The sequence below is a fragment of the Macaca nemestrina genome, chromosome 15 (assembly GCF_043159975.1).
Source record: "Macaca nemestrina isolate mMacNem1 chromosome 15, mMacNem.hap1, whole genome shotgun sequence".
Classification (NCBI taxonomy): domain Eukaryota; kingdom Metazoa; phylum Chordata; class Mammalia; order Primates; family Cercopithecidae; genus Macaca; species Macaca nemestrina.
Window position 1 is genome coordinate 95,024,877 of NC_092139.1, and position 71,867 is coordinate 95,096,743.

The 71,867-nt window shown below is 50.0% G+C and overlaps 1 long non-coding RNA gene across 1 annotated transcript; it reads right to left on the minus strand.

Moving 5' to 3' along the window:
• Window positions 1-20,470: 20,470 nt before the first annotated feature.
• Window positions 20,471-35,723, minus strand: LOC105495730 (uncharacterized). The gene is made up of 3 exons (XR_011614435.1): window positions 35,093-35,723; window positions 32,174-32,273; window positions 20,471-20,653 (listed from the first exon to the last, which is right to left on the minus strand). It is a non-coding gene; the product is annotated as an uncharacterized lncRNA (long non-coding RNA).
• Window positions 35,724-71,867: the final 36,144 nt, after the last annotated feature.

Sequence of the window (71,867 nt, forward strand, 5' to 3'; positions counted from 1 at the left end):
CATTCCTCCAACCCCAGGGCCTATGCCCACACAATGTTTTCTGCCTAAGATGCTCTTCTGCCCACCTCCTCTGACCTGATTAACTGCTCCTCATACTTTTGATCTCCTGCCCAAAGTGTCACCTCTTCCTGGAAGTCCATCCTGATCGCCTATCAGGTTGGTTCCCTTGCTATATATTCTCTCTCTTAAGCCCAGTGGCTCTCCCTGAGAGTGAGGAGTACAGTTTATAATCACACAATCATTTGGGTTATTATTGAATTACAATGCTGTCTCCCCATGAGACTGGGGGTGTCTTGTTTCCTGCCATCGCCCCTCCTGCCCAGCGCACAGCATGGCACCAGGACCCCATAAATGCTTGTTGATGGGAAGACAGGAAGGAAAGACAGTCCATGCAGGAGGCCTTACCATCATTATTCTGCTGTCACCTACACTGTCCATCAACAGCAGTCACAGGGACACATCGGTCTCTGTCTGCCCTTCTACCATCACTTGGGGGTCCCACTTGAGCATTCTAGATCCTCTGTGCCCCAGACACTCATGCCCAATACCTGCCTTCTCCTTTGGGCACGTCTGCCTGCCACGAAATAGCAAATACCTCAGATCCCTGGGTGGAAACTGCTTCCTTTTTGCAGGGACAGCTGCTGAGCAGGGCCCTGCACTGTGAGAGCCTGTGACATCAGAAGAGACTCCTTGGTCTGTCATAGGACCCCTCACAGTTTCAGGGCCTCTCCACCTTCCCTGGCCCTGACCCCAAGAGCCAGGATCCTTTTTGAAGAAGGCCTTGTTCAGGCAGCAAGCAGTCATGCGCTCTGTCCCACTCAAGGAGATACACAGAACACAGAACACACGCCCTTACACAGAAAGCTCTTTTTGTTGCACTCAGGAATTTGTTCATGGTTGCAGCTATCATTGAAAGGGCACCTGCTGTCTTCCAGGCACCTCCTGATCACCCCATGAAGTGAGTGCTGTAGTTAAACCCATGTTACAGATGAGGAAACTGAGGCCCAGAGAGGGGAGGTAACTTGCTCAAGGTCATGTGGTTTGTAGATGGTGAAAAACAGAAGATGAATTCAGTTCTGTTGAGCTGGGCTCTCCACCCACGTGATTATGGCCTTTAGGGGTCCTGGAGAATTGAAGGGAACTGACCTAGAGTCACTGTGAGAGGAAGGGAGGGAATAATAATGACAGGAAAAGTGACATCCCCAAAATGCATCCCTGTGCAAGCACATCCACACATACTCCACATACATGCAAGCTCCACACAGACTTACACACACTTACATGCTTATGCTCACACACTCACCTTCACATGCAAACACACTCACACCCACTCACATGCTCAGCCACATGTTCACACATTCACACACATTCACATACAATCCCACACCCACATTTGCATACACACCCACATGTACACACTTGCATGCTTGCACGCACTCAAATGTTGAGACTCATGCATACCTATGTGGCTTCCAGAAGCATCCCCTGCCCAAGTTGGAAGCCTCACATTGGCCACAAGTGTGGTGCCTGGTGCAGGAGGCAATGGCTGCAGGGCACAGCCCCTGGAGAGGGCCTCGGCTGCAACAGCTGACCCCAGCGCTGGACAAATACATGCTCCCAGAAGCCAGGAGGATGCCCTCCCAGCCCTTCCACTACAGTATCTGGATAACAGGAACATGTAGATTGAATCTCTGGGTCGGGTCCTCCAAGGAGGAAGAATAGACTAGTGATCAGATCCCAGGCTTGAGAGTCGGTTGGCCCCACGTTCAGGTCTGCTTCCCCTACTTTTGGGGGCAAGGTCCTTATCCCCACCTGACCTCAGCATCTTCACCTATAAAATGGGAATAACCTAACCATCCAGCAGTAGGGTCTGAGTCTAAATAAGATGAGTCCTATAAAGTATTTGGCTAGAGCAAAGCCCTCAATAAACGTGAGCTCTTATGTGTTATTGTTCATTGTGATTCTTTGTATGATTATTTTGGCAGATGGTTGTTGTCACTTCGCGGTGCATGACGCCAGAGATGAGGCAGGGAGTTGCTCCTCAAAGCAAGTTTTGGCATGGGTAGGAAGTGAAAGGGGAAGAAGCTGGTGTCACCAGAAAACACAGAGATTGGGGCTAATTGAGCGACGGAGCCAACAAGCAGCCTTGGGACACCCCTTGGCGTCCCCCAGGAGCCACGCCACATCACCAAGGAGAGGTCACATCTTCCACTCCCTCAGCTGAGACCCAGGGTCGGGTCTCAGAAAAGACAGAAAAGATAGAGCCATCCTATCCCAAGAAGAAGTGATTCTAGTTTTATTCTAACAGGTTGCAGTGTAGAAATAAACAGAAACGTCGCTGAGAGTTTCTGACGCCTCGGACGATTTCCTTGGGTTGTCCTTCAACTATGTTGAATAGGAAAAGGACGAAAGATGCAATTAAAGCAACGTATGATTCGCCATAAATAATAAATCAATAACCATCGGTGATTCGCCCATCTCTCTTCAACTGGGTTTAAAACAAAAAATTAAATATAGAACAAAGGAAACTATAAAGGAAATACAAGAAGCAGCGGGAGAGAGATTTTCCTGCTGTTTCTTGCCTTAAAAAAAAAATACCTCCAAGGGAATCAGTCTTGGCTGAGGAGGAGGGTTGGGTGGCTCCGTGGGGGGTCGTCATACCAGCAAGCCGCCTGACTAAACACTCCCCCGCCAAACCACGGATTTCATGCTGCACAACAAAGAATGAAACCCACCCAGAGTGGGGCTGGGGGCTGCACGAGGAAGAGCTGAAGTCTGAGAATCTGGGACTGGACTCTGCTCTGTCCTTGCACTGGCATGTGACCTCGGGCATTGCACTTCCAAGCTCTTCATTTGCAAAATGAGGGACCAGCTCTCTATCCCCTGGTGTCAGGGTGTGTGGTAGGGAGAGCTGTCAGGAGGATGGAATGAGAGAGACCAGAAGGCTCTGGAACCTTGGAGATAACAAGGGAGCTCGTTCAGGTCAAATGTCATTCTGGAATGAAAACGTGTCACCAGTTTTGTTCAAAGCAGGGCCTGCAACATCAACATGTCCATGATTGAATTCCATGGAGCTTTCCTTGGAGGGAGAGGCCCTGTGGGTCGTGCCAGCTCCTACAACCATGCACAGTGCACACTGGTGCCAGGATTTGCCTGCTGACCCATAAAGGGTTAACCTGCCAACCTGACTAGCTGCGTTCTTGCAACTTGTATTTTTTTGAGTATGTACTGTGTTCACACCAGAGGGGGCCTCCACTGGCACCCTGAGCTCTGGGGTCTTCTCTCCCACAAGAAGGCACAGGAGGGCTGGGAGGTAACGGGGAATGGAGAGGGTCCCCCAGGTATCCAACATCCTTCTCAGCCTCTGGCCTGGTGGTCAGTGGCCTTCCCTCTCATTGCTCCAGAGACCGTCCATGGTCAACTACCTGAAATCCATGAGTGTTACACATTTCTCCACTTGCTGATTTGTCAACCCCTCATGGGCCTCTATTCTTTCCCTTCTCTGTATCCCCAACCTTGACTGTAACCACCCAGTGCCCTTCCTCTCTGACTTTAGGATCAGCCAAGTGACTTGCTTTGTCAACGGGATGTTAGCAAACATGATTCAAGTGGAAGTGTCAAAAGCACTGCATGATTGGGCTCACTCTCACTTTTGTACCTCTGCCAAGGCCACGAGGACATATTCGAGCTAGTCTGCTGGAAGATGAGACATGTGAGGCTGAGCCCAGTCATCCCAGTCGTGCCAGATGAAGCCAGTCTAGATCAACCAGCAGCCAACCAGGACTTGTAAACCCAGCCAAGATCAGCCAAGCCCAGCCCAGAGCTGCCCATGAGTATTCATATATTGCTCATGAATACATGAGCCAAATATATGTCCAAAGTTGAAATCCATTGAGTGTTAGTGGCTGTTTGTTATGCAACATTATTGTGGTCACAGATAACTGATACACTTACCAGCTCCTCAGACTTGATATATGCCCAGTTAAACTCACTTTCTCTGCCCCCAAGCTGCCCATTAAGACACCATCACTTTTCCCACTGAGCACCAGATGCTGTGCCATAAATTTCACCCCTATGCATCTCTGAATTTGGACTCATCTTACCTTACCATCAGTCAGGCTCTTGTGCCTGGATTACTGCCACAGCCACCACCTCTGAACTAGTCTCCCCCATCTAGCATTGTCCCTGACAACTTCTTACCAACCCAGCCCCCAGGAAGAGTTTTCTACATGTATATCTGCTTAAGACCATCCACCACCAGCCAGAAATGCACTCCATCCTGGCTCACCTCCCCAAATGTCTACTCATATTTTACTCCTTTGGGTGTGCTTCACTCCAGCACATGGAACTACCAAACCGTTTTCTGCAAACATCATCCCGTTTCACGACTCTGTGCCTTTGCATATGCTGTTCCCACTACCAAAGTCTTCCCTGCTTCTTCTATCTTGGCAATTTCTTTCTTTTTTCTTTTTTCTTTTTTTATGGTTGTTTTTAAGAGACAGGGTCTCACTCTGTCACCCAAACTGGAGTGCAATGATGCCACATGGCTCACCGTGCCCTCAAACACCAGGGCTCAAGCGATTCTCCCACCTCAGCCTCCTGAATAGCTGGTACTACAGGCATGCATCACCACATCTGGCTAATTTTAAAAATTTCTGTAGAGATAGGGGTCTTGCTATATTATCCAGGCTGGTCTTGAACTGCTGGCCTCAAGTGATCTTCCCACCTCGGCCCCCACAAAGCACTGGAATTATAGACATGAGCCACCTCATTTAGTCCATCTTGGTAACTTCTATAAAAAACTCCTTCATAAACGACTGCAGTGTCACCCTCTTCAGGAAATTGCAAGTTGTCCCAAGGACTAAGTGCAGCAGCCCAGGTAAGAACTTCTTATCTGTAGGACATAATTCACCTTCTTCCTGCAACTGTCAGAAAGCTTGGCATGAGACTTTGAGCTCTGACCTCCACCAGTCTGCGGTGGGACACACACAGCCATTAGACACACACTGGACTGGTTTTTAATCCCCTCTTATCCTCTCCCTGGCTGCGACTTCAGCTTTCTGGGCCTCAGTGTTCTTAGTCCCAAGTTCCTGGTGGAATGTTAGAGCTGAGGACCCATATAGCCATGCAGGGAACACAAGGTCTCACGGGGTCTTCCCTTACCCCACTGTGCAGAGGGGAACTCTGAGGCTTCAAGAGGCCGAATGGCGTGCCCAACGCCGTGTAACTTTGGTGCTGGCAGGCCTGGAGTGGGAGGTGCACCCCCAGGGCTGAGCGGTCTCAGAGATTCCCACCACTGTCTTCCCTTCCCCCACCTCGCTCTCTCCCCCTCCCAAGACCCATCCGATCACTCTCCTCCTGTTTCATTCCAGCAGTGGCCCTGACCCCTATCCCAGGGGCCAGCATTAGATTACAGATAAAGCTCAGCCAGGCAGGCGGGAGAGCCCCTCCCCAACCCGTGACCTCTGCCAACAGATGAATGGGGTTGGGGAGAGGCAGAGGCGAGGTTGCAGAGTAGAGGGAGGAGATAAGAACATTCAAGCAAGCTGGGGTGGTGGGACAAGAGTCAGGAGCCCAGGGCCCCCCTGGGAGCTGGGACAGACTATGAGTCACAAATGGGAAACCTGAGGTTTGTCCCGTATCCCACCGACTCTCAGTGACCAGTGTGGGCACAGGACTCCCGATCCAGCGTTCCTCCAAGCGGCGAGAACAAGCCCCCGAGACCTCAGATGGAGTTCTTCCTTTCCCAGAGCCCTGGGCAGGCAAGGGGTTTGTTTATCCTCTCTACAACCCAGAGAGGTGGGTAACATTGACACGCCTGGACCTATTTTACAGATGGAGCAACTGAGGTCCTGAGTGTTGCACTGCCGCATGGTCTTGCAGAGAGACCACAGAGGAGCTGGGATAAAACCCCAGCCCACTGTTTCCACTTCAGCGTAGACATGGATATTCTTAGATCCTAAAAGGGGGAGGGTGGGGAGTGGCAGGACTGGAAGGCACTAATGTTTTTCGGCACCTGCTATGTGCTGGTGACTGGATTTGAAGGTACGTGGGACAGGTGTGACCCCCACCCTTTCAGAGCTCACAGCCACAGTCCTTCTGTAGGACACAGAAACACAGGCAGGACAGTGCAGTGACAGAGGACCCAGTCGTTGCTATGCCTGTTTCACCCATGGGGAAAATGAGCTCGGAGCTCAGATGGAGACTTGGTTCCCCACCCTGGACTTCCTTTTCCACCAACTCACTGCCCTCCTCACACTCAGGACCTTCCTAGACTGGATTCTCAAGTCCTAAAGACTGGGTCAGCCTTTGCTTGTTCCTGTGGGAGTTACAGAGACCTGGCTGGTCACAGCAAGCCATGAGCAGCCACCAGTCACCCGTGGCCTTGAAGGTTTCAAGAGGGGCTCCCCAGACAGGGGCCAAAGTGCAGCCTCCCTGGATACCAGGGGGACTCCAGGTGCTATGGAGTCTTGGGATGAGGGTGTCACTCACAGTGGAGTGTAGATATACAGGCAAGCAACGCACGTACAGGTGCAGACACACACACACACAGACACACACACACACAGACACACAGACACACACACGCACACATGCACACAATCATGTTGGCCTTGGAGGCAGCCAGTCTGTAGCCACTAGACGTCAGGACCAAGACAAAAGTCAATAGAGAAATCAAATTTCTCTCAAAAGCACTTGCAATATGTTCCTGTGGGGCTGAGATATCCTTCCATTGCATGGGCTGTGAAAGATGCCGACTCCAAGACAAAATAATGGAATTTATTTCGCAAGCATGGTGCGTTCCTGCAGGGCCGCCCCTTCCCACTCATCTCGAGTTTTTCAACCTCCTTGGCATCCCTGGAGAAGCTTCAGAGACCATCAAGTCCCCAGCATGCTCATTTTACAGACAGGGAGACTGAGGCTGGGGTAGGAAGTGGGGGAGACGGAACTCGCCCAAGGTCACCTGGGGCCAGGAAGTGAATCAAACTCAGGCCTGTCTGAGGCCAGGCTGGGGATTCCAATCTCCTCCTGTTAGAATTCTGGGAAATCATCTCAGGATCTTCTTCGGTTTTCTTTTTTCTCTGGCCCTTACTTGCTCTTCTCTGTTTGTCTCTCTCCATTTAAAAAAATTCTCACCTTAATCCTTCGTCTCCTTGCCCCTACTTCTAAGACTCTCTCTCATTCTCTCTCTCTCTCTCTCTCTCTCTCTCAATGGCTCACTCTCTCTTTCTTCATTTCTCTACCTCCTTTTCCCTCCCACAACCTCTCCAACATTCTTTCTTCCTTACCTCAATTGTCTCCCTTTTGCTCCTAACGCCCTTCTCCTCGCTTCTGCACCTTTCTTGCAGGCCTACTCACGCCCTTCACACACTCACCTACTTTGGGGGGTGCCCTCTGCCTCCCTGCCTCCACCAGCATCGCCTTTGCCAGATCCCCTACCCTTAGCTCCAAAGCACATGCCAACCCAGAGGGGCCTAAACCAGCCAGGAAGCCCCCACCCGGGACCACCAGGCCCCAGCCCCGGCTGTAAGCAGCCACAGAGGAGCCCCCACCCAGAGTGAGAGAACAGGCACCTGATGGAAGCCGGGCTGGGGCCGAGCCCTGATTAAAGCACGCACTTCTTCCCAGCAGCCTGGTTTGCATTACATCCGGCCGGGCGGGCTCCAGGCTGACAGCTGGACGCACTTTTCCAGGGCGCAAGGAAGGCAGTCAGACCGTGTATGTGCACACATGCATGGGCTCCGTCCCGGACAGCCCCGTAATGGCTTTCACATGGAGAACGCAGCAAACTTCTCCAACCTCCAGCACCGATTTTCCTGTCAAGAGATGTTGGATTCCAAAAAAAAATTATAATCACAAAGAAAAGGGCTTTGGAGTTTGCACAAAAGGGTCAGACCCTGTGAAGTCAGATTCTGAAATGGAACCAGAATCTGGAGACAATGGAAGAGGGAAGAAAGAGGGAGGGAGAAAGACCCTAGCGTCTGTCCTCAGCGGCTGCAGCCAGGGCTGGGAGGTATTCACGGCCCAAGAAGCACAGAAAAGAAACCTCTGCCTGAGGGTCTGGCTCAGTCCTGCAATCCCTCCTCCCCAGGTAGGACAGACAGCCCAGGGATATGAGGCCAGGTTCCAGCATTTGACTGTGGGTTTGAATCCGAGCTCCTTTGCTGACTGCAGTGATAGAACGCATCAAGTATCAGCTTCCACCTTTGTTAAATGAGGCTCCTGTGCCTCGTTCCTGGGGCTGCGGAGAAATTCGCTGAGCTGAGACTTGCACACCAGTCAGCTCATGGATTGAACCTCTCCTAGCTGTCGTGAGCTTGTCCTCCCTGGAGAAGAGCGCTGGAGCAGAAGGCAACAAACCCCAATCCATTCTGGCTTTGCCTGTTGAGTTGTCTCAGGCTCAGTTTGGCCATCTGCAAAATGGGCAGGCAGGACCCTGAACCCTCCTGCGTCCTGCTAGTTTCCTGACCTCCCCTAGAGTCTGACTCACAGAGGGACTCACGGGACAGGGCACCACCGCTCCTCCCTGTTTCATGGCCTTGGCCCGTGCACATCCCCTGCCTGGGACACTCTTCCTCTGACCCAAAGGCCCCTGAGGAGATGACCCCTCCTGGAAAAGGCCTCTCTGACCCCAGCAGATAGGATTTCCCTCATGTAGCCCTGGACATCCTTTTTATGACACCTATAACTTCTAGGAAGCCTCATTCAGTATCTTCCTGGGGATTTTTGGACCATAGGCTCCATGATAGGCCCGAACCTGCCATGGTCCCCTTTGCCCCTGCCAAAGCCCGCAGCACCCAGCACTACAATTACATGTCTAATCGTAGGAAAGCCACTTTGGGAGGCTGAGACAGGAGGATTCCTCGAGGCCAGGAGTTCAAGACCAGCCTGGGCAACATAGTGATACCCCATCTCTACATAAATAAAAACTAAAAACTAAATAAAAGTAGCCGGGTGTGGTGGCGCATGCCTGTAGTCTTGGCTACTACGGAGGCTGAGGTGGGAGGATCAATTGAGCCCAGGAGGTTGAGGTTTCCGTGAGCCATGATGGTACTACTGCACTTCAGCTGCGGTGACAGAGCCAGGTTCTGTCTCTAATTAATAATAATAATAATAAACTATTATTATTCTATAAATGCATAGTAACCATTATTATAAGATATTAAATAATTATAGAACACCAGTCATGTGTCAGGCCCTCCCGTCACAGCAGTGAATGAGTGAATGAATGAATGAATGCATGAACGAATGGTGATAAATGAAAGCACGAGTTTATAGGAAACTTATTGGTGTATGTCTGAGCTGAGTCCTCGCATGAATCGTCTCATTTAATTCCCACATCAACACCAGAAGGCAGGTGCTGTTATTATCCCCATTTCATAGATGAGGAAGCTGAGGCCCAGAGATGTTAGGTAACTTGTGCAAGGCCACACAGCCAGGGTGGTGGAGACAAAATCCAATCCCAGGCAGTCTGGTCCCAGAGCTTATGGGCCCAGACTAGATTGGAGCCCACAGGAGGGGATCATGAGGGTTGTTTGGAGACATGTTTCTTTCTGCCCGCCTGGGACAGCAGGTACCTGGGAGTAAGTGCCAGGGCTGACTCATTTCTACAAGGAGCAGCCTTGGATACAGAACAGAGAGGCAGGGGCTGGCCAGCCTGAGAAGCGGCTCCAGATCCTCCATGGGGCAGTTTGTGCCCATTTGACCACTGTGAGATGTGGAATTAGACATGACTCTGAATCTCCCCTCCCCTGCCCTTCACCTAGAAAGGGACCGCTGACATTCTGTGTGACCTCTGGCAGAACACCTACCCCCAGTCTTGGCGTGCTCATCTGGGCAATGGGAATGATAAAATCTGCCCTGCAAACACACACCACACACATCCACCCAGCTAGGAGCTGGGCATGGCCAGGGGCTGAACCCTGGGGACCGTTTCAGGGGCAGCCAGGGCAGCAGCTGGGGAAGGACTCGAAGCCTCCCTGGCCCAGCTGGCTTCTGGCAGGGGTCCAGCCTGGCCACAGCCACCAGTCCTCCAGGCTTAATATCCTTGGCGGCAAGGCTAGAATAAGCTGTCTTTCAAGAGGCGAACTTTATTTATACGCCGATGCCAGTCGCGCTCCTGCTATTAGAAATTTCATCGGCTCCTTTGATTTAGGGCTTGCCACAAGCTGCCAATCGCGGCTGCCTCCTGGCCCAGCCCTGCAGCTCGGCCAGCCTTGTTCCGGCTCACAGCAGCAGAAACGAACATTATTTAATTTCCCGCCAGCGGGCAGTGAAAGCTGGAGCTCCCCCTCCCGCTGGACGTATTTATTTAATCCTTTTTGGAAATAGTGTCTGGGGATGGATCTGAAGGTCAGCCCTGGGGACTCTGCTAATCCCCCAGGCCTGAGCAGGCGGGGCCTTGGGGTGGAGACTGAGTGGGGCCTCTTGGGAGGATTCTAGAGGAACCTCAACCTGGGAGCCCAGGGCGATCTGCCACTCACTGACCCCTGAGGTGTCTGCCTGGGAGGTGTCACCAGCAGACTCTGAGATAAGCACTGCAGGGCTAGTTTATCTGGGAGGGGGATTCCAGGATGTATCAACAGGGAATGAGGACATGAGGCAAGGAGGGGAGGTGATCAAGTCTGGCTGCCATTAAGCAGTCCATTTTCACTATGGGTTACTGGGGCTCAGGTGTGCTGGGGACTTTTTGCAAGAACACTCACCTCAGAGTCATCCGCCCAAGGAGCAAGGAAACCGGGGTATTTATACTCCAGCTCCCATCTGTCATTGGTGGAGGGCTGCTTCCCCCAGGAAGGGGCATTTATTCCCCACACTCCTCTTCCTTTTACACTGGGGCCAAGCAGACTCCTGCAGGCATCTCCCTATCTTGCAGGGGAGTGGTGAGTGACAGGAAGATATGGGCAGAGCACCAACCACTTGAAGTTATTTATCCTCCTTGTCACCTGTTAACTCTTTCTCTCTCTTCGGCCTCTGCCCAAAAGACACCTCCTCCAGGAAGCCCTCCTTGACCACCCCAGGAAAAGTCTTATCCATTACCATCCTGTCATTCAGATATTTCCTTCCTAACATATAGCATGTGCCAGGATTATCCATTTTCTTACTTGTTTGTGGGTTTACTGCCTATCACTCCCACTAGACTGGAAGCCTCCTGAAGCAGGGGGTCATGTGTATCTTAATCTGCATTGCAGCCCTTGCACACAGTAGGCACTCAACAACTATTTTTGGAAGGAGGGTGGGGACACCTGATTTATGTAATTCAGGCCCTGTGTCGCTTACCACAGTGCTTGGCAGTAGGCTGGGCTCCTTACATGTGATGATGCTTCCTTTAACCCTCAGCCAAGCTTTCAAGGATGAGATCAGCACGCCCATTTGACAGACTGGAAAAAGGTGAATGTACGGAGAAGATGCTGCATCAAACTCAGCTGTGGGTTTGCATAGCACCAAAGCTTACTCCATTCTCCCTGCAGCCCCAGAGAGCGGATGGAAAAGTTTTCTGGGTTTTATTTAACAGCTGTGAGAATTGGGGCCCTCTGGGATACGCCCCCACCAGGTCGGGGGACAACGGGGATCCTGGCCTCATAGAGTCTATGATGTCTTAAGTGCTGGAGGGTATCCGTTGAGAGAAGTATGAAAAAGGGCTGGAGCAATCACGGGGTGCTTCCTGGAGAAGGTGACTCTTCTTTTCCTATAATAAACATTAAAATGAGAAAGAAAATCAGTCCCTTTGGGAAAGTAGGAAATTTAAAATATTTGATTACCCAGTAGCCCTGGCGGCACAGAGCCTAGAGATTTTTTTGCACAAAACCCTCCCAAAGCAGAAATGTTTTATATGTAATATAATGTATAATATGAGGTGTTATATGTCATAATTTTAATATGTCATGATGCCAAATTGTCCAAGCTAAAAGGCTAAATACAGAAAAGTTAAAGATGAAAGGGGAAGAGGAAGACACTGAGGTCAAGGCGGCAAAAGTAGACAAAGTGCAGGAGGGAGGAGGCATTTTCCGTGGGCAATTGATTCAGCACCGAAGCGCTTCTGGAGCCTTTGTCTAGGAGACGTGGTTGTGGCAGCAGCCCGTGAGTGTTAATTGTCCATGAGTTCTAATAGGTGTAATATTCTCGAGTGTTACATGTGCATTAATTAAGTAACACTGCATTTAGCCCCAAATCATGCAAAAGGCTTGTGTGGTGTTTGCAGAGGCATAAATATCCTCATGGCTGCTGAGTTGCTGGCACTGTTTTCTCTCTGCCCACAGCAGTCCAAAAAGGTAGATTGGGAGAAATGGGAAGTGGTGGAAACAGCAAGGAGTGCGAAGGGTGAGGAAAGCCTCTGCCACCGTCCAGACCAGGAGGAAAGAGGAATGAAAGATGAGAGACGTATGTAGTATAGCCAGTGGGCTTTGAAGTCAGACAGAGGCAAGTTTGAATCCCAGCACAGTCACGGACTTACTGTGTGATCTTGGACAAGTGGTTTGGCTTCTCTGAGCCTCAGAAAGCAAGAATCATAATAGGACCCTCCCCTGAAAAAGTGGTTGTGAGCAGCCAATGGGATGAGGCACGGAAGGAGCTTAGTGCAAAGTGCTTTATAACGTGTGGGATGATGGGGGCCACGGTGGAGGTGGTAATTTAGGTGTCCTTTGATAAACCTGGATTTCGCTAAATTGGGATAAGAGCCCAGGTGAGGGCTGTGTACAGGATACTTTGGGATTATGGCAAGCAAGAACCACATTCTTTTCTGTGAAGTACCGAGCTCCCCATATGGGAAGGCAACAACCGTCAACACCTAACAAGGAGAGGTATCTTGTGGTGCGAAGAGGATAGAATTGTCCCGGGATGACAGTACAGATGGGCAGTCTAATCCTTGTTCTGCCTCCTACAGGACATAGCTTCGGCTTGGCCCTCTGCTGCTGTGAGCTGCACTCTGTGAAATGGGATCATGATCTCAACCAGCCTCCCGGACATGAGTTGATTGCACCCAAACCCTATGGAGATAAAAGAGTTGTTGCCATAGAAGAAGAGACAAGGGCGATTCGCAGAGCGAGCTGAAGCCCCAGAGATCTTCCCTGTCCCCGCAGACCCCTGCTGTGTCCATCTGGCCAGCCCTGCCTCAAGCTCAATGGGCCCCCACCCGCTACGCCCCATCCACATTTCAAATGATCGCATTGTCAGACTTTGGCTATCTTCCCCTTCTGCAGATGGGGAACTGAGGCTGCGAGAAGGGAAGTGACTTGCTCAAAGACACCATGCAATTTGGTGGCAGCCTGGAACTCAGAGCCCCTGACTCCTGTGCAGGGCCCACCACTCCGTCCCCCTCAAAACCCACCAAGATTCTGTTCTGTTCTGTCCTCAGCCAGCGCGGTGGCCCACCCACCTCGGGCTACCAGAGCCAAGAGGTTGTTTATCTGTTTTAGACACTCTCGTCACTGCGTTTCTTCTTTTTCTTTTAAGGGCTCGAGATTCAGGAAAACCAACTCCACGTGCATAATTTGGCAATTATTTCTTGTGTGCATCCTCACGGCCGCGCTTGCATACAGATATTGGAATTTGCATAAAACAATCCTTCCTACCAGTCCCACGGCTTCCAGGGGAAGAAGACGCCCAGGTGGGGGTGGGGAAGGTTTCAGGTCGGGTCCACCTGTTCCCCCTCTGTCCCCGGCCACAAAGGGAAATGAAGGTAGCACATGGTATGGAGAAGGGTGCTCAGCCCAGGACATCCCCGCCCAAGGGAGACAGAGAAGGGGTGGGACCCAGTGGGGCCTCCGTGGCAGGATAAACGCCCCGTGGCAGCCTGGAACCCTCCCGATTAGTATTCAGCAAGCATCTCGCTCAGAAAGGATTAATGGAGTCTGATGTTTAATATCCTGGAGAACAATTAATTTGCCCACAGTTTTGTCATGGTTGAAAGTCAAATGCTGGAACAGATCGATGCTCGCATGGCGAGCTGGAGCCCAGAAACCCTGGGCGGGAGTGGAATTTTAATGTTCCCGTCCTGGCCCCCCTTCTCCCCCATTCCCAGCACACCCACTTTCTAATAGTTCTAAAAGCCACTTTATCCCCGCACTGTGCGTGTTGTCTTCACAAGAGTCCACTGGGAGCCTTCGAAGGCAAAATCCGGCCCCCCCAAGACTTCCATTATGGGATTAAAGTTGGCCGGTCCTTCTTGGGGGTCTGACCTCTGTTTTATTCCAATTGTCCTCACCAGCGCCCCGGCCCTACCCTCTTCCCCGGCAGGGCCCCTGATGTCTGGACATTGTCACCAAGACACTTGTTCTTGAAAAGACGCCGGGGCGAAGAGCGACGTGGCGGGGATGCAGTGGTGATTTGTTTATTTATTTGCTCGCCGTAGTTTTGCTGTCTGTGTACGCCTCAGTGTTGGTTTGGCAAGGACACTGCAGCGTGGTGGTGGGCTTGGGAACCCAGAAATCAATAGGCTCACCAGGGACGTGGGCTTTGTTTAAAAATCATTCCCAGCCGGGCAGGATGGCGGAGGCGACTTTGGCAATTTGATCCTGACTGGCGGTTTAGAGGCCGCAGGTTGGGGATGACGTGGGAAGACAGGGTGCCAGAGGGGAGGTGGCTTAGAGGCCATCAGAGCTGACCCTCTCACCTTCCATTTGGGGAGACCGAGTCCCAGAGAGGCCAAGGTCGTGGTCCAAGTTCACAAGGCTAGAACCCGAGTCTCCTCACACCCGCTGAGCATTCAGTGTTTCCCTGGCTACCATTTAAACCCCAGCTCCTCAAAGCATGGCCAGGACCAGCAGCATCAGTTTCACCTGGAGCTAATTAAAATGCAGAGTCTTAGGCCAGCTTCACAAGCACTCAACCTGCAAAGTCACACGCACAAGCAGCCCCGAGCGAGAAGGGCCCCACCCTTGACTTCATGCTCCGCTGTTGCCATCTTGAAATTCCTTCGCATAATTTTTTAACGAGGGGCCTGCATTGTCATTTTGCACTGGGCCCTGCAAATAGAGCACCCAGACCTGTTGAATCCAAATCTGTATTTTGACAGAAGTTCTGAGTGATTCCCAGGGCCCACTGAAGTTTGGGAAGCGACTGATTTAAAATCCCACATACCAGCCCCCAACGAGGAGAGCTGGCCAGGGTTGTCATTATCCAGAAATCACAAGGGAACCAACAGAGGCCTCCCACCCTCCCTCCCCGAGGAGACAGCCAGCTGGCTCTGAGACCCACCCCAGGGGGCAGGCGGGGTCGTGGTTGTCCTTGCTCTCAGTCTTAGGGCTGGCCGGAGATTCTGTGGCTTTGGGAAATTTCAAGTTTGCCTCCCGATGAGTTTTATTTAGGGGCTTCAGGCTGGAGAAGGCTTTAGAAGTGAAAAGGTCGTCACCCCATGGCACCCTAGCCCCCAGAATGTCACTCTCACTCCCGGTGTGTTCTAACTTAGCCCTGTCCTCCATCTCTAATGACCACCCCCTCATGCGGAGATACCCCTGGGGACCCCACCTTGAGGCCCGGCATCCCCAGGAACCCCCCAAAACAGACTTTATTTCATTCCCTCATCATAACCAACCCCCAATGCAAATTTCAGTATCCCCATTTCTTGGGTGAAAAACAGAAGCTCAGAGCAGTAAAGGAACAGGCCGAAGATCTGAGACCAGATCTCCTGAGTCTCCACAGTGAAGCCTGAAGTGACAGGGGCACCACCATCCCAGGGTGAAGGTGACTCTGCCTGTGAAAAGGTGCTTGTAGGCAGCGGGACGTGGCCTGCCTCTCTAACCCCTCTCCTCCAACTCGGGGAGCTTGAGGGGAGGGCCACTTGGGATCCTTTCCTTAGAAGCCCCCTGCATAGGGCAGACCACCCACAGGAGGAGAAACTGCTGGCATCACCCCTCCCTTGTCCCTGTTGGGCACTATTGCAAGGGAGGGAGGATTAAAAAAGGGGATAGAGGAGGAGGAAGCGGAGTGGGGAGAGGAAGGAGGAAAGAAGAAGAGGAAGCCGGGCGCAGTGGCTCACTCCTGTAATCCCAACACTTTGGGAGGCCAAGGAAGGAAGATCATTTGAGGCCAGGAGTTTGGGACCAGCCTAGGCAACATAGTGAGACCCCATCTCTATTAAAAATTTAAAAATTAGCCAGATGTGGTGGCACATGCCTGTGATCGCAACTACTTGGAAGGTTGAGGCTGAAGCATCACTTGAGCCCAGGAGTTTGAGGTTATAGCAAGCTATAAACGCACCACTGCACTCCAGCCTGGGCAACAGAGGAGACCTCATCTTTATTTAAAAAAAAAAAAAAGAAGCAGAAGAGGAAGGGAGAAGGGGAAGAGAGGAGAAGGAAAGGGGAATGTGATTTATAAACCGTATCCCTTTATTCCTCTTTCTCCATCCTCACAGGATCTATGAGTTATTCAAATCCCACTCCACAAAGGAGGAAACTAAGGTTCACCTGGATGGAAATTGGCACAGCAGGGACTTGGCCTCACACCTGGCTGTCCCCACCAGCTAAAATATGGGGTTTAAACGCCCTCACGGGAGGGTTTTCTGATTACGCTGCTTTTTCATTTTAATAGTAACATCTTGGCCGGGTGCGGTGGTTCAGGCCTGTAATCCCAGCACTTCGGGAGGCCGAGGTGGGTGGATCACGAGGTCAAGAGATCGAGACCATCCTGGCCAACATGGTGAAACCCTGTCTCTACTAAAAATAAAAAAATTAGCTGGGCACAGCCGCAGGTGCCTGTAATCTCAGCTACTTGGGAGGCTGAGGCAGGAGAATCGCTTGAACCCAGGAGGCGGAGGTTGCAGTGAGCTGAGATTGCGCCACTGCACTGCAGCTTGGTGACAGAGCGAGACTCTGTCTCAAAATCGTAATAATAATAATAACATCTCCCACTGATTCAGTGTGGATCCTGGGCAGAGCCCCCACTAAGACTGTCACGTGAACCATGAGGTAGGCATTATAATGAGACCCATTTTACAGACAGGGACACTGCGGAGCCTGGAGGGAAAATCCCTTGTGAAAGGCCTGACGGGGGCAACGTTGTCTTTCTGGGCTGGTATCTGGGTTCCTTGGGGACCAGAGAAACTATGGGAAATGACCTAGCCGATCTGACTCCTTCTTACAGTTGAGGAGAATAAGGCCCAGAGAGGGTGAGTGGCCTGCCCAGGTTACACAGCCAGTCATCTGGAACCTCCTGCTTGGCCTACAGAAGCCAGCCCCAAGGTGACCCTAACATTTGTGGGTGTTGGGGTGGGAGGCACTAAAGGGCAGGGTCAGTGGGACCTCCTCAGCCCGGGGGATGGATCCAGAAAGTTCCTGCAAGCCCTCATGCCTACACAGGTGCTTTCCCAGCCCACGCCTGACCTTGGGCTGAACCCTGCAGCTGAAGGTGTCCCTCTCAGCCCCACGGGGTCAGCCAAGGAGGCCCTGTGTGTCCAGGACCACAGCTGGAGCCCACTCTTCGGACACCAAACATCTGGCTGCTGGCTTCCGGAGCTACAGACAGGCCATGGGGAGGGAGGCCCCTTGAGAACGCCTCTGTCTCGTCTTCCCCAGGAGGCTCCAGGCCAGGATCTGCTCACACAGAAAGGAAGAAAACGTAAGTGAACACAGGAAACACCGTGCATGTGCTTTGCTGGTGGGGCCAACCCTGTCACTAGCGATGTGGCCTCAGTGCGGGGGCGAGGGGTCACCTCATCTCAGGGAGCCTCAGTTCCTCCTCTTGCAATTTGGGGACCATAAGATCCTACCCGCAGATTCAGATCATGCTGAGAGCTGACAGAGAGTAAGTGCTCAGTAAATGGTCATCGCCAATATCACCAGTTTTAGCTAGAGATCCTCCATGCGTGCACCCTACAACGCATGCTCTAAGCTCCACTTCTAGCGCAGAGAGTCCGAGGTCAAGGAAAAACACTTTACCGGAGATGAAACTGTGACGAGAGAGGCAGCATGGTGTGGAAAATGAAAGCACAAGGGCTTGAGCTCTGCTGGTCCTGGGTTCAAATCATGTTTCTATCTGTCAAAATCTTATATCCTCGGGCAAATTACCTACAGGACTGAGACTCGACTTTCTCATCTGTAAGATGGGGATGGCGCCTCCATCGTAAGATTACCTGACAGCCGGGCTCAGGGGCTCATGCCTGTAATTCCAGCACTTTGGGAGGCTGAGGCGGGAGGATCGCATGAGCCCAGGAGCTCGACACCGGCCTGGGCAACATGGAGAAACCCCATCTCTACTAAAAATACAAAAATTACCCATGCCTCTAGTGGCAGGCGCCTGTAGTCTCAGCTACTCAGGAGGCTGAGTTGGGAGGATTGCTTGAGCCCTGGAGATTGAGGTTGCAGTGAGCCGAAATCACGCCACTGCACTCCAGCCTGGGTGAGAGTGTGACTCTGTCTCTAAATAAATATAAATAAACAAACAAACAAATAAATAAATAAATAAAAGATTGCCTGATAAACAAGGTACTGACTGTTAGAGTTCAGGGCTCTGGGTAAATCTTGAAGGTCATTATCATTACTATAATTTTTGTTGTAACTGTTGTTTTATGTAAGTCCCAGGCTCTGCCCTGGGCTGACTGCTGGGATATAAAGGTGTCTCCGAGCTAGTTCTTGCCCTCTGGTCAGGCTGTTCCAATTTAGTCTGGACTCAGTTTCCTCCACTGTAAAATAGGAAGAATGCTTTGGCCAAGGTCGGCATGCCTCAGCACCTCCCTCCATGCCCTGTCCTGATACGGAAGAGGAGCCAAAGGTGGCCTCTTGGCAAAGGCTACATTCCCTGAGGAAGAAGGCAGGAGACAGAGGTGGGCGTGGTGGGGGAGGTCGGAGACACTATCCATCTTCCGGGCCTGCTCCACGTGCCTGCACGGTTATTAGCACCGTGAAGAGACGATAATGGTACTCATCAGTCTGGGAGCCACATCGCTTTCCAGCTGTCTCCCCTGTGGCCCACCCAGATGCCACAGATACAAGGGAGGAATTAGGGACAAGGCAGGTGCTGTTCTTTACTGACCCTGGGGAGCCTGGGACAGTCCATGCCATGACCAGGCATCCTCCACCGAGCTTGTCCAGGAGACACACTACGGCTCAGGAGAGAGTGTTCAGATCCTGGCTATGCTTCTCCTCTCTGTGTGGCCGTTCTTCTCTGATCCTCAGTCTCCTCATCGGTAAAATGGAGGTCCCAGTAAGGATTGGTGCAATAGCTCTGGTAGTGCCAGGACCGTGGTCAGTGCTCAGGAAACAGGAGGTGGGTTTGAATTACTTGGATTTTCTTCCACCTCTGCAACCCCTGAGACAGCAAGACCAGGCCTTCCTCTTCTCCCCTCAGCCTACTCAACTTGAAGGTGATGAGGCTCATTTAATCCATAGTAAATATATTTTCTCTTCCTTATGGTTTTCTTAATAACATTCTCTTTTTCCTTAGCTTACTTTATTGAAAGACTATGGTTTCCAGATCACACCTGGAAAGGCAAATAATGTGGATCTCATGATCCAAGTTTGGTGATAGATTGGTAATGGCTGCCAGGAACACTAGGTTGGGCAGATTTTAAAGCAGGATGTCCAAAACATGTGTTATCATCCAAAATCTGTATTATCCCACAGTTTATGCTCTCAGTAAGGGTTCGGGTCAACATTAGGCTATTGGTTGTTAAGTTTTGGGGAGTAAAAAGTTATATGCAGATTTGTGTCTGTGTGTGGCTGGGGACTCAGCACCCTTAATCCCTGCGTTGTCTGAGGGTCAACCGTATTGATAATGCGCCTTCTCTGCAGACTGAGCAGGGTTTGAAAGAACGCTAAATGTGCCCCATTAGCATGGAGCAGAAAGGAGCGACGGCGAGAGGAGGTCCTCAGATCAGGACAGGTTCAGGTTCGTATGCCAGCTCTGCCACTCGCCACAGTGAAGAGGTCCTCAGATCAGGACAGGTTCAGGCTCGTATGCCAGCTCTGCCACTCGCCACAATGCGGACTCCATCAACCTCTCTGAGTCTGCTTCCCCGTCTGTGAAATGAAAAGATCATCCCCGCCTTGTAGAATGTGGGGAACATACAGAAGAACAAGTTAGTATAAATTAACATGAGAACCATCCTGGTATACATTAGGAGCTGGATGAATGTTTATTTTCATCCCTGCACACTAGAGTCTGGCTTTTTATTCATTATTATTATTTATTTTTTTTTTTTGAGACGGAGTCTCACTCTGTCGCCCAGGCTGGAGTGCAGTGGCCGGATCCCAGCTCACTGCAAGCTCTGCCTCCCGGGTTCATGCCATTCTCCTGCCTCAGCCTCTGGAGTAGCTGGGACTACAGGCGCCCGCCACCTCACCCGGCTAGTTTTTTGTATGTTTTTTAGTAGAAACGGGGTTTCACCGTGTTAGCCAGGATGGTCTCGATCTCCTGACCTTGTGATCTGCCCGTCTCGGCCTCCCAAAGTGCTGGGATTACAGACTTGAGCCACCGTGCCTGGCCTTTTTATTCATTATTAAAGAAATATATCACCTTCTGTTGGATGGGGACAATGACTTTATTCACAGATAGCCACTTTTGATTGTGCCCATTTCACAGATGTTTCAGATGGTGCCAAAGCAGGGGAAATAGCTCAGGAGCTCCAGGCTTGGGAATCCCAGCCTTGCCATGAATTCGTTGGGTGACCTTAGGCAAAGTTCATTCCTCTCTGATTCTCAGTTTCTACGTCTGTGAACTGAGGAGGTAGAGATTGTCAGTCATTAGCATTTCCACACAAGATAAAAATTCTTCGTTCCCCCTTCATTTTACTCTGTGGCCATCCACTGAGTGCCAGGCCCTGGGCCAGCCACTAGGAATCCTCAGATAAATTAGCCAGCAAGAGATTTGGGGGTGACATTGGCAGCCCCCCTCTAGCCACTCTAAATGTGATGGTGTCAGAAAATGCATTTGAACCAAGGAAGGCCGTTACCCAGATAGTGGAGCCCCCTCTGTAGACTCCACTGATTCCAGACTCTCAACTCCCACATGGCAAGGGCCTACCCCATTCAGTCCTTCAAGGAGCCAGCAAGGACTTCTAAAGCCATTTTTCTGAGTCAGATACTTGCATGCTCTTTCTGAGGACATCTCGTGAGATGTGAGGCCTGCAGCCTTCCTTGTGAAGGATGCCATGCAGAGACCTGCTGTCCTGGAGGCTCAGAAATACAGAGGAGTGGGTTGCTCCCTGAAGATGGTGTGGCCGCCCAGGCATGGGAGGGGATGAAGAAGATCGAAACTAGCTAGCTCTGGTTTCTCACCAGATGTGGCAGAACAGGTGGTTTGGATTATGTGTCTTTGAAGGGACACATGATCACACCTGGAAAGGCAAATAATGTGGATCTCATGATCCAAGTTTGGTGATAGATTGGTAAAGCCTGCCAGGAACACTAGGTTGGGCAGATTTCAAAGCAGGATGTCCAAACGCCCTGGTCTTTGAGGGCCATCCAGTTTACGCCTGTTGTTCAGACATCATTATTAATCAAAATTATTGCCCCTTTCTAACTTTCAAAAGTGTCCTGGTTTGCACAGTAAATTATATGGTCACCCTATTTTGAGGCTGTGTCCGGCTTAGTGGGAATAATTCTGTGATCACTTAGCAACGTCTGCAGAAAGCATAGAAAGAAGAGTAGGGGGACCAATGTCATGCAACTGCCTTCCTTAATCCCAGAATCAGGTATCTATCCTCACAGGTAAACATTCTATCAGTCTGATTTCACTTCCTTAAAAGAGAGCCCTGAGAATGACACCATGAAAAAGAGAAAGAGAGAGGTGGGAAATCAGTTTAAAAAAAAAAAAAAATAAGACAACCTTAACTCATATTATCCATCTCAGGTTTAAAGAGGAAAATTCTGGCCGGGCGCGGTGGCTCAAGCCTGTAATCCCAGCACTTTGGGAGGCCGAGGCGGGTGGATCACGAGGTCAGGAGATCGAGACTATCCTGGCTAACACGGTGAAACCCCGTCTCTACTGAAAATACAAAAAATTAGCCGGGCGTGGTAGCGGGCGCCTGTAGTCCCAGCTACTTGGGAGGCTGAGGCGGGAGAATGGCGTGAACCACGGGGGCGGAGCTTGCAGTGAGCCGAGATCGCGCCACTGCACTCCAGCCTGGGAGACACAGCGAGACTCCGTCTCAAAAAAAAAAAAAAAAAGAGGAAAATTCTAATTCAGGTCCCTTTTATAAAACTACCTAGATGAGAGTGGCTTACATTTCCCTGCAAGTGGCCACTAAGTGGCAGGGAATGCACAATCTAATGAAGCTTCCTCCAGGTTGAGGATGTGAGGTTTCCCTCAAAAATGTCAAAGAACTCCTGAGGCCCCATTGGGGTTTCCTTAGGTTGGGGACTACTTGTCCTCTTCAGAGCCCTTGGAATTTTCCCATCTCCACGACCCAAAGACAGTACTCACGCCCTGCGCCCTTCTCTTCTCTGACTCCAACCTGATACTAGAGCTACTCTCTTTCCTACAGCAATCCCTGGCCTATATCTGTGCTAGAACCCTCTCTGCCTGCCATGAAAATGCACTACCCAGATCTAATTAACAGTACTGACTCTCTGCCACTATGTTTGCACCAAGGCCAGGCTTCCCATGAGCTACTCCCAGATAGGGAATGAGTCTGGTGGATATACTGAGGTAGGCCCAGTTTTGCAAGACACAGACTCCTCTGTTGTGTGACTTTGGCTTAAGGAGTCCCCATTAGTCTTACTGAAACTTTTTCTTAGAACTGTGTGGCCACCTGAGACTCTTCCTTCACTTCCTCTGCTTCCTTCCCCCTCTCCTGGCACAGGAGTCAGACCAGCATCACTGCCTGGCAGCCATTCCCACTTCCTCCTTCAGCACCCTCCTCTTGGTATTCCCATCTTTCTGTTTCCAAGAGGATGTGGTTGTCAGAATAGGGGTCCCCCAAAGATATCTACACCCTAATCCCCGGAACCTGTGAATGTATTACCTTCCATGGCAGAAGGGACTTTGCAAATATGCAGATAAGGATTTCAATATGGGGAGATTACCCTGGATGATGAAGGCAGCCCCAATCTCATCATGAGAGTCCTTATAAGGAGGAGGCAAGAGGATCAGGACAAGAGAAAGGAGTTGTGACAACAGAAGCAGAAGTTGGAGTGATGCCCTTTAAAGGTAGTGGAAGGGACCGTGAACCAAAGAATGAAAGTGGTCTCAAGGTGCAAGAAAAGACCAGGAACAGATTCTCTCTTAGGGAAGAAACAGAGGAATGCAGCTCTGCTGACACCTCAATCTTAGTCTGTAAGATGCATTTGAAGTTATGACCTCTAGAACTAAAAAAAAAAAAAAATTGTATGGTTTAAAAGTCACTAAGATTGTGGTAATTTGTTGTAGCAGCAATGGAAAACTTATACAGAGGACATGGACTAATACAACTTTTAATGCTGTACAAAACCTCAGAGGGCAGTGACAATTCTCCATATTTTATAGATGAGGATACTGAGCTTCAGGGGAAGAGGGCTTCCTGAGTTATCTTAATGTGCTGGGCTTGGGATTTGGGCCCACCTGGTTTCAGAGGATCATGTCCATCACTGTCTAGCTGCATGGGCCCCTAATCTTGACTGAGGGTCTGGCCTGGACATCCCTGCCATTCTCATGTACTCTGTAATTTTCTCCCTCTTCTTGGTCTAGTTATCTGCATTCATCTGTTCCTCAAACATTTGCAGCCAGGCAAAGAAGGAATAAGACATAGACCCAGCTCCAAAAGTTGGTGGAAAATTGCAATCCAGAGAAAAGAGTAAGGACGATTGGAGACAGCTCTCTCACAAGGTGCACCAGGCTTTGACTTAAGTGATAAGTGATAAGTGGGAGTGATCCAGATGACAAGGGGAAGGAAGAGTGTTCCAGGCAGAGAACAGCATCTGTGAAGGCTCCAAGGAAACTGAGGCACTGTGGTCCTCCTCTGGGCTCCCAGAGTCCTCTGTGCTGCTCTGATCACACTGCTGATATGTCTGGGCTATAATTGTCTCTATCATGAACATCTCCATTACTGGAGACTCTGTTAATGCATTGGCCCTATCACAGCCTCATTGTTGTGCTCAATATATGGAACAAATCCTGGCACAGACTAGATGGTAGACTCGTTAGGTTAATGGGGGTATGAGTGTTTGGGATAGATGGATGAATGGATGAATAGGTGGATGGATGGATGGATGGATGGATGGATGGATGGATGGATGGACGGATGGATGGATGGATGGATGGGTAAATGGATGGGTGGGCGAATGGGTGGGTTGAGGAGTGAATAGATGAGTGGCTGAGTGGATGGATAAGTGAGTGAATGGATGGGTAATTACGTGGATGGACGGATGAATGAATGGATGGATGGATGGATGGATGGATGAGTGAAAAGACAGAAGTGTGGATGGATGGATGGATGAGTGAAAAGACAGAAGTGTGGATGGATGGATAAATAAGTGGACGAACAGATGGACGGATGGATGGATGGATGGATGGATGGATGGATGGATGGATGGATGGGTAGGTGAGTGAGTGGATGGATGGATGGATAGATAGATGGATAGGCTGTTGAATGAGTGGTGGAAGGGTGAGTAGACGGATGGTTGAGGGAGGAGTTAGGAGAATGAGTAGATGGATGGTTGGATAAATAGATGGCTAGATGATGGGTAAGTAAAAACTAAATATGTGAGTGGGTGAATGGTTAGAAGGGACATCAAACAAAGAAACAGCAAAGTAACAAATAAAACCCCCAAGATTTGCTGGTGGCAGAAAACTTCCGCATCTTCCCTCCAGATCCCTCCAAACAATATCTTCAGAGCCTGAGCACTGCTCTGGGGGATTCTACAGATGGCATAAGAGTGCATAAGGGCCAGACATGGTGGCTCACACCTGTAATCCCAGCACTTTGGGAGACGAAGGCAGGAGGATCACTTGAAGCCAGGAGTTTGAGACCAGCTTGGACAACAAAGTGAGACCTTCATCTCCATACCTTTAAAAAAAATTAGCCAGGAGTGAGTGATGCTGATTGCCTATAATCCCAGCTACTCAGGAGGTTGAGGTGGGAGGATTGCTTGAGCCCAGGAATTTGAGGCTGCAGCAAGCTATGCTTGCATGACTGCAATCCAGCCTGGGAGACAGAGACTGTCTCTAAAATATTTTTTAAGTAAATAAGCCTAGTTTCTTGCTTGTTTTTTACATCATCCCCACTACCCCACAGGACAGGATGTTCCCGTGATATCCCCTATGCCTGAGAACACAGGTCCTGAACATAGATGTCACTGCCACTTAAAACCCAGTGGCCTGGAGTAGAGGACCATCTGACTGGGATTCTCCCAGGCACTTCAGAGGCAAAATGAGGTGTTCTGCAGAATCTGGAGCTGGGGAGCCTTCTCAGGAAACAGTCTTCAAACACAAACAGCCAGCCCTGAGTTCTAGGATGCAAACCACCAGCCCAAATAGGCTTCACCAGAGTCTGCTCACTGATGCTCAGGTGCAGCTGCTTATCCAACCACTGGCTCCTTCACTCAATCAATACCCATCCATTCATCTGTCTGTCCATTCATCTGTTCATCCAGCCAGCCAGCCAGCCATTTTATTTTGGTGTTTATTTGGTGCCTGCTATTTTCTGGGTGTCATAAAAATTCCATTTGACACCCCAAAATGCCAAGGCCTTAGGGGACCATAACTCAACTTGCCAATTAGACAAATTGGAACAGGGACAGCCAGAGAGAAGGGAATGTGATCTCTGGTTCTCCCATCTTCTCTGCCCCCCAAGACTAGCAGGGACTAGCAGGAAGGTGGCCCAGCTCATGAGGCTGACCAGGACTCACTAACCTGGCCACTTGCCCTTAGCATTTAGCACATGCACAGTCTTTCAACCCAATTCACACCACAGTGTGAATGACTAAGTACTTCTAACCCTGGGATGTTTTCCATTGCAAGTAAAAGCTGCTTAACCCCAGGGCTTCTCTGGCAAAGCCTGCCTTGGATTTCAGACTCAAAAGCCTAATTAAGAAAAAACTTGAGACACAATCTCAGTGGGGGTGTCATGATGGGGGAGAGAGCCTGAAAAGTCCACTTTGCATAACAGCCTGACATAGGAGAGTCTGGAGTATACCATGTCCGGAACAGATGTCTTCAGCCCATTCTCCCATGCAGAGGACTCAACAGTTTGCCCAGTGTCACTGGGCAGACACCTACATCTCATCCTGCAGAGAGGGGACTGTCCTGAGGCCAAGGCCAGGTAACATTCTCTTTCTATTGCCCCCAGTAAATAAATCAATAATACATGCATGAGGCCCATTTCCTCACTTGGCCTCAGCAGGACAGACCTCTGAAGTCAAAAGGGCAGAAACAGAGGAGAAGGAAGGAAGAAATAGAGGGTTTCCAAGGGCCTGCCATGTGTTAGCCACCACTGCAGATGCGACCATCTTTCTTCCTCATAACAACTCGGGGGGGCTGGGTGGGTGGGTGTTGACCATGAACTCAATTGGGCAGTGAGGAAACCGAGGTCTGGCGAGGGATGTCACTTAATCCAGGTGACACGGAGAGTTGATGGTGTCAGCCCCGCCTCATCTCCCACCTGGACAACCTTAGCAGCATGGTCTCTGCTCTGTGCATCCTTGCCCCACCTGCCATGCACACCCATTCTCTACACAGAAACCAGGATGAGCTTTTAAAGTTGCATATCTGATGTCCTTCTCTCTGGTTCTTTGATGACTCCCTCTCCACCAGAGGCCTTGAGTCCCACATGGTCTGAGTTGAGTTCAGCCCCCTCCTGTCCCATGTGCTGTTTCTTTACACCTCATTCTCTTTGCTCCAACCACCTGGACCCTGTCAGTCCTCAAAAGCACCACACTCCTTCTGCCTCTGAGCCTTTTTTGCATACGCTGTGCCCCCTTCCTTAAATACTCTTTCCTCCACATCCCACCCCATTTAACTCCTTCTCAGTTTCAACTTCCTCCAGGAAGGCCACCTTGATCACCCAGCTGACCCCGACTCCCCACTGTACCAATGTGGGAGCTGTCCATGGTGCCACCAGCCACACTCTTGACCCACTGATTCCAGTCCATCAATGGTGGACATGACCTTGACTGTGGCCAGCGTCCCGTAAATGGGTGTCTCCCTGCTTTCCTGCCTCAGGGTTTTCAAAGCTGTGGCCCATTCTACACTGTTCCTCAGAAGGTCTCTAGCAGTGTTGAGCCCCAGTTACCCACAGGAATAACCAGATCAACAGCATGCCCTTCACTGGAATGTTCTTCTCTTCCCTGTCTCTCCCCCTGCTCCCCAGTCCTGCTACCCGGGATCACCTCCGAAGACACTTCCTGCCCCCAAGTCTGTTGCATATCTGAGGTCCTTGTCCCTGGTCTCCTGCTTTTGAGGAGGCAAAAACTAAGACATTCTGTGAGTCAGCTGTTTCTCCCTAATCATATATTCTGACTCCTGGAGGGCAGAACCTGGACACACTTGGGTTATTATAGCCTCCTGGTGCATAGCAGTGGGCAAGAGATAAAGTTGGAAGTTAACAAATATTCATAGGAAGAAGGGAGGGAAGGAAGGAAAGGGAGAGAAGGATGCAGGTCTTGAACCTAAGTCTGTTTTTCTCTACTGCCCAGACATGGTCACATCCTCCAAGACACAGCCTGTGTAGACCAAATAAGCCCCTTTGTGGACCCATCTTCCCTCAGTCTTCTCTAGTCACCACTCTGTGTAATTCTACTTCCCACATCCCCCACTGCCTACCCTCCCCCACACACAGGCAATGAATTATGTACTCTGAAAGTCCTACTTGGGTATTAAAAAAAAAAAGAACCCATGATAGAAAACTCTACCAGCCATTTTTTTCCCTTTTTGTCCTCATGAGCAGGTGCACGATGTAATGCCCCTGATTTTCAAGATCTGATTAAACTGTCATAGGTGCAGCACAATTGCAATAACTCCTCCGCCTCAGTGAGGCCCAAATCATTATAGACCTGTGCACACCCAGAGATGCCGTAGATAAGGGTCTGTCAGCGTTTCCATTACTGGGCCCTGTTTGGGGGATTTGTTTATTTAAATTGGATGGATTGGGTGCATTGAGGAGGGATGGATGGGCTGGCAGCACAGGTGGTGGCCGGGTGAAGAAAATGTCGCCTTCATGCTGCCACTTGTTGACATCACGCATGTCTCAGGCTCAACGGGGCATGCCCTGGTGACTTATGGTGGATGGAACAGGGAGTTGAAGCTGGCAATATTTGCCCCAACAGAGAGGGCAGAACAGCTGCAGGAAGCTGGTGTAAAAGGCAGTTGTGGGAAAGACTGACGGGGTGTACAGGATGGGGGCAAAGGTCACCAAGCTGGTAGTGATTTTGGAAGGATGAGGGACCCAAAAAAGTGGGGAAAGGGGATGGGTGCGGTGGTTCATGCCTGTAATCCCAGCACTTTGGGAGGCCGAGGTGGGCAGATCATGAAGTCAAGAAATCGAGAGCATCCAGGCCAATATGGTGAAACCCTATCTCTAATAAAAATACAAAAAAAATCAGCTGGGCGTGGTGGTGCGCGCCAGTGGTCCCAGCTACTCGGGAGGCTGAGGCACAAGAATCACTTGAACCCCGGAGGCGGAGGTTGCAGTAAGTGGAGATTGCGCCACTGCACTCCAGCCTGGCGACAGAGCGAGACTCCATCTAAAAAAAAAAAAAAAAAGGCCGGGCGCGGTGGCTCAAGCCTGTAATCCCAGCACTTTGGGAGGCCGAGACGGGTGGATCACGAGGTCAGGAGATCGAGACCATCCTGGCTAACATGGTGAAACCCCGTCTCTACTAAAAAATACAGAAAACTAGCCGGGTGAGGTGGCGGGCGTCTGTAGTCCCAGCTACTTGGGAGGCTGAGGCAGGAGAATGGCGTGAACCCGGGAGGCGGAGCTTGCAGTGAGCTGAGATCTGGCCACTGCACTCCAGCCTGGGTGACAGAGCGAGACTCCGTCTCCAAAAAAAAAAAAAAAAAAAAAAAAAAAAAAAAAAAAAAAAGTGGGGGAAAGGAACTAACAGACTTTAAAAACGTGCACGTGTAAAATAACTCCATGCCAGGCATTTGGGGTACAATATGTGTAAACTTAAGTTGGATCTTGCTTTTTGCTCACAGGCTTAAATCCCAACTCTTATCATGGCCTTCAAGACACTGTGTGGTCAAGCCTCATCTCTGCCATGCATGCCCCAATTTCTTCACGCTGCTCCAGCCATGTGGCCACTTAAGTCTTTGAATATGCCACGCTTTCACATCTCGGGGCCTTTGCATAGGCTAAACTCTGCCTGAAACCCAGTCTTTCCCTCTGGCGGACCCCTTCTCACTCTTCAAGCCTCAGTATAAAACACCTCCTCTGAAGATAGTCCCTGATCTCTCAGTCCAAGGCTCCATCTCCACTGCCCACCCCACCCTGAGTCACTCTTACAAGCACATCCTGTCCTTTGCCAACAGAGCACTTTTCACTGTGGATCATTATGTACTTGTGTGTTTATTTATTTGTTTATTATTCAGAGAGGACATGTTTTTGTCTGCCTGCCTTCCCTTGTTTGGAGAAACCTCAGTCTCTCATTGTATGTAGTTCTGGTCTGGCTGTGAGTTCACAGTCTCAACCTTCTCCCCACATATTCACACTGGCCCCAGGAAGGGAGGTTTGACTCAGGACTGAAAAATCCCAACCTCCTATCCCCCAATACAAGTGAGTAGCCCACAGAGTATACATGGGACCAGAACAAGGATAATCAGTGTCCACAGAGGCTGTTTGTTTTGAAACATGTTCTCAAATGATTTGACACTGCTCCCTACAAGTGGTGGAATCCAGTCCCCTACCCCTTGAATAGGGACAGCTTTTGTGACTGCCTCGGTGAATAGAGGCAGGGTGGTGGAAGGGACTTTGTATGAGCTCTAAGGCTAGGTTACACAAGGTGATGAAGCTTTCACCTGGCTCTGTCTCGGCACACTCGCTGTTGGAACTCGGCTGCCATCTTGTAAGGAAGCCCCAGTCGCGTGAGGAGGCCAATGTTCAGTGTTCCAACTGATAGCCCCCTCTGAGATTCCAGCCAACGGACAGCATGAACTGTCAGACAGAATAAATGAGCCTTTGGTGATTCCAGCCCCCCAGCCTTTGAGTCCCTGTAGCTGATGTCACATGGAGCTGATACAGGCTGTCCCACTGGGTCCTGCCCAATTGCAGATTAATGAACAAAATAAATGGTGTGGTTTAAGACACTCCACTTTGGGGTGGTTAGTTATACAGCCATGGAAGACACAGACAAGGTGCTGAGCTGAAAGAATGTGATGTTGGGACCCCAAGCAGCCACCATCCCACCACCTGGAGCGAGCTGGTCTGCAGACAGATACCAAGTGGAGATGAGCAGTGATGGGGAACAGATGAGCAGAGGCTGTGGGGAGCCTGGGTCTGCAGCTCTTCCTGTAGTTCCATGGGGCCACTCCCAGGGGTCCTTCCCAGTGACCAGCCTCAGCGAGTTCCCTGTGTGCTTCAGCAAGCTGGAGTGGACTCTGTCTCTGGTGCTCACAGCTTTCTGGGCCCATTCGCCATCATCCCACTGGACCTGAGCTCCATGAGGCAGTGCCCATTTCTACTCTGGCCCTTGCTGTACCCATGGCATCCATGCAGTGCTGCACAGTTTGGTGTTAAAGACTGATTCTGGAAGGGAATGAGCTCATTGGTCCTCTCACCATCCTTGGTTCTGGGTAAACAGGGAGGCTCAGAGAGGTGAGAGGCTCCTAAGGGTACTTGGATAATGCATTCTGGTGATGGGATTTGAATCTGGATGATACTTTGAAGTTCAGGATCCTAGATCTGGTTGAAGTCAGGAAGAGCACTCATGGGGCCCAGTGTGAGAGGCATCAGGCAGGTAACCAAGATAACCATCAGTGATGGGGATGGGGGGCAAAATAGGGACAAGCTCTGGTAGTAAACAAGAGTCCTGTGGTCAGACCAAGGCTCTGAGAGGATTGGAGGCCAAGGTCAGGCTGTGGGAAGGAGCTGAGGAACGACCTTTAATGCCTGTCCAAGGTGGTGTGGAGACTCTGGGAAGGGCTGAGCCTGCAGGGAGGAATCGTGCTAAAGCTTAGCATTGTCAGAGTAGAGGTTCTGTTCATCCCATCCTGCTGTGGATTTACACGTGGTACAGATGCAAACGGTGCCTCCCTGGGCATACACCCCATACTTACCACCCCAGTGCATGCTGAATGCACGTGACAGCAAGCACCTGCAGCTCTCTACCAGCGCTTTTGCTCAGATGATGTGCATGAGGGCAAGGTCAGAAGCACCAGGAGTTAATGCTCCAAAAGCACCCTTCCAGTGATGGACAGAAGTTGGAGGATAAATATCTCAGCTCCCTCACTCTCTGGGTAGATAACTGAGGTATGTGTTTTACACTGGTTCTCAGAATTCCCCAATGGGATTGAGTCCCAGCTGCTCAACGTGATCAACTGCTCATTAGTGCACCCTGGATAAGCTTTTCCCTTCTCTGTCTCACTCCCTTCCTTCCCCACCAGTGCTTCCTGGATTATTCCTCTAAAATGCCACTCGCCTTCACATCCCTGTCTTGGGGTCTGTTTTAGGGGAAGCCTATGTTTAGACAGCATACACCCTGGGAGCAGGACTGGCTTATGGCTGGCTCTCCAGCCATTTAAAAGGAGCCTATCATTTTCATTTCCATGTAAACCATTTGTTCTGGAAGCCCTTCCTGCCTTGGCCAGGTCTCCCTGGCATTTGCTCTCAGGAACTCATGAAACTTCCTACTTAACTTTGCATGACTCCCTTGCACTGGACTTTTGAGTCCATGAGGGCAGGGCTACCATTGTTTTGTCATCCCCCAAGCCCCCAGCACCTGTCACAGGACCCAGGGTTGGTCCAGGATATATTTGTTAACTAAGATATAAAATATTCATGTGCTGAACTCTTCCTGGGCACCAGACCCTGTACCTATTTCCTACGGACTTTTCAGGCATCATTGCATCCACTTTACAGATGGGGAGGTAGAACTCACTTCCCCCAAGGTTACTGTATTCATTATCTATGCCAAGTAACGAATTACCCCAAAGCGGAGATGCTTGAAACAACAGCACGGGTATCTCATGATTTCTATAGATCAGCCATCGAGCTTTACCTGGTTCCCCTGTTTTAGGGTCTCTCAGAGTCTACCATTAAGGTCTGGGGCTGCAGTGTCATCCTAATAAACTTGGCTGGAACGGGACACGACTTAAACTCACTCACTTGCTTGCTGGCAGAATTTGATTTCTCGCAGATTGTAGGACCGAGGGTCTTGTACTGGCTGTTCAATCCAGATGATACTTTGAAGTTCAGGATCCTGGATCTGGTTGAAGACAGGAAGAGCACTCTGGAGGGGATCTCCAATATAGCAGCTTTCTCCCTCCAAGTATGCAGGTGAGAGAGAGAGAGAGAGAGAGACAGAGACAGAGACAGAGACAGAGAGGCAGAGGCAGAGAGAACAAGAAGGAATCCATGGTCTCTTTTAGCCTACTCTCAGAATTAACATTTCATCACTTATGCAGTATTCTATTCTTTAGGAGCAAGTGACCAGGTCCAGCTCACACTTAAAGGGAGGGAATACCGTGGTGTGAATACCAGGAGGCAGGACCACACCAGAACCTGCTGCCACAATCATTACTAAGGATCTGAACCCAGGCAGTGTGGTCTTTCTCAATGCCACAGATTCTCTCTGAAATAAGGGTGTGTGGACAGACTTCAAGGGCTGAAGAGGGTACCCCAAGCTGAAAGAGAAAGAAAAAGCCATTTCCGACTACCTGAGCTTTTCTCATTGCATAGAAATAATGGAAAGGAAAGAACAGAGGATTTAAAAATATATACGTATAGGAAGCTACCGGCTTTCTCCAAGCCGCCTCAAAGACTGAAAAAAGAAAGAATAAAAAGAAAGAAAGAAAACAGAAAACTACCAACTCTTCCAAGAAGCCCCAAGACCAAGCAAACTGGCAGCATCTTGGAGTCACTTGGGCTGCCAAGAGGCTGCGACTTTTGGATCTGGAGAGCTCTAAATACCAACCAGCTGATCCGAGGAACATTTTCCTCATTTCTTCCAGCATCTGCAAGCTGCTTTGGGGCCAAGAATGCTCCAGCTGGAGAAAGGGCTGTGTAGGTCTGCCAGTAGCTGGCTGCCCCCGCAACTGCAGGCCCATCCCTATCGCAGTCTTTGGGATGGCTGACTCTGTGCTCACAGCTTAGGGAACAGGGACAGATTGAACAGAAGCAAGAGAAGCAGAGACCATTGTGTTCCCGTGAGAATGAAACAATCCATTAACCCTTTTGTTCCTGAGGTCTCAGGGCCAGGATCAGAGTGACCATTGACATAAACCTATAGGTTTGCCACACTCTTCTTTGGGATTTGTAATTATGACTGAGGTCCACTTGCCCTCTCTGGACCTTCCCCTCTCTTCTATTTTCTCATATATAAAATGACATTGACTCATGTGGTACCACCAACCTTGGAAGGAAGGTCCACTGTCAGTTTGGCAAACTCCTACTCATTCCTCAAAACCCCAACCAAAATATCCTTTCCCCCTGAACCCAGGTAGGAAGTATAACAGCAGCTCACTTGTCTTATGATTCTCATAGTAATAATAAAAGCTAATATTATTGGAATGCCTACTATGTGCCAGGCATTGTTCTACATGCGTTACATAATTTAAATAATTTGATCCTAACATTGACCCATGAGGCAGGTGTTGCCATTACCTCTATTTGCAGATGAGGACATTGAGACTCAGAGGTTAAGTGACCTGCCCAGGGTCACCCCATTAGTAAGTGGCACAAACAGTATTTGAACCCTGCTCTGGCTCAGGTCTGGCTTAAAACCTGTCTGCCCTAAGCAATCAGGGTCCTCGCCACCTTGCCTGGGTGGTTGATATTTGGGGATGGGTGTACTCTGTAGTACTGTGAACTCCTGGAGAATGAGGTTGGAATGCCTACTATGTGCCAGGCATTGTTTAATTCTGAGTCTGTCCTCCCAGCCCCGGGAACCACGCTCACTCCCAGGGCTTCTGGTCTCATTTGTCACACTCGCCTCTTCCTCAATCAGAATCCTTGGAGGAGATGGGGGAGGCGCGCCGTGATGTGAGCAGCTCTGAAACCCTAAGCCATCCCTCTGACCCATCATTGCACAAGCCAGGACACGGAACATTGAAGAGAAAGTTCACACTGGTGTGTACAGGGCCCAGAAGCTGATGGCCAAGAGGGCGTCTTCTAATTGAGTGGGGAGGTTGAGGCAGAGATGCAGGGGCAGAACGCAGGGAGAAGGAGACCCATTGAAGGAGACACACACAGGGACCAACACAAGACAGAAATGTTGAGAAAGACAGAGACCCAGAGGGAAGAGACAAGTGTCGTGGGAGAGACAGGGACAGAGACAGGAGAAAGAGGGAGACAGAGATGCACACAGAAACCCACAGGTGGAAGAGGGAGAGAATGAGTTGGAAAGGGGAAGGGTTGGAAAGAGGGGACAGATAGAGAGGGCCATGCACAGGGACAAAGGACAGAAAGAGGGAGAGAGAGAGAAAGAGAGAGAGAGACAGAGACAGAGATAGAGACAGAGGGAAAGAAACCCTGGGGGACAGAGACCCAGAAGCCAAGACTGAGAGAGAGATGAGCTGGGCTCAGAGGCAGGGAGGACAGCCTGGCCAGGAGGGTCAGGGGACAGGGGACCAGGCTTGCAGACAGTCCTCATCCCTGTTCCATCTCATCACCCTCGCTATTGATTCCTGAACGAACTGGCTTTGTTGGCCAAACAAATCCAGGCCAAGTCTGGGCTGGGATCTCTTTTGTGTGGCAACTGTTGCCATGTGGAGAGAAAACCAGATCTAAATGATTCCACGATTTTCCCTGTTCCTTCTGGTTCCTGGTCTTGGCAGGCAGGAGCTGGGGAGAAGGTGGGATGTGCAGCCCCTCGGCAGGAGAAGGAAGGGAGGTGGGGGTGCGGAACGGAACTCCTGCTTCTGAAAAAATAAAATGTTCCTCTAGCTCTTCTTCACTTTCTTTTTTTTTTTTTCTTTTATCACAGCCAAACCCATCACACATCCCAAGGATTTTTTTTTTTTTTTAAAGGAAAACAAGTCTTTGGAGACAGAGGTGACCCCGGCAGTGATAAGTGAGGAGGTTCACCTGCACAAGTGTTATCAGCGCTCCATGGCTGCCCGGACCACAGATTTCTCATTTCGATGAGGAGCCGGCGGAATTGGATGCACCCCGGTGGTGCTCCTCTGATGAGCTTCCGTGAGCAGGGATGGCAAGGGCGACTGCTGGGCCTCGTTGTCAGAGGTTGAGGGGTTGCCAGGGAGGCTGCGGGAGGCTGCAAGAAGCCTTAGGGGCTGCGCCAACTCCTTGGGGAACCCAGAGCCCCCAGTTTCACCAGGCGCATCCAGCAGAAGCTGAGGCAGGGAGGGTGAAGCGAGGCCCAGGAAGGGGAGGGATTTCCAGAGTGACTTTCTCTTGCACCTTTTTATTTCTGTGACTTCTTCCCTAGCCTGTCCTCCATCTCCCGTGCTCAGTTTTAGCTGAGGGACCTTCCTGGGTAAGGAAGACATAGATGCCTACTGAGCCAGCTCCATGACCAGTGCTGTGAACCCAGCCCTTTTTCTGGGCCAAGTGGCCTCAAATCCATCTTCTCGTTTCATTCTTTCAACATCACTTCAGGGGTTGGCAAACTCATGCTGTAAAGGGCCAGATAATAAATATGTTCAGCTTTGCATGCCACATAGCCTCTGTCACAACTGCCCAACTCTCTCACTGTAACATGAAAAACGTCATAGACAATATGTAAATAAGCGTGTGGCCATGTTCCAATAGAACTTGATGTACAAAAGAAGATGGCAGGCCCACGGGCTGAAGTTTGCCAACCACTGATCTAGACTAAGCCTCGACTACTCAAGATGCGGTCCCCAAACTTGGAGCCTCGGTGTCCCCAGGAGCTTGTCTGAAATGCAGAACCCCAGGCACTGCCCCAGACGTACTGCGTCAGAGCCAGCATTTAACAAATTCCCCAGCAATCAGCGTGTATGACTGTCTGAGAAGTCCTGGTCTGTGTAAATGGAAAGCTTGCAGTCTTTTGCATATAAGGCACCGTGTCCATCTGCCAAACGAGGAAACAGGCTCATAGAGAGGTCAGTTGCCCAAGGTCATGGGCCAGGAGCAGCAGAGCCAGGATTTGTGCCCAAGGTCAGAGTCCACACTCTCGACCACCACATTCTACAGGAATTGAAGGAGCTTTGTAGAAAAGGAACACCAGTCTCTCTGAAACCCACAGACAACCCAAGGAATACAGCCAGGCCTTACAAGAGACAGGATTTTCAGGGGCTGAGGCTGTTCTCAGCCTCTCTCCCACGGGCCAAGTGGTGTCCCATGTAGACTGTGGTGCCTCTCTGTTTCTGTGCAGAGGTAATGCCTGTGTCCCCACCTCCTGCCGGGATTGTGGCTTCTCCTGCCTGGGGGACTGCGGAGGGTGCCAGGTGCTGAGCTGGAAACAGATGTAAACAGGAGCTTCCGGTCACCCCTAATGAGCGGAGAGTCTGGTAGGGGAGGCAGATAGGTGCCAAAGTTGCCAGAGTTCAGAGCTGCTGTTATTGTCCTTATTATTATGACAGTATTCTCACTGCTACTGATGGTATTCTTCTGCCAGACTAACCACTTGAGGAAATCTAGACTTACCCCATGTGTCTGCCAACACTAAGCAGATTGAATTTCCTTCTAGGAGGGAAGACCAGATAGAGAAATACCTTCTCCCTGCTTTATCCATTAGGATGCAGATTAACTTAGAGAAAAGCTAAAGACCAGCAACTGCAATAAGACAGAAGGTTATTTCTCACTCCTGTAACAGAATTCCAGAGGCAGGCAGTCCACCCTTTGGATGGAGCTTCTTTCCTCATGGTACAACATGGTTGCTTGAGCGTCAGCCATCCCATTCACATCCCAGCCAGTAGGAAGGAGGCAAGGAAGAAGAGGCAAAAGGGTGTCCACCAACTGTGCTTCAAAGGAGTATCCCTGATGCTGTTCTATATCACTCTGCCTGCACCTCATTGACCAAAATTGTAAGTCACCTGGCCACACTCAGCTACAAGGAAGATTGAGAACTATAGCACTGTGAAGAAGAAAACAGATTTGAGGTGGACAACTCAGTCTCTGCTGCCCTTATCATTTGGAGGGTGGTCTCCCAAAGCAGCCTAGGACTCACCTACTGGAGAATTCTCGTTGAAGGGTCCCAGACCCAGTAAGGAGGAGCCACCACAGGCATTCAGGTGGCACTTCACAGCGTGCCAGACGCACTCTCATCCCTTTGTCTTCAGACAGTGCTGAGAAGTAAGAGATGATAATGAGGGGACGCAGGTTCCAAGAGAGAGTCTCTCCAAGATTACCCCGCTGGCCAGGGACAGGACTGGCCCCTAGGAGGCCAAGCTCAGGCCACTTTTCAACATAGCATGCCTTGAGCTGTTGAGAATATGTTCATTTCCTTTCTGTTTCTCTGTCTCTCTTGTCTCTATTTCTCCCTGTTTCTCTGTCTCTGTTTTTCTCTTGACAGATAGATGGATGGATAGATAGACAGACAGCCAGACATATGTATGTATGTATATATATATACTTGTGTGTATCTGTATCTCTATCTTCATCTCTGTCTCTCCCTCTTTCCCCCTTCCCCCATCAAAAAGAATTTTGAATTTCAATTTGCCAAGGCTCACCCTTTCTCAAATAGGGTGCTCCCGATAAACCCAAGCACCTCTGCCTCCCCCTTCCCTGCTAGGGCTCCCATCCATGGTGTCTCTCCCCATCCCTGTCGCTGTCACGTAAATGGGGAGATGGGCCCAGGGAGCTTGGCGTCACAGAGGAGCCTCTGCTGGGAGGTCCTGGGCGCCACATGTCTCTGGGCTTTGAGGAGCGTGTCTGAAACTGCCCTGAGCACCTGGTGCCTTCCCCACAGCTGGGGAGTCGGGGGCTTCCTCCATCAGGGCCTGTGAAAGCAAATGTCTTTAAGACCCCAGTTTGGGGAGGGGGAGGGTGGCCCCTGTAGACAGACATCACCGCACCTTTGTAATTGCCAGGCAGGCGTGTGCTGAGATAGCCCCATTTCACTAGGGAGAAACTGAGGCTTAGGGGCCACCAACCTCGAGTCTCAGCCTTCCTGGCAGAAAGTGGTGAATCCAGGATTTGAACCAGGGCAACTCCAGAAGTCAGTGTCCTCATGGTCCCATTTCAGTCCCATCCTGGGGAGCTGCTGAGTTCTTAAATCCATAGTGACCTGAGATTCCAGCAAAAGTCCAAATGATGCAGACAGAAGTGGTAGGTGAGGGGTAGTTTGCACACAAATACACACAGGCACCAAGGCCATGCATACACACACAGACACACAGGCATGTGGATGGACATATGACACACATATACACATGCATGGGCACAAGCAAGCAAACATGTGCATACACATGCACACACAGGTGTACACATGGACACAGGCACGTATGCACACATGTGTGCCTGCTGTCAAGCAGGGACATACCGTTGCTCTGGCCCCAGGTTGGGGGACGCTTTCCACAGACATTCCATTCTGTGATCCCACACTGAACACTCAATCGAGGATAGAGGAAAGCCCAGAGCCCAGAACAAGGGTCAGTCCTCCAGCTCTGAATCTTTCATCCGACCTCAGCTCTTCAGATCTCCGTGGAGGACCCTTTGGGGTATTTTGCAATCATCCAACTCAGCCTCCACCCTACAGAACCTCCTTCTGAGTCCAGCCTGTGAGCTGGAATGCACCCAGCGATGGGCAGCTCATTACATTTCTAAAACCCACCCTAGTGCCAGGTGGCCCCCAACATCAGATGGATCCTCTCTTACTAGCCATGTGGCTTAAAAGCAAGCCCCTTCACCTCTCTGTGCCTCAGTGTACATAACCATGAACAGGGCCATAGTACCCAGCACCAACCACTCTGAGGCCCAGAGGAACAATGAATGTGGCCAGTGTGTCCATGATAAAGCTTTGGCTGGCTTCAAAAGAGCAGGTAGGGAAGACGTCAGATTCAAGAATCAGTCGGACCTGGATTCGAGTCTAAGCTTTGCCACTTGTTAGATGTGAGGGCGTAGGTAAGTGGCTGTCCCCCTCCAAGACCTCATCTCCCCATCTGAAAACGGGAGCATCATATGCTGGTGTCTGACACGATGAGGCTTAAATGCCACTGGGCGTGTACAGCTCTTCCTCAAAGAGGCGGAACACGTGAGAGTAATTATTCTTCATTATGGTCTCCTCCAAAGCCACGGCCCTTCCCTGTCTAGTGCAGGGTGTTCCTGCCTTGGGGAGAGGAGAAACAGGGGACAGACGCAGCTACAGTGGCCTCTCTGCTTATAGAGACAGCTCCATAACCTGGCATGCTAGAATGAGGGCTGGGGACAGTTGCCCTGTCCCTACCCATGAGGGTCTCCAGCCCTCACAAGGCCTGGCTGGCCTCCTGCAGGTGACTAGCTCTGGCCTCTGGTCCCTGGGGCCTTAATTTCTCATGGAGAGCTGGGGTGGTGGCCAGCAGGGTTTCACTGCACAGGATGGCTGCCAGCACACATGAGCAACAGTATGCAAGAATGCAGTAAGGGATTACACTCTGAACCAGAAACTCAAGCAGATCTCTGATGTTATCACCCACTCCTGTGTTATCTCCAGCAAGCCTCCATTCTACCCTGGGCCTCAGTTTCCTCATCTCTCCAATGGAGACAAGCAGGCCAACCTCAGTGGGCTGTTGTGAGAATCAAATCCACAAGCAGATGCTTGTGCCCAAGACAATACTGCATGATGATTAATTTCAATGGAACCATTTTATAGACACAATAGCTGAGGCCCAGAGAGGGCAGGTCATTGGTCTACGGCCACACAGCACGCAGGACCCAGCCCATGCCATCCTCTTCTTCATCCCTAGTCAGAGAAAGGAAAGAACTTGTTCCACTGATGTCAAGATCTTCAGCACTGGGACCCCATTTCGGCCCCTCCAGAACATACACCAAGCCCATTGGGCATTGGATTAACTCTTCCTTTTTGCAAATGATCCCCGACAGAAAATCCTTCCAAGACAAGGAAAAATATTTCCCCAAAACCTATTTACTTTTCAAATTTCAGTTGCCATAACAACTCGGCACAACTATTTATATGAAATCTTCGCCTTCCAAGTCTTGCTGAGCGCCGCGCTCTGTAAAGAGTTCAACTCGGCCCTTTCAATAACAACACGTTTTTTCAATCAATTTGGGTTGGGGATTTTTTTTTCTATAAACACACATAAAATATGTTTGCAAAACTTTTTAAAGCTAACGGGGAAACGCCACATTTTATAGACTCACTCTCCTCTGATCGCCCCCAATAGTTACTTTCTGAAGCATGACAGTGACAAAAAATGACTGGTCAGCTTAGTATTTAAAAAAAAAAATCTTTTAAAAGTATTTATGTTCCTCATCATCGGGGGAGTCGGTAGAATCCTTGGTGGGGAGCTTTGAACACCAGCTTGGGATCTGTCCCTGTCACTAAAAGACTATGTGTCCTTAGAAAAGTCAGCAGAGGTCTCTGGCCCAGAGAGGGACATATTTTGATCCAAATAAGCCCTACCCAAAATTGGGAATGGAGAGGGGTGCAGAGGCCCTGTGTCTGAGGCATCTGTGCAGATGCTCTGGGGCCACAGCGGTCACATGTTTGGATTTTCGGAGACAATTCCTGTTTCAAATTTTCTGTTCCAGGCTCCTTGTAAGCCTTTGTACAAGCTGTTCCCCTTGCCTGGAATTTCCCCTTTGTCAACCTGTCAAGCTGACATGAATGGACCCGTACTTGGTTTAATGCTCAGCCGTTGCTGTCTTGAAATTCTTAATTGTTTTTGAGCAAGACACTCTGAGCATTCATTTTGCAACTGGCCCCACAGATTCTGCAGTGATACTGGTCAGTCTCTAGTGTGCTGTGTGCTTCAAGTCATTTAATCCAACACAACCCTTTGAGGCAGGCACTGTTGTGATCTTCATTTTACAGATGAGGAAACTGAGTCCAAAGAGGTGAAAGACCCTCCCCGTGCCCACAGTGGCAATACAAGGCTGTTATGCACTTCGCTCTGTTCCAGGGACTTCTGTGTTACTTCATCTAGTCCTCATGAGATGGGAAATATTGTGATCCTTGTTTCCCAAAGGCCCAGAGAGGTTGGGTAATTTGCTCAAGGTCACACAGCAAGCAAGTGAAGGAGCCATGATTTCCAGAGAGGCCCATTGGATCTCACCCCAGATGCCAGCAGTAACTTTCTCAACAGGTCTTGGCCTCCAGGCTTACTCCTTCCAGCCCATTCATGACATGGTGACCAGAACCATCCATCTCCCTTTACCTGACCTCCCGTCATGCCATTTTCTGGCTGCAAATCCTTCTATGGTTCCCGGTGCTCTCAAGAAGTATCTAACCTCCTTAGCCTGACCATTGAGACCCTCAGTGATATCACCTCGGCACGCCTCTGCAGCCTTGGTGCCTGCCTGAACTCCTGGCACTTGGTGCTCTTGCTCTCCAGACTACCTGCTGTTAGATCTCTGCACAAACAAGACTGCTTCTTGAATTGCCAGGTTAGGAACCACTGGTTCCCTAAACAGTGGCTGGCACATGGGTATTCTAGGAAAGAATTGGATAGGTTGCTGGACTTAAGTAACCTGTTCAGTTGGAGCCCCTTCACCCCCATAGCCAGGTTGCTATCCCTTCCATGTCCCTCCAAGATGCCCTTTCTCTATCCTCTGCCAACCCTCTATCTAGAACCACCACGACTGTTCATGCAGATGCCTGTACTACCTTCTCCCCAGCTTCTCCACCTCCACTCATGCCCCTGCAGGTCAATTCCCCAAACTGCAGCTGGAGAAACATTCTTAAAACACAAATCATTTCTAACCATTTCAGTCTCTGCTGAATACCCATCATTCTCAAAATGAATCTAAAAAGCCAACAAGACCATGACATCCAAGCCCTGCTGACCTCACTGGCCATGTCCCCATACCCCCAGACACCCGACATGAGGCTGGGCCACCTCAGACCTCTGGCTCCCCATGAACCCTTCTTCCTGGCTTGCTGCTCTCCCACTTCTGCCTCAGTTAAATAGGTCTTCTTCCAGGAAGCTTTCCCTGACCACAGCTCCTTACCTCAGCAAAGTCAGGCTCCTCCTGGGCTCCCATAGTCCCCTGTCCTTCCCCATAAAAACACGTATCACACTATTGCAAGCACTGGTCTGCATGGCTGCAACCTGTCCTCCACATGGAGGCTGAGCTTCCTGAGAGCAGAGGCCATAGTCTGTTCCTCAAGGTACTTTCCATGCTTGGAACGTAGAAAATGCTCAATAAATAGATAGATGGATGCATGCTGGATAGTGGATGGATAGATAACAGATGAATGAGTGAGTGGATGGATAAGTGGGTAGTTAGATGAATGAATAGATGAATAAATGAATGAATGGGTAGATGGATGGGTGGATGGATAAATAATGGATGAATGAGTAGACGGATGAGTGGATAGATGAATGGGTAGATGAGTGGATGGATAAATAATGGATGAACGAGTAGATGGATGAGTGGATGAATGCATGGGTGGGTGGGTGGATAGATGAATAAAGGGGATGATGGATGAATGGATGGATAGGTGGATGAATGGATGAATGAGATGGTGGATGGATGGGTGGATGGATGGATAGATTGATGGGTAGGTAGACAGGCAGATGGGTGGGTGGGTGAATGGATGGGTGAATGGATGGATAAATTGAGAACATGGATGAATGAAGGATAGGTGGATGAGTAGATGAATGGATGTATAGGATTGTGGATGGGTGGATTAGATTATGGATGGATGGATGGATGGATGGATGGATGGATGGATGGATGGATAGACAGGTAGATGGGTGGGTGGGTGAATGGATGGATGGATGGATGGATGGATGGATGGATGGATGGATGGATGGATGGATAAATTGAGGAGAAGATGGATGAATGAAGGATAGGTGGATGAGTGGATGAATGGATGCATGGGATGGTGGATGGATGGGTGGGTAGATAGATAGGTGGATAGATGGATAGGTGTGTGGATGGATGGGTAGATGGTTAGATGAATAAGTAGATGGATGGACAAATGGATGGATGGGTGGATGAATGAATAGATAGAAGGATGAATAATAAATGGGTGGATGAAGATATGATGGACGAATGGGTGAATGAATGAATGGATGGATGGGTGGTTGGGTGGACGGATGGAGAGATTGATGGGTGGAAGGGTAGATGGGTGGGTAGGTAAGTAGGTAAATGGTGGGTGGATGAATGGATAAATTGAGTGGATAATGGATAAATGAATGGGTGGGTAGATGGATGGATAAATAGATGGATGAGACGGCGGATGGATAGGTGGGTAGGTGGCTGTGTGGCTACATGGATGGGTAGACAGATGGGCGATGAATGATGAACATATAGATAAAAGAAAACCCCAGGAACCACCTTGCAGTAGTTAATATTTGGATGTTAAGGTACTCAAAGTTCCTAGCATGTAGTAGGCCAGCAATAAATGTTTATTGAATTAATGGTTAAATGAATGTCACAGAGCAGCTGGTCATTAACCTTTCACGATCACCTGTTTTCTTCCCTTTGTTTCCATTCTCTCCACCTCTGCCTTCTAATCTCTCAGGCTCCCATTGCTTCCCGCAGTTACCATGTGACTCACAGTGGCCAAGTTCCCCGGATTCATGTCTGCACATTAATTATTGAGTGATATAATCCAAATTTAGCTAATGAATTAATAACAGACCATAGGGGTATTTTAATAATGAAATACTTGGAGTTGTGTTTTGATAATTACAGCAGGCTTTCATAATTACACCAAGGCTGTGAAAATAAAATCAAAATCAATTAGGCAGTGTGCAGTCCCACCCCAGGAGCACCCCCTCAAAGCTGTGACAAATAGACCCACCAGGAACAGAAAGATCCATTTAGCTCTGAATCGGGTGATGTCTCAGGGGTTGGGTGGTCAAGATCTTTGCAGGATTGTAGATTTGGGGAGAGATTCCGGGAAGGACAAGAAAAAGAACATCCCAGAAATGCATCGGATGTGTGAATCAGAAAGCACCTCAAAGACCAAGAGAACAAGCCTCTGCTTTTACAGACGGAAAGACCAAGACTGAGAGAGGAGCCATGACTCACCAAGTCAACTTCAGAACAATGACAGAGACTGGACCTTGTCTCTGGACTCCTAGTTCAGTGCTCTCTTGGCCCTGGACCATTCATGTGCCTTGCTCTACCATGACAAAGCTCTCAGTGGTCTGCCTGAGCCCTGGCTATGCCTCGTGTCTCATCCTCTACCACTCCCCATATGTATAACCAAACCACAATCGTACAGGAAGTTAGACTACTCCATACCCCTCTGCCTTTGCCTATGTTGTGCCCTCTGCCTAGGATGCCTTCTCCTCCCTCCCTCCACCTCTGGACATCCACCTGGAAAACTCCCCCAAGCAGGGATGACATCCTCCTCCGGCCCTCCAGGGCCCCCACTACATGATAAGTGTTCATCTAGCATGTAGTAGGCCAGCAATAAATGTTTATTGAATTAATGGTTAAATGAATGTCAAGAGCAGCTGGTCTTCCCTAAAAGATCGGAAGCTTCAGCCAGATGCACTGGCTCACACAGGTAATGAGCCACTTTGGGAGGCTGAGGTGGAAGGATCGCTTGAGCCCAGGAGTTCAAGACCAGTCAGGCAACACAGTGAGACCCCATCTCTACAAAAAAATGAAGAAATTAGCTGGCCATGATGGTGCATGCCTGTAGTACCAGCTACTTGGGAGGCTGAGGCAGGAGGATCATTTGAACCTGGGAGTTTGAAGTTGCAGTGAGCTATGATCGTGCCACTTCACTCTAGCCTGAGTGACAGAGGTGACAGAGTGAGATCATGTCTCTTTAAACAAACAAACGAACGAACAAGACGGGCAGCTTCTTGAAGGCAAAGATAAGTCCTATTCATTCAGTCTCCCCAGGATGTTAACATGGGGTCTGACAAACAGTTAAATGTATAATACAGATTTGTTCAAGGCCAGATGGATAGAAGGAGAGGGAGAGAAGAAATGCAGGAAGGGAAAGAAACAAGGAAGGTTGGCTCGGGATTTATTTCCAGAATGTGCTTAACCAAGGCCACCAGAAGAATGTTTTGATTTAAAAGTGCTACCGTGGCGACATCTTACTGGATATTTGAGCAACAATAAAATTGGAAACATTAAAGAGAGAGAAACCTTTTCAGGTGGATAGTGATAATGATGGCAGATTGGTAGATTCTAAACCACCACCCCCACCGCACCCACACACAGGCCCCATCAAGAAGCCTGGGCTGTTGACCCCAAGGTCCTTCTCTAAGAAGTGTCCTCAAGAAGACACTTGAAAGTGTCAATTATAAATCAAAATAATTAATTTTAAAAAGAAGGCACTTGAACTTGCCACAGACATTGCCCAAAATGGGTCCCCCGTGTGGAACTGACAAGAGGCAGCTGGGGCTAGAGCTGATGTGATGATGAGGTTTCTGCAGACTCCGTGGTGATGTCACCACTGGTAACTACAGACACAAGGTCGAACTTCAGGTGTCAGCCTGGCTTGGCCGTCTTTGCCGTCTAATGTCAACAGTCATGTTGGGGGGAGCTATCTAAATCACAGGAGGTTGGTGAATGTAAAACATCGTCACCTCCTCTTCCTCTCCCCTTCCTCCCTCATTTCAACTCCAAACAGGATCTACTGATTTCATCTTCAGGCATTATTCTAAGAGGCAGTGTAGTACTGCAGATAAAAAGCGCGGACTCAGAAGCCAGACTTTCAGGTTCAGCACTGCGGTTCACAAGTTGTATAACCTTGGGTGAGTCCCTGAGCCTCTCTGTGCCTCAGGGTTGCTGGGGGGATTGATTAATGGGTTGATTTGCATAAAATGCTGGATTAAGGGATATCTGCTATTCTTACCTCCTCTGCTAAGAGCACCTTGACGACTTGCACTGCCCTCCCTGGCTCTTAATGTGGATTGGGTGGCACAGGATCCGCCCACCAGCTCAGGGACTTAGTTAGGCACAGTTCCTACAACTGGTCAATCAGCTGAGTCCATTCCTCTGACTACCATGATTGGTCAGAATCAAGCCCTTGACTGAACCCCACCAGTCACAGCTAACGAGAGTAATCATCAACTAATATTAGCTGGTGTTACTGCTCCATTATTGTGACAAATATTAACTCCATCCCCCACCCATAGCCGGGTCTTGGTAGGGAGAGGGTAAAATGATGGACCAGGAGGGATGTGGGATCCTTGGGACACATCTTGCCTTTTCCAGCAAGGCTGGGTTGCATGCCCTCTCTCTCTCGGCTCCTCGAATTCCCCCTTGGCTTGCTCCTATTCTGAGAGGAAGTAAAACGGGTGATTCTAAGCATGGGTCTTGAGTCTGGCAGACCAGGTTTAACTCCCAAACCCAATTCTTTCTTCCCAGCTATGGGCCCCTGGCCCTCACCTCCCACTTCTCAGTTTCTTCACCTGGGCAATGAAGATGACTAAGGAACCTGGGCCTTGGAAGGTTCTGGGAATTCAGTGGAGTCAGGTATGCCCGGGGCTGGCACCAAGGTGGGGCTCCAGAAGAGTTGCTAGCTATGAATAACATGCCTGTCACTGCCTTCTGTTGTAACTGGCTGTGAAACGTCTGTCTTCTGCCAGACTAGGCTTCTAAGGTAGAGATGGGTTTGGTCAAGATTGTGTCCATAGCATACTGTGCAAGGCTAGACATGGAGTGGGAAGGAATGAATGAATGAACAGCAGGAGGGAGGGCAGAGGAAGGGAGAGACAAAGAGAAAAACCACAAGTCTCTCTTTTTTTTTTTTTTTTTGCTTGAGACAGAGTCTCACTCCGTCTTGCCCAGGCTGGAGTGCAGTGGCACGATCTCGGCTCACTGCAGCCCCCGCCTCCCAGGTTCAAGTGATTCTCCTGTCTCACCCTCCTGAATAGCTGGGACTACAGACGTGTGCCACCACACCCGGCTAATTTTGTATTTGTAGTAGAGATGGGGTTTCACCATGTTGGCCGGGCTGGTCTCAAACTCCTGACCTCAGGTGACCCACCCACCTTGGCTTCCCAAAGTGCTGGGATTACAGCAAGAGCCACCGTGCCCGGCTGAAAAACCACAAGTCTCTTGATGACGCTGGAAAGCCCAGCTACTCCAGCATCAAAGAGTGTTCAAAATGGGAGACAGAAGACCAGCCTGAAGCCCTTCGCTCTGCAGAGATGGAGCCCAGAGAGGCCACGTGACTTCCCCAGGGGCACACAGCAGGGCATGATGGGACAGGCTGCAGAAGACAGTGCTTCCTTCAGCTCCCTTGCAGCCTGTCTCTAACTCCCAGGCACTGGGGCCTGCTCTACCTGCCCAGCCCTCTCCACCCCTCCTCGCCCGCCCGTCTTCACCTGGGGCCAGTCCCAACACAGGGTACCTCTTCCTGTCTGCAGACAACACCGCCCCGCAAGCCAGGTGTTCCCTCAGGTGTCTCTTCCCTAAGTGGGCTGGGTTCCTCCGGTGGAAAATATCCTGGGGGCTTCAGGCTGGAAGGAGTGAGATGACTCAGGGCCAGGTGGGAGAAGCTCAGGGAGAAGGAGGCTGGGGGCACAGATGGTGGGAGTTCTTTGTAAATGAGTCAGAAAAATAAGCCTTTCTCCAGATAATACCAAGAATCTATTGGCCTGAACTCAAGTATGCGGGACATGAATGTTAGTTTCCTGTAACTGAACTTGCAGTGCCGTAGCCGCACTAGTTAAATTCTGATCCCACCTGCCGTTCATCTCGCATCTTGGAGCGACTGTGACACGCAGCCTCCTTCTGTGCCTTCCTCTGCCTGCCCCTCCTAGGAAGTCTCTGTCCGGTTCGGAGGTGGGAGAGGGGTCTCTCATCCCCAGTTCTTCTCCACCTGTTGTTTATATCCAAGGTTCTGGTTTTTGAAGTTGATTATTCCCTCCTCGAGGTGATAAATGCAAACTGCTTCCCTGCCCTGATGCGGGGAAGGACAGGGGTTATCTAGGAAGGCTAAAGGAACAACTTTGCTTCATGTTTCAAGGATTCTTCAAGGAGAACTCCCTTCCTGACTGGGGTGTGGGTTGCCCTGAAGCACATCCTGCAACAAGAACTGCAGTGTGTGGGGAGGTGAGAGGGTGAGGGAGTGAAGCCAGGAAGGGAAGCTTCATTAGCAAGCAAGGTTCCACTGTGGGCAGCCGGGGCACCTGAGTCCAGGGCCTCATATGACTATGTCCCAGTTCCTGGGGTTTAATTCAATGCCAGGAGCCCCCTTCTCCTTGACCTGATCCTCAAAGGGCTTCATCTGCCTCTCTGTGCCCTCTCTCGCCTGTGAGCAGAAATGAGTTTTAAACTCAAGTGGCCAGGCACGGCAGCTCACACCTATAATCCCAGCACTTTAGGAGGTGGAGGCGGGCTGATCACGAGGTCAGGAGATCAAGATCCTGGCTAACATGGTGAAACCCCGTCTCTACCTCTGGGAGCCAACATGGAACATGGCTGGGAGTTGTCTCGCCCAAGGAGCGAAGGAGCTGAGGTATTTATCCTGCAGCCCCCATAGGCTCTGCCACGGGCTGAGGGGTACTGCCCTGGCACTTCATTGTGTTGGAAACTGTAGAGTGGACACACATGGGGATGGTGAGAGCCCAGGAGGAGTGGGTGGGCGCCAACAGCCTCTGCTGCATTCACATGTGTAATATGGGGGTACAAATCTTCTCATCTGCATATGGGGATAGTTCATATGCTCATGTATGCTAGCAGCATGACCTGCAAACCCCAGTGCCACCCCCATCTTACAACTGAGGCAGTTGAGGCCTCGCCTACGGAAGTACCTCATTGATAAAAGCGGAGAGGCTCAGAGATCCAGGTCTTTGGCATCTATGTCTAGGAGAACCGGCTCTGTGTGAGCTCAGGCCCAGGTTCCAAATCCTGGCCTGCCTCCTCCCAGCTTTATTTTTCTGAGCTGTTGATTTCACTTCCTTTTAGCCTCATTTTTTTCCTCTGCAAAGTGGGAACAGGATCGTCCCCCATCGCAAGGCTGATGCGAAGATGCAAGATAATGCGTGCACACGTGTTGTGGACCAAGCCTAGCACACTTTAGGTGCTTCATAATCATTCCCCTCCCACCCTCTTCTCAGCCTCGCTCTGCCACCAAGTCCCTCTGGGACTTTGAGCCAGTCCTGTGTTCAATTCAGTGAACATTTTCAGAGCCTCTGAATGTTCCATGGTTGTGGCTGTAGGTGAGTCAGGCTGGCCACATCCGAGTCAGCAGTGACTCACCTGAGACGGGACGTGGGGCGAGGCCCCATGGGGTCCTCCCGTGGGAAGGTCAGGGACAGCAGACAGGAGCAGGGGTGGCGGGCGCAGTGTGGAGGGCTATAAGCTAGGTGTGGTGGGATCAGGTTTCTGAAACTTCCTCCACTGCCCTGTGGATGCAAGGCTGAAGCTGGCCCAGGAGGGTCACTTAGAAGGCCACCTCTTAAAATGGAGATGAGCAAAGATAAGGCTGACCTGGGGCAGGGGAATTAGGGGTGGGGGAAGGGAAGAGGAGATGCTGCGTGGGCTGGGGGCGGTCTTTCCTGAGGCAGCCAGAGGAGCCAAGGATGGCCACTGAATGGGAGGCTGGGGCTGAGTCCAGCCATCCCAGGACCTCCGGTGTGTGACTTCTGGACACAGCAGTCTTTGCCATCCTGCTGCCCTTCAGAGCTACAGCCATGGCCCTCAGGCCTGTCCACCGCCCTCAGCTCCATCATGGCTAACCTGGGCTCCATGCTTTTCTTGCATCAGCAGACAATGCCCCTCTGGGGGAAGCTCTGAGACCCAGCACCTGTCAGGAAAAATTTGAAGGCCTGGGCACTGAATCCAAGCCGGGTAAAAATGTAGATAAAGAGTGCTGGGAAGGAACTTTTTTGAAAACACACCCACCCAGCCCCTGGGGTTGAATTGAATGCCAGGAGCCCCTTTCTCCTTGACCTGATCCTCAAAGGGCTTCAGCTGCCTCTCTGTGCCCTCTCTCGCCCATGGACAGGGATGAGTTTTAAACTCACAAGCGGCCAGGCGCAGTCGCTCATGCCTGTAATCCCAGCACTTTGGGTGGCCGAGGCAGGTGGATCACGAGGTCAGGAGATCGACACCATCCTGGTTAATACGGTGAAACCCCATCTCTACTAAAAATACACACACAAAAAAAAAAAAATCAGCCAGGCATGGTGGCTCACGCCTGTAATCCCAGCTACTCGGGAGGCTGCAGCAGGAGAATCACTTGAACCCAGGAGGTGGAGGTTGCAGTGAGCCGAGATCATGCCATTGCACTCCAGCCTGGGCGATAGAGTGAGACTCCATCTCATTCAGATCAACAGAGGATGGATGGAGCGTCCCGAGTCGGAATGTGGCTCCAGCAAAGAAGACAACACTTGAGAGTTGGCTTCAAAATACACAACACAACGGCCACATTCAAAGCCACAGGAACTGTTTTTTGGGTGTTGGGCCATTTTGTTTTAGTTTGGTTTGGATTGGTTTGGTTTGGGATTTATTTTTTTTGCAGCTATATCCGGGGGTCCAGAAAGGAAGGCCTAAGTTTTTATTTTTAAATAACAGCTTTTTAAAAACTTTAAAAACAAAAAACAGCTTTACTGAGATATAATTCACATACCACTTAATTCACCCGTTTACAGCACACGATTCAATCATTTTTAGTCTATTCAATATGAGCAAAACAGTCACCACGGGGTTTAGAACAATTCCACCACCCCACAAAGAAACTCAGTTCCTCTCAGCTATCACCCCATGTTCCCATCACACCCCCCAGCCCCTGAAAACCACCATCTACCTTCTGTCTCTATGGATTGCACTGATCTGAATGTTTCATAGAAATGGAATCATATAGTACATGATGTTTTGTGTGTGGCTTCCTTCACTTAGAATAATGTCTTCAAGGTTCATCCATGTTGTGGCATGTGTCAGTGTGACATTCCTTTTCGAGGTGAACCCATTGTATGGGTGGACCACACTTTGACTGTTTGTTTATATTGATGAACTTCCACACTTGGCTCTTATGAATAACGCTGCTGTGAATGTTCCTGTACCAGTCTCTGTGTGGCCATGCGTTCTCATTTCTCTCGGGTAGATACGTAGGAGTGGAATTGCCGGGTCACGTGGTAACTGTCTGTTTATTCCTTTGAGGATCTGCCCCACTGTTTTCCAAAGTGGCTGTATCTTTTTTATTCCCACTCTCCCTTACTTTTCAAAACTACCGTATATTGAGCCAGGCACTCATGGGCATCATCTCTTTGAATCCTCCCCACAATCTACCGACGGGATATCTGGGCATGACCATCACCCCATCTTCCAGATAAACTGAGGCTCAGAGACACAAGGCTGCTTGCCTGGGTCACTTGGCTGGTTGATGTTGCAGGATCCTGATCAGCTGCCCTGCTTCCAGCCATGCCTCTGGGGCCTTCCATCCGTCCCCAGTGGGGCTGCTGTTTGGGAGGCTGGGATGCCCCACTGGGCCTGTGGTGACTCCTGCTCCAAGGAGACCCTCCCCCATGCCTGACAGGTGATCCTGGGAGGAATATTTACCCTGGGGCTCCGTCTGCCGAATGGGAAAGCCCTCGGGGGCTGTAACTGGAGAGGCCCGGTCCTGAGGCTCTGCTGAGGCTGGAGGAAAAGCACAAAGGGTCCTTTGTCCTGCCCATTGTTTGCACTCACAGCCAGCCTTGCTGTGCCCCTCAGACCAGCACGGGGCACGCTGGGTCTGCAGAGCAGCTGGGCTGTCTCAGGTTCTCTGGGGGGCCCCCTGGGATGAACCAGAGGATTCACCGGGGCGGAGGCAGAGGGGATGTGGAAAATATTGGGAGCTTAGTAGGCACTCAGCCTATGGGAAATCATCCCCCAGACTTTTTAAAGGAGTCCTTTGTCCTTGGGTTATAAAGTCAACGGGCACATGCGTAAAAAGGACGAAACAGCCCCAAGGGTGTGTGTACCCTCCTCTTCCCACCCTGAGCCCAGCAGCCACATCCACACCTCTCGTGTGTCTTTCCAGAAAGTTTTTAATGCTTACATATGAAAATGAACACGTGTGTGTGTGTGTGTGCTTCTTTTTTACATATGAATGGTGGCTTTCTTTTTTCTTTAAGATTTAACTGGATTTTACTGCGACAGGGGAGACCCCACCAAGCAGGGCCAATATATGTGGTCCCAGGAGGTCAACACATGGTGACTTTCTGTATCCACTCCTGTCTTTCACTGCACAAAGCCCTCAGAAGATTATTCCATAGCAGTATGATGACAGCATCCTCCTTCTAGGGACTGCATCGTCTTCCGTCTCTGGATGTGCCATCTTTTACTCAGCTAGTCTGCATCTCAGTTGTTCCCTGTCTTCTGCACACAAGTCTTTGCACATGCGTGTGAGCGTGTGCTGTGGGCACATTCTTACCGGTGGTATCATTGGGTCATGGGAGGTGTGTCTTGTTTTTGCATGTGACAAGCACAAGCAAATTGTCTTCCATGGGGGTGGCCTCAATTACCCATCCCCAGCATGGCTTGGGAGTGCCTGTGTGCCCATAATCTCACCAATAGGATAGCATCAGCTCTTTCATTTTTCTTTACTTTTTTTTTTTTGAGACAGAGTCTTGCTCTGGCACCCAGACTGGATGCAGTGGCATGATCTCAGCTCACCTGCAGCCTCCACCTCCCGGGTTCCAGCGATTCTTCAGCCTTACCCTTCCAAGTAGCTGGGACTAGAGGCAAGCACCGCCACGCAGGGCTAATTTTTGTATTTTTAGTAGAGATGGGCTTTTGCAATGTTGGCCAGGCTTGTCTGGAGCTCCTGACCTCAAGCGATCTGTCTGCCTCAGCCTCCCAAAGTACTGGGATTACAGGCATGAGCCACCGCACCTGGCCTTTTACTTTTCACTGAAGTGAAATGTACATACAAAAAAGTGCGCCTATCATCAGAGCCCAGCTCGCTGGATTTTCACAGCGTCCACGCCTCCATAAAACCAGCACTTAGATCAAGACGGGAGGGTCCCCAGTCCCTGAAGCCTGCTTGTCCCTCCCCTCCCAACATAACCTTGATCTTTTGTCAGTCTTTTTTGTTCACTAAAATCCCCTTCCCTTTCCAAATTCCCCTGTCTGCATTGACCATGTCAGTGCTGCCTAAAGCATATGCCAGGAAACTGAAAAACTAAAATGTTTTGATTTTTTTAAAGGGAAAATAAATCAGTAAGAACAAGGGTCCCCAAACTATTCCCCATGGGCCAAATCCATTTTGCAGTCCTTTTACATGTGGCCCACATGCTAACAATTATAGTCATTTTTTTAAATGATTGGGAAAAAAATCAAAAGAAGAATAAATCTGGACACATAAACATTTTATCAAATTCAAATCTCAGTGTCCATAAATAACGTTTTCTTGGCACACAGGCATGTTCTTCATTTGTGTATTATCTTGCTGCAACAGCAGAATCGAGAAGCTGCGAGAGAGACCCCGTGGCCTGCAAAGCTGAAAATATTTACTTCCTGGCCATTCACAGAAAATGTTTGCCAACCCGTGACCTAAAGCATCATCTCTCAGAGGGCTGGGAAGGAACCTGGAAGTTGTACCATTCAGGAGCTGGAGCTTCAACGGGACCCTGTGTCTTCTGCCTCCAAGGCCTGTAGTAGGGCTGTCGCAGGCTGCAGAGGAGCCTAGAAGGGAGATGCTACAGGTAAGGCAGGAGGATGGAGAAGAGAGAACGGACTTGAACTAGACTTAGGGTCACACTAGCAACTGTGAGTGGCTGATGAGTGTTCCAGTGCACAGAGAAGAGGTTGCAAGAGCCAGGGATTATGCATTGATTAGTTTCCATTGCTGCAGGAATTAGCTTGTCTGTGCATGGTGCAAGGGTCTGGAACACACATTTAACCAAGACAAGGAGCGAAGTGAGAGGAAGCAATATTGTTGTTTGCAGGAGGTAATGGATGAGATGAGAGAAGAATCTGCATGGTCAGAATCTGTTTGGCACCAGAAGGGAAGTACCCAGGAAATCTGAGGATCACCTCGTCCAGTTGTCTGTGGAACTGAACTGTGAGTTGTCCGTGAGGGATGAATGGCAACACCAATGTTTCCAGGGTTTCTGTTGTGAGGTCTCCTGGCTTGGAGATGGAGAGGGCACACACAGGTTTCGGATTCAAGCCTGCAGGACAATCCTGGCTGCACCACTCAGGAACCCTGGGTGAGTCTCTTTACCCCTCACAGCCTCAGTTTGCCCTTCCTGGAAATGGGACCACAATCTGAATCTTGTAGAACTGCTTCAAAGATGAAAGGAGACGTCGTGTGTGAGATGCCGGCCCATAGGAGCCACTGCCCAAATGGCAGCTCCCCATTAGGTCCCCAGAAAGTCTCCGCAGGTTGGCAGCAAGGAGAGCTACCATTTCTTTATTTGGAGAGATTCCACCCCCCCGGCAAGGGTAATCCTGCAGGAAAGGAGGAGGGAGTCGTTCCGGAGTTTGGGAGATGTCAGCTTTGACTCTGAGTGATGCCTCCTCAAACACTTACTGTCATACAGGAAGTTACTCAAACACAATCAATTAGACACCCATATTAGCATATTTTTCATTGTAATACAGCCGCAGACAGTAGATGCTGGAGACTGTTTATTGCTGTTCTGAGCTAATATTTATTAAAGTGATTAATATGTTTTTCAAATATCTGTGACAGGCGTGGCAGGCATTATTTATCTCCTCCCTCGCAAGCCTGAAACCGTGAGGGGTGGGAGTCACTTAGAGAGGGGCGGCAGGTAGGGGCCTTGGGTTCTGGGGGACCGTGACCTCCTCTGGGGCCCCTTTCCTGCTCGGGCCTCCTGCCTTCCATCTTCCCCTGTCTCCTCCACCTTCAACTTCCCCCTCTACTGACCGTTCCCATTGGCATTCTGAGACATCTCCCACCATGACAAATAGAGGCCTCCCAGGACGCCCTGTCCCCCTGCTCCTCCCTGGACCCCCTCACCCCTGGCCATTCTGCCATCTTCCTCCTTCCCTCCATAGCCAAACTCTTCAAAAGACCTCTTCCCTCCTTACCTCCTTTGCTCATCTTCCAGTCTCTGCTTTTTAAAACTCCTTAAAAAAATTAAAAGTGGCCGAGCTTGGTGGCCCAAGTCTATAATCCCACTACTTTGGGAGGCCGAGGCGGGGGGAATCACCTAAGATCAGGAGTTCGAGACCAGCCTGGCCAACATGGTGAAACCCCGCCTCTACTAAAAATACAAACATCAGTGGGGCATGGTAGCGGGTGCCTGTTATCCCAGCTACTCAGGAGGCTGAGGCAGGAGAATAGCTTGAACCTGGGAGGCGGAGGTTGCAGTGAGCTGAGATCACGCCATTGCACTCCAGCCTGGATGACAAGGGCGAAACTCTATCTCAAAAAAAAAAAAAAAAAAAAGTTAAAAGCAGCATCCAGGATGCTCTAGAACAGCAACATACAAAAAAACTTTCTGCAGTCATGGAAACATTCTGTGTCTGCATTGTCCAATTCAGAAACTGCCAGCTACATGTGGCTTTTGAGCTCTTGAAATGTGGCTAGTACAACTGAAGAATCAGATTTTTTTTTTTTTTTTTTTTTTTTTTTTGAGATGGAGTCTCGCTCTGTCACCCAGGCTGGAGTGCAGTGGCGTGATCTCAGCTCACTGCAAGCTCCGTCTCCCTGGTTCAAGCAATTCTCCTGCCTCAGCCTCCTGAGTAGCTGGGACTACAGGCGCCCGCCACCACACCCAGCTAATTTCTTTTGTATTTTTAGTAGAGATGTGATTTCACCGTGTGAGCCAGAATGGTCTCCATCTCCTGACCTTGTGATCCGCCCTACTCAGCCTCCCTTTTTTTTTTTTTTTGAGACCAAGCCTTGCTCTGTCATCCAGGTTGGAGTGCAGTGATACAATCAGGACTCATGGCAGTCTTGACCTCCTGGGCTCAGGTGATCCTCCCACCTCACCCTCCCAAGTAGGTGGAACCACAGGCACACGCACCACACCTGGCTAATTTTTGTACTTTTTTGTAGAGATGGGGTTTCACCATGTTGTCCAGGCTGGAGGAACCAGATTTGTAATGTTATTTAATTTTAATGAATTTATATCTAGATTTAAGTAGCCATGTATGGCTCTAGAGGATTATACAGTGGGCCCCTGGATCCCCAGCACCCACCAGCATTATCAAATGTCTACACTTTGTCATATCTGTTTGAGGATTTTTAAAGTAACAAAATCTTACAGACATGTTTCCCTTTTTTCTCTGCTGACGTAATTACTATCTTAAGGTTGGTCTCTATCTTTTCCATTCATGTTTGTATACTGTTACTACGTTTGAATGTGTCCACAAGCAATATATAGTATTATTTTTCACATTTTAGTAACTTATATACATGGTAACCTACTTTATGCATCTTTTTGCAATTTTTTTTTTTTTTTTTGGCTAAGTTTTGTTTTCCCAGTTAACACAAAACTAGCTCATTTTCACCATTGTGTAATATTCTACTATAAAAGGCATGCTTCAATGTATTTCTCCTCCTTCTATTGGGGAACTTGTGTTACTTAATGCTGCAGTGAATGTCTTTGAACATGTCCATTAGACCAATGGGTTAACATTTCTGAAGCCTATTCAAGAAGAAATAGAATTGCTGGGTCAGTTTGCATAGCTTTAACTTTACTAGCTGCCCCGAGATGGCTCTACAACACGGCTGTGCCAATATACCCTCCAACCAATGCCAGAAGAGAGGCCCTGCTTCCCCACAGGCTCATTGATGCTTGGTATTCTCAAGTTTTAAATTTCTGTCAAATAGATGGGTAGGATGGTGTAGTTGTTTTCATTTGTGTTCCCTGTTTATCCGTGAATTTAAACATCTTTCATAATTATTGGCCATGTGAATTTTCTCTTTTGATGACTGTCTGGTCATGCTCATTGCATATTTGCCTATTGGGAAGTTAGTGTCATTGATTTGTCAGAGCTCTTTACATATTATGGATTCAATCCTCTTTCAGTTATATGTGTTCAGATATCTTTTTTGAGTCTCACCTCCTATTTTAACTTATTTATGATGAGTTACTTTGAAAATAAGGTTTTAATTTTAAGGTAGTCAAATGTGTCAATATTTTTCTTTAATGTTTATGTTTTTTGTACTATGAATAAGAAAACTTCCCTTACCCCAGGGTTATAAAGGCATCCTATATTTCCATATAGAACTTTTCAAGTTTTCCTTTTTGTATTTAGATCTTTAATGAATCTTGAGACTATTTGTGTATATGTGTGCTATATGAGTTTGGAATCTAGCATAATATTGTTTATGTAATATAAGGCAAGACTAGAAAAAGGTATTGTTTATGTAATATAAGGCAAGACTGGAAAAAGATATCTGAACACTTAAAACTGAGAGAGGATTGAATCTATAATATGTAAAGAGCTCTGGCAAATCAGTAAGACACTAACCTCCCAGTAGGCAAATAAGCAATGAGCATGACCAGACAGACAGTTTTTGAAAGAGAAAATCCAAATGGCCAGTAATCATTAGTTGTCTATGCTGATGGCAAATTGCCACAATTGGTGGATTAAAACAACACACACATGTTTACTATCCCAGTTTCTGTGGGTCAGGAGCCTGGCACAGCTTAGCTGGAGCCTCTGCTTAGGGTGTCACAATGCAAACAACCAAGGTGTTGGCTGGAGCTGGGTTCTCATCAGAGGCTTGACTGGGGAAAGATCCTCCTTCAAGCTCCTCAGCTTGTTCACAGAGTTCATTGCGTTGCAGCTGTATGATCCATGGAAGTTTGTTTCTTTAAAACCAGTAATGAGGCTGGGTGCAGTGGCTCATGACTGTAATCCCAGCAGTTGGGGAGGCCAAGATGGGTGGATCACAAGGTCAGGAGATCAAGACCATCCTGGCTAACACAGTGAAATCCCATCTGTACTAAAAATACAAAAAAAAATTAGCCAGGCGTGGTAGCAGGCGCCTGTAGTCCCAGCTCGGGAGGCTGACTCGAGGACTGCCTGCCACAGTGTATACTGATCTTCATCTTCCAGCATTTTTTTTAGGTGGTCCACCCCTTCCTCACCAACTGGCAATGCATCCTCCACCATGTATGAAGTTTCCGTAGGCACAGAGGTCTGTTTTGGGCTCCTTTGTTATTGCTGTTGTTCCAGTGGTCTTCCTGCCCCTACCACCCTCTAAATATGCTCCAGTTTGGGGTCACCAATGCCCATCATACTGCTGAATTCCATTAAGTCTTTTCAGTCTCACCCTACTAGACCCTCAGGGGTATCCGGCACCATGGACATCTCCTTCCCTCTGCAATCATTCTCCCCAGGACTTGAGGCTCCTCATCCGGGGTGTCCTATGCCAGGTGCCCCTCCTGCCTGATGTAGGGGTCCCCCAGGTTCACTGCCTGGGTGATCTCATCAGCTCCTGGGACCAAATTCCACCTGAGGGTTGAGGATGCTCGATGACCACCCCAGGCTGGGGCCTCCTGGAGCTCCAAGAATGTGCAACTGATGGCCCATCAGACTCCACTTGGAAGACCTCTGCTCACGTCTGACTCAATGTGCCCACACCGATTTCCCAATTCCACGCTCCCCTTTAGAAGACTCCCTTCCCACTCACCATCGCTGCCTCCATGGATGGATGGAATGGATGTTGAAATCCATGGTGGGCTGGACTCCTTCCTTCTGTCTCTGCTGCCTCCCTGCCCGAGCCACCATCACCTCTCACTTGGGTGTCTCCAGTAGCTTTCCAACTTCCACTCTTGCCCCCTGCAGTCAATTCCCCACATGGCGGTCAGGGTAATATTTGTAAAAACATAAATCATTTCACATCATCCCCCCACTTAAAATCCTTTCTGTGGCTTCCCACTGCTTTTGGAATAGGATCCAGATTCCTCAATGTGCTCTCCGTCATAGGCGGCCACCTCCTCTGCAGCTCCATCTATCACCACCCTCCCCCAACGTGCGCCTCCCCCCTCGTCGGACCCCGGAGATTATCTGATTATTTCTCTAAGTGGGAGACTTTGGGGTGGTCCAAGTGGTCTGGGGGGAAAGGTGCCAAATTTCCCCTCTGAGTGGCAGGGCCTGGGCAGAGCCATGAGCCCCGAGGAGGTCAGGTTAAACGGCACTGTTTACTTTAGCCCTCTCCAAAGTGTGTTTTGGTGGTGAGAGAGAGTTATGAATAAGCTCTTAATTCCAGCAAGGGCGTGGGTCAGCTCTCCGACCGCGGCGTTTATTGACACACGCGTCTGCTCCCTTGCCCAGCGCCCCGAGTCTGAGGGGCCCGTCTCTGTGCAGGGGCTGGCGGCCCCGGCTCACCTGGGTGGGGGCCGGGCTTACCTGCAGCCTCTCTCCAAATGCACCGTGGCATCAGTTTTTCCATTAGTGCTGGTGGGGGCCAGGGAGGGTGGGAGGGGGTGCATCTGGGAAAACTGTCATGAGCAGGGAGGGACCCAGACCCCACCCCTGGCTGTGAGGGTGCCCAGAAGCCAGATGCCACCCAAGGAACGAGGTGGGTGGGAGGTCCGTGGGGCTGTTTGGAACTCTGTCACCTGGTTAGGCTGTTTGTTTGTGTTTTTACCGGGCTGATGGCATCCTTGGGGCCTGAGTTGGGAGCAAGCTGAACTCATGAGCTCACTTGCTATGTGGCTTGAGACCAGTTGGGTTCTTCTGCTGGTTGGGCCTCAGTTTCCCCATCTGCGTTACAGTCATTCTATTCTACAGGCAGCAGACTGTGTCCTCACATAGGATGGTGGTTTTTGGAAGAAGGATATTTGAGAACACGTTCTCAAATGGAAATCACAAGTTCAGAGAGGTCCATTTATGTACATCTGCCCAGGAGCCTTCCTGATGGAAGCCAAGAGCCAGGACAAGAAGGTCCAGATAAATATATGAGCCAAGAGTCACACAGTGACGCTGCTGTGAGGCTGCCAGTGCACCAGTCTCAAAATGACAAGACGGCAGAGATGGAGAACAGATTAGTGGTTGCCTGGGGATAGCAGCGGGATGGGAGATGGACGCAATTCTAAAGGGGCAGCACAAGGAACCTCTTCTAGGGTGATGAAGTCATTCTGTATCTTGACTGTGGCGCTGGTCACAGGAATCCAAACATGGCACCAAGTTGCACAAAACGACACACACACACACACACACACCCCGAATTCATGTAAAAACTGGTGAAAATACAACATAGTCCATGATCTACTTAACAGTAGAGTACCAGTGTCAATTTCCTGATGTTGAGGTCATGCTACAGCCATATAAGCTGTTGCCATTGGAGGAAGCGGGGGGCAGGGGAGAGAGTACATAGGACTTTGTACTTTTTTCCCAGGGTCCTGTGAGTCTGTTATATAATTGCAAAATTAAAAGTTGTTTTTTTAAAAGCTCGGGAAGGGTATTCATGTGCCCAAGGTCACACAGCAAATTGAGAACTAGGCTAGACTTAATCCCCAGAGCTTTTGATAGCCATGTTTTTTCCACTCTATCATAGAAAGACAGAGCAAGACAGGCATTCTGTAAAATAATCCTAGATGAGTAATAGTGAAGACATGCGAGTAGTAATAGTGGAAGTAATCATAATTCTTTTTTTTTTTTTTTTTTGAGATGAGGTCTCTGTCACCCAGACTGGAGTGCAGTGGCACAATCATGGCTCACTGCAGCCTTGACCTCCCTAGCTAAAGCAATCCTCCAGCCTTGGCCTCCCAAAGTGCTGGACTATAGCCATGGATCATTGTGCTTGGCTGCTAGTAATAATCATTGTAGTAATTGTAGCAGTGACAGTAGCAATAATCATGACAGCTTATGTTTATTGAGGACTGGCCTCAAGCCAAGAACCTTGTGTCTGCTTTACATATATTACTCCTGCTCTTCCTCACAGCACCCAAGGTTGTATAGATGGGAAACTGAGGCACAGTTCCCAGCTCACACAGAAGATAGTAAAGGTTGAATCTAAGCCTTTCACTCCATTTTTCGATTCAGGTGTCCACCATAAGCCTTTGTCCTTATCCCATGTCCCCATTTGAAACCCTCCTGCAAAATTATGCCAGCCAGGTTGAAATTCCAACCTGGTGTCCAGGATCCACACCTTGGTCATATCTGCTCTCTGACAGAGGTCCTGGCTAGCACAAAGGGGCCACAAATGGGTCAGTGGCAGGATCAGTGACCTTGCTTGGGAATCTAGGTAGGTGGCCAGAGATGGTTTTGGCACTGAGTGGCCCTCGCAATTTACATCCACCCTGATGCCATCCTGATGGAGGTCGTGGGCCAGGACAAGGAGGTGTCCAAATAAACAAACAAGCCTATAGCCAGGAGGTGCGGCTGCGAGGTGGCTATAAACAGGGAGCATATTGGGAGGCTGAGGCGGGCCGATCACGAGGTCAGGAGATCAAGACCATCCTGGCTAATACGGTGAAACCCCATCTCCGCTAAAAACACAAAAAAATTAGCCAGGCATGGTGATGGGAGCCTGTAGTCCCAGCTAATCGGGAGGCTGAGGCAGGAGAATGGTGTGAACCCAGGAGGTAGAGCTTGCAGTGAGCCGAGATTGTGCTACTGCACTCCAGCCTGGGCGACAGAGCAAGACTCCATCTCAAGAAAAAACAAAACAAAACAGGGAGCATAGAACACCGGATGGAGAGCCCAGAGCCCCTGGTCCTTTTTGTTTTCTGGGTTTTTTTGGGGGTGGCGGGGGGAAGACAGGGTCTCCCTCTGTCTCCCAGGCTGAAGTGCAGTGGCATGATCCTGGCTCACTGCAACCCCAAACTCCTGGCCTCAAGTGATCCTCCCATTCAGCTTCCCAAAGTGCTGGGATTACAGGTATGAGCCACCGTGCCTAGCCTGCCCAGGTGCTATTTATTCACTGATCCACCCCCACGGGCTGGGCACCTGGGTTGACACGCCCCCTCTGTGCCTCAGTTTTGGTCTCAGAAAGCTCTGGGGGCCCTCCCATTTGAGTTGCACACCTGCTCTGTGTGGGGCTGTTTCTGGCTCCTGGATAGCCTGGCCCATGCTGGTGTGGCCTGGAGGTCCCTCTCCTGCTAGATGGGGCTGGGCAGCCATAACAAATGATCACAAACCTGGGTGCTTTGAACAACAAGATTTAGTGTCTTACATTTCCGGAGGCCAGAAGTCTGAAACTGAGGTGTCAGCAGGACCGTGCTCCCTCTGAAGGCTGTAGGAGAGTATCCTTCCTTGTTGCTTCCAACTTCTAGTGGCTCCAGGCATTCCTTGGCTCATGGCTGCATCCCTACAATCTTTATCTCTGTTGTCACCTGGCCTTCTCTTTTCTCCCTGTTTCTTCTCTATGAGTCCCTTACAAGGACACTTGTCATTGGATTTAAGGCACCCCTGGATAATCTCAATGATCTCACCTCGAGATCCTTAACTTCATTAAATTAGCAAATAAGTTCAATTCACAGGTTCCAGAATTAGGATATAGACATATCTTTTGGAGGGCCGCCATTCTACCCACTACAGACCCTCTGCATCAATCATGCCGGAGATCAAGAGAGACCATGACACCAGAGGCCTTCCTGACCCTGACCCAGCCTCTGCTTTCTCCACCCCTCATGCCCTCTGCTTCTGCACAGTGCCTTAGCACACGCTTGCTTTCTCAGTTTGGGACACTCCTTCCCCCATGTGTCGTCAGTTTCTTCCTGACCCTCTCTGAGCCCCCATAGTGGGCCTAACTCCAGCTACAAATCCTTAGCACTCCCAGAACTTCTCCTTCGAAGAACATGTTATGTTAAAGTGAAATAACTCAGTTTCTCCATCTGTGAAACGGACCCAATATGATACCTCCCTTGCTGGGTCAATGTGAAGATTCAGTAAGGCCCTGGCTGGTCATGTGTTCAGCTAGTGGCCCAACATATACCAAAGGCTCAGTAAGAGGAAGGCTGCGTATCTGTTTTAATGAAAAGTCAAAGCTCTTTATCACCTGTCACCCAGATCTGAGCACTCATTAGGCATTCTGGCCTATGACGGAGATGGACAACTTAGAAGGGACTCAGGAGAGGAACACGGGAGTTTATTAAAAGGAATTCAAGTCCAATGAAAAGAATAAAAGCAGGATGTGGGAGTGACTGGAACAGTAGAGGCAAGAGGCACCTTAGTTGTGGTGGCCAGGGAAGGCCTCAAAATGAAATCTGAGTGACAAGAAGGAGCCAGCCTGAGGGCAGCATGATCTGCAGAGGCAATAGGTGAGGCAAAGGCCCCAAGGTGGGAAGGAGCTGAATGCTTCCAAGGAAGAGAATTAAGGTCAGTGTGGCTGGAGCAGAATAGATATGAGCAGGGCTGGTGAGGCCTGAAGTCAGAGAGCTGGGCAGAGGCTAGGTCAGGCGACATTTGTAGGCTAGGGCAAGATGGAGTGGGCTGGAATAGGATGGAGTCTGTTCCCAGTGCAAAGAAGAAGCCATCGGTCAGTTTAAGAAGATCTGAGGCCTGTTTTAAAAGCTCTCTGATCCTAAGGAGAAGAGTCTGGAAGACCCCAGGGTGGAAGCTGTGATAACATGGGTGACTAATGGGCAGATTCCAGAAAAATAATGGAGGGACCTTTGACAGGATGTGCTGGCATGTGGTGTTTCCATTGCTTATCATGTGTAACAAATCACCCAAACTTAGTGGCTCAGAACAACATCATTTTATTGCTCATGGTTCTGTGGATTAGGTGGGCTCAGCAGGGACGGTTCATCTCTCCTCTACAAGGTGTTGCAGGGATAATTCACAAGGCTACACTCGGCTGGGGGCTGAATTGGCCTGGAAATTTCCAGATGCATCCACCCATGCCTGAGGCCTTGGGGCTGGCTGTCAACTGGGGCACCTCAGTCCCTTGTAGGTGGCCTCTTTGTCCAGCAGGATAGCCTTGGCTTCCTTCTCTGGCAGCTTACGGGAGCACAAGAGTGAACGTGAAGTCGCTAGGCCTCTTGAGGCCTAGGCCCAGAAGCATTGGAGTCACTTCCACCACATTCTGTTGACTACAGTAATTCCCATGTAATTCACATTCTGTTGGCTACAGTAATTCACATGCTAGAGTCTGGGCTCAAGAGCAAGGAAAATAGACTCTGCCCATTGGTGGGGGGAGCAGCATGCACATACAGGGAAGAATTGATGGCCACCGTATTTGCCAATGACTAGCACAGATGAGATGTGGGTAGTGGGGGCTGGAACTCAGGACAATGCCCAGGGCTTTGCTGAGCCCTGGGTGCACAGCAGTGCCACTGAGATGGGGAAGACTGGGGGAGAAGCAGCTTGACGGAAGGGAAGGGAATCAGGAGTTCTGCTTGGGCTGTGTGGATGTCAAGCTGCTGGGTGGCTGATGGAGCATCCTCCATAACAAATGGGACTGCATGTGAAAGAGGAGGGAGCTCCTTGTATGTGCAATGACCCTGAGAGTTAAGGCTAATTCGCCCCATTCTAGACATGAAAGAACCTGAGGCTCACAGCATTTTATCCACAGTCACCTAACAATTTAGTCTCGGAACAGTGATTCGAACCTTGGGTGAGAAGCAAAAAGCATTTGGTCTTCCCCCTCTTGCTCATCATGGACCTAAGGGAAGCTGGTTGGGACATAGTGTGTTTCTATTACAAATGAAAGCAATCACCGGTGTGGTGTTCCTTCAGGGCTCACCATGCACCAAGGCATTGCTAAGTTGTCATCCCAACAAAAAAGTAGAATAGGCACTGTTATTGTCCGCATTTTACAGAGGAGGGAACTGAGGCTCAGAGAGGGGAAGTGATTGGCCCAAGGTCACACAGCAGTCGCTCTTCAGAGACAGGAATCAAACTCAGGCCTGCAAGACCTCAGAGCTCGCAACCATTCACCTCACCCCTCTGTCATCTATCATTTGGGACTCATGGCATGGCAACCCCATGAAACTTTGCCCAAAAATCTACACCAAGGGTTGGCAAACCACAGCCCACTGTGGGCCAAATCCAGCCCACTTCCTGTTTTTGAAAATAAAGTTTTATTAGAACTCAGCCACACTCATTTGGTTCCATATTGTCTGTGATATCTTTTGTGGAATGGTGGCAGAGTTGAGTAGTTCCAACTGCTACTACTGCATATCCAAAAATATGTACTGTGTAGAGGTCCTTAGAGAACAGTTTTAGAGAAAAGGTGTACCAAGCCCTGATCTAGAACAAAGACAGTAGGATCTTGGCTCTTCATTATGGAAATGAGGAGAGTGATGCCTGAGGGGGCATCCCTCAGCCGAGGCCACAGAGTGGCAGGGCAGGGACAAGAGCAGAGGCCTCAGGACTCTGTCCCTCACTCATTTAGCTGATGGAGCCCTCCAGAAGCAATATGCTGCCAGGTTGGGACTCAGGAAAGACACGCTTTGATGGGAAGGCAAGAAGGACTGAGAAAGGCTCTTTCCCCAACTCAGAGAAAGTTCTCTTCCAGTAGGGATGAAAAGTCAGAGAGATATGGGCTGCTCTGAAGTTTTGCTGGACTGGTTTTCAGGCAACTCTTCCACCCTTCCCCTTTCTCTTCAGCTCAAGGGCTCCTTCCAGGGCTCTGGCATGTTCTAGAGAATGTAGCCCCTGACTTTCTAAGTCATCAGGGACCTCCACCCCCAAGCGAGCCGCTCTTGCAAGGACTCTGAGAATCGAATGAAAGGTCAGCGAGAAACCCAATCTGGGCTATCAGGTGGGGGCTTAGCCAGCGTCTCTTTCTCCCTGAGATGGGCAGGATCCCTTTTCCTCTCGCAGCCGACGACCGTGCATTCCAAGTACCAGCTGGATTCTCCCGGCCGAAAATAAAAGTCCTTCGAACATTGCAGAGGTTCAGAAGACTTCTTTTAAAAGTAACCCCCCAAACAGCGGCTTTGCAAGCCACCCACAGACAGAATCAAGCTCCATTTGTTTCCAGAAGGCCGAGGGGCAGGGGCTTCGAAAAAAGAACCTTCTCTGAAACTCACGGGGAGGCAAAGGCGGGGTCAGAGGGCACATTCCGATTGCTAAGATGCATTGATGAGAGCCCAGGCCCCCCTGGGCCCTGCCAGGGAGAAAAGGAGGGGGCTATAGCAGGGGGCACCGGGGCCTACAAGGCAGCCGGCCTCAGAAACACTCCCCCTGGAGCTGGCCACAAAGAGTCGGAGAGCAGACCATCCTCCCTAGCTGGGCCCCTACCTCCTGCAGATATACCGAAAAAGAATCCTCAGGTCTTCTGAAAGGAACAGAAAGCAGCGAGGTTTTGCTAAGAGGGTTATTTATTATTTATTTATTTTTGATTGGTTTGGTTGGCTGCATTTTGCCCCAAAATCGGAAACTGCAAGGGGGAGTAGTGAGTGATGAGCAAAAGCTGGGCAATGTTTTGTTTCTTTACCATTTGCAAGAGGGGAGCAGGAAGGATGGTCAGGATGTTCTGGAATGAGTCCTGGTTCGGCCGTCCAGGGCTGGGTGATCTTGGACAGACGTCCTCACCTCTCTGAGCCTTGGTTTCCTGTGCGTTGACTGGGTCCCTAGTTCCTGCCTCCCGAGGTTGAGACTATCCACTAAGATGACAGAAGGGTACAAGGACCTGTGTGTGGCTAGCACAGAGGAGCTGCTCTGAAACGCTGAAGGTGGAGGTAGCTAGAGGGTCCACTGGGAGGCATGACACAGGAGTCTGCGAGTTGAGGCCCCAGTGGTGGGCAGGGAGGAATTCTGCTCGGAAAGAAGGAGCAGCGGGTAAAGTGATCTTGAGCTATGAAGTGGCTCAAACAGAAAGAAGCTCTGAGAGCATCTTCTCAAAATCTTTCCGGAGGTAAACTGAGGCTGAGGAACACATGGGCAAGTCAGTGAGCGAACTCTTGGCATCATCTAAGGCCCCAGTCCATAGTTTTCTCAACTCGCCTTCTCTCGGAAGCACGTTGGCCAAACGCCTCGGTCCATCCCTTTAAAGGTGGGTCAGGGAAAGCTCTTTTCCCTTCAGAAAAGTGGGGCTGGGGGGAGGTTCCCTAAAGTATTAAGAAATGAGGAAAGAAAACTTGCCTTACTCCCTACTAAGGAGAAGAACTCACAGCCTATGTAGTTTGGCCTCCGCTGGAAAATAGCACAGAAAATAATAGCCCATTATTCAAAATACATTCAAGGAGCTTGATGGTGGAGTCACTCTGGGCTGGGGCAGCCCAGGAAGCTTTGGGCCCTGCAACTCCTGGAGGCACAGAGGGAAAAAATAGCAAGTAGACAATGGGGAGTGAATTTATAAGACAACTTCTTATAATCCCAGTGCTTTGGGATACCAAGGTGGGAGGATGGCTTGAGGCCAGGAGTTTGAGACCAGCCTGGGCAACATAGTGAGACCCCCACCTCTACAAAAAATTTTAAAAGTCCCGGGCTCGGTGGCTCACACCTGCAATCCCAGCACTTTGGGAGGCTGAGGTGGGTGGATCATGAGGTCAGGAGATCGAGACCATCCTGGCTAAAACGGTGAAACTCAGTCTCTACTAAAAAATACAAAAAAATTAGCCAGGCGTGGTGGCGGGGGCCTGTAGTCCCAGCTACTCGGGAGGCTGAGACAGGAGAATGGCGTGAACCCGGGAGGCGGAGCTTGCAGTGAGCTGAGATCGTGCCACTGCACTCCAGCCTGGATGACAAAGCAAGACTTTGTCTCAAAAAAAAAAAAAAAAAAAAAAATTTAAAGTTAGCCGGGCATGGTGCAGGCCTGTAGTCCCACCTTCTTGGGAGGCTGAGGCAGAGGATTGTTTGAATCCAGGAGTTTGAGGCTGCAGTGAGCTATGATTGCACCGCTGCACTCCAGGCTGAGTGACAGAGCGAGACTCCATCTCAAAAATAAAATTTATAAAAGATGCTTTGAACTCATTTCTGTTGACAAATAATCGGGAACTGAGTTCCATGTGCTCAGGGGGAAATAGCAGGGCACAGTGGCTCCTCACGGGGCCTGGACCTCTTCAGCATGAATGAGTGACCTCATTTATCTCATTTCCTCAGTGAAATTGTCAAGATCGGAGGTGATGAAAAGGCCCTGGGGTAGGTAACCCCAGTTCACAGGTCCTTCCTGGGTGTTTCCCAGCCTGTGTGTCATCCCTGTTTCTTGCACAGTGCCTGGGACCTGGTCTACGCCACTCTCATACAAACTGCTCACTAACTGGTGGCTCCAGGCACTGAAGAAGGAAGGCCACACCTCCAGCTGCCCCCTCGGGGTCCTTAAACTCACTGCCCCCAACAAATCCCTAACAAACATGTGACAACTCAACTCCCTCAGTTCCATGTCTCCCCCATCCCATCTCAAAAGCTCTTCCCACAAGGAGGAATCTGTGCTTCTGGAATGCCCTGGGCCTTTCCTGTCTCTGAAGTTCTTCCATCAGCTCTTTTTTTTTATGCTTAATTTTTTTTTTTCTTTTTTTGACTGTGTCACCCAGACTGGAGTGCAGTGGCACCATCTCGGCTCACTGCAACCTCCACCTCCCAGACTCAAGCGATTCTCCTGCCTCAGCCTCCCAAGTAGCTGGGACTATAGGCATGTGCCATCACGCCCACCTAATTTTTGTATTTTTAGTAGAGTGGGGTTTTGCCAAGTTGGCCAGGCTGGTCTTGAACAACTGACCTCAAGTGATCCACCGGCCTGGGCCTCCCAAAGTGCTGGGATTACAGGATTACAGGCACGAGCCACTGCTCTCGGCCTTTTTATGTTTAATTTTTAGAGACAGGGTCTCACTCTGTCGCCCAGGCTGGAGTGCAGTGGCATGACCATGTCTCACTGCAACCTTGACCTCCCGGGCTCAAGCGATCCTCCTTCCTCAGCCCCTTGAGTAGCTGAGACTATAGGTGCACAACGTTTTTAATTTTTGTAGAGACAGGGTCTTGCTATGTTGTCCAGCCTTGTCTCAAACTCCTGGCCTGAAGGGCTTCTCCTGCCTCAGCTTTCCAAAGCACAGGCATGAGCCACCACACCCAGCTCATCAGCTCTTTCTGGGCCTCTCTTAAGAGAGGACAATTTTTTTATTATTATACTTTAAGATCTAGGGTACATGTGCACAACATGCAGGTTTGTTACGTATGTATACATGTGCCACGTTGGTTTGCTGCACCCATTAACCTGTCACATTAGGTATATCTCCTAATGCTATCCCTCCCCCGACCCCACGACAGGTCCCAGTGTGTGATGTTCCCCACCCTGTGTCCAAGTGTTCTCATTGTTCAGTTCCCGCCTATGAGTGAGAACATGCGGTGTTTGGTTTTCTGTCCTTGCGATAGTTTCCTCAGCATGATGGTTTATGAGTTCATGTCCTTTGTAGGGACATGGATGAAGAGAGGACAATTATTGTTCCCACCACATAGGGTTTGTGGAGGGATCCTGAAGCTGCACAGTGGCCCCTTTACTGGGATGTCTCTGAGAATCAGGCCCCCAGAAGATGCTAATGGTGACAGGGCACGGGGGGAAGTATAAAGGTAACACCCTGAAAATCATCTATCTTCATCTGCACATGCAAATGAGAGGCAAAGCCCACCCTAGTCTGGTGCACAGCCCTTCAGAATTTGCAATATGCTTTTCCTTCCCAAGAGCTCCCTGGCTTCTCTGAGTGACCTCAAAAGGGAGGGAGGACAGGGATTCTTATCCCCACTGGACAGATGAGGATCCTGAGGTCAGAGAGGACCAGGAGGACTAAGCTGGAAGGAACACTGGACAGGAGACAGGAGCAACTGATGGAAGCCCTGACTCAAGGGCCACGCTGTGGGGGAACAAACCATGGATCCACTACAGATTAGCTGTGTGACCCTCAGTAAGTGGCTTAACCTGTCTGTGCCTCAGTTCCTTCATCTGTCAAATGGGGATACTAATAAATTCCTCTCTCCTGGGGCTATTGTAAGGACTAAATGAGTTAATGAACATAAAGCACTTAGAACAGACCCCTGTGCATAATAAGCACAAGAACTGTTAGTTTTTATTTTTATTGTCGTCATCATCACCATCCTTACCCCACAGCCAACCGGCAATGGGACCTTGGGTATGCTCCTTTTCCTCTCTGGGCCTCAGTTTCCCCACGGGCAGAATGATCTTCGTTTGACGGTCTGTAACAGTTCAGTGTGTCCAGAATTCCTGCTTCCATGCCCAATGTACAGACGAGAAGCGGGGCAGAAACTCGGGACTCACAGAGTCCCCGCAGGAGACCACCTTCTCTTTTCTAGGTCTCAGTTTCCCCATTTGCCAGGTGAGGAAGTGAACAAGTCATGCCCTGAGAAGCACAGAGCACTGTGACCTCCCCAGATCCCCAGAAGCCTGTGGAGCCCTGGGGGAAACCGAGTCACCTGGCTTCAACTGCCCTTCTGCAGTGTCCCAGGCCTAAGGCCAGAGCAGGGTCCAAAGGGTTAATCCCCATGGGCAAGGTGAAGGGAGCCCCTTCGTGGTCTCCACAGCCAGAGCCCCAGAGGGAAGAGCCCCATGTTTGTGTTGGCAGCTGGGCCAGACCGTGGGAGGAACCGGCGCTCAGTGGGGCCTGGAAAAGTCGGCTCATCCTGCAGCGGGGCTGGGCCAGCCTCACCCAGGTCCCCGCTCCGCCACCTGCTGCCCCATTACCTAAGCCCCACACAGGACATGAGCACATGGGCCGGGCGTGAGCAGCAGCAGCAGCTCAAACAGGACGGCCATTCACACAGCCGCCCCCAGCCCGGCCCAGACACAGCCCCAAGTGGGGTCTGCAGCCGGCCTCCTCTTGCTCCGCCATTCACCATGAGGCCTGTGGGTGCCAGGCATGGAGGGAGGACACCTGGCGGGGGAGAAGGGGACAAGACAAACCAAACGTGGCTGGGGCCCCCCACCCCCGAGAGCTCGTGGGCCAGGAGGAAACGTGCTTTAACGGGGGTGTGAGGCACCAGTGATTAAGGAGCAAGAGGAATGTTCCAGACGCTGAGGACCAGGGGCCTCCATGAAGGCTTCTTGGAGAGTACAAGGCCTGCTGCTCATTTAGGAGCTTGTCCAGGAAAAGTGATGACTTCAGGGAGGACCACAGAAGGCTGCAGAACAAACACAACACTTGAACTGACCCTCAAAGGATAAGGTTCCATTTGACTCAGTACACAAATAAGAGAGGACTCCGGGTGGAGGGAGCTGCATGCACAAAGCCTTGGCGGTGTGAGGTCCTAGGAGGTTGGAGCACACCCGAAGCATCACATGGGTGTCTCTGATTGGGAGGGGAGGAGTTTTTCCTGCAGTGACAGCCACAGCCCCCTCCTCAAGCAAAGCTGTGGGGTACTGTGGTCTGAGCGGCAGACTCAGGCCCAGATCTCCTGGGGGGTAAACCCCTGCTCCACCCCTTGCCCTCTGTGAGACCTTGGGCGAGGTCTGTGCGTGGCAATTTGTCTTGCCTCAGTGTCCTCATCTGTAAAATGGGCACAATGAGTGGGTTACAGATGAGGTAGACTGAAGAGCAGGAAGGGCCTTTGCTCTGCCGTTTGCCATAGTTCCCACCATGCCCTACTGCCTTGCACTCTGTTCAGTTATATTTTTACCTTCCTCGTCTGGCCCAAGCCTTCTCCGTTTACTACCAGCGACCCAGAATGTCACGTGCCATCCCAGCAAGCTGAGCTTTGCCCTGGACGGGCGCATGAATGTCTGACTCTCCTTACTGGCTTGGACATTTTCTAGGGAAAGAAGGGACCCCAAGGGATGGCTCCAGGGAAGGGTGTGGGGGCTTGCCTGAGGAAAGCAAACAGCTCCAATGACAGCCCCCAGCCTGGGCAGGATAAAGGGAAGGGAGAGAAGGGGGCAGCTCAAAGCTCCTATTAGAGGTATTTGTGCTGTTGGGGAGCAGGGGAGTGAAGGGGAAGGTTGGGGATAGGGAGGTGGGTGGGGGGTAGGGAGGAGGAACAGGGCCTGAGACTGGCTCATACCTCCCCAGAAGCTAATTGTTTTGCCTTCTTCTGTCTG